Below are 61,968 nucleotides of genomic sequence, written 5' to 3' on the forward strand. Positions count from 1 at the left end.
TTGAGAACTTCTCACCTATGTTCATCAGAATTTTAATCTATAGCTTTCCTTTCTATATCTGCTCTCAGCTTCTGGACCACATCTTCTTAGTTTCAGATGGCTTCCCTGACAGTAGACATCATCTTGACTGAGCCTGATGGAGTCCTGTTGTTCTGGGGTGTGGACAAAGAACAGAAGATAGGCTCATCCCCTTCATTCAAGTATTTAACAAAGATCCATGAATACTTCCTGTGTGCCAAGCTCTGGTCAGGGAATACAGTGGAAAGAAGATACGGCCCAGCTCATCAGAAGGGACAGCTTGGCCGAATCATTCCTTATTTTGCTTAAGCACGTGTTCATTCACTCACATACATATGTATGAGTTCCCTGGGCTACAGGAACTTAGCATGTTTTCTTAATGTCAGGTGCACTGGAGGGGCTGGCATGGAGGCTACTGTTTAATGAGAGAGGCTAGAAAGGACTCAGGTGATGTTACCAACTGTCACACAGTAGCCTTGGAGGTGAGCAGGCAGTAGTCCACATGCTGCTGAGGATGACTGTCTCCTGCCTAGGCACCCTGGTGGGGTTTGTGACAATGTAGGTACGTGCCCCACCTTCCCCAGATGCCAGGGAGGCTGCCTGTTTGCTCTCTGGAGAGCAGAGGGCATGTTGCCCAGCCTTGTGTCTGCATGAGGCAGGTCCTGATGCTTCATGGGAAAAGGCCACTTGCAGTCCAGAGTAATGAGCAGAAGGCTAATTTTAACCAAGAGCAGCATCGTGACCTTGGCACAGAAGGGGACGGCTCTAGCAGAGATGCCCCTAGATGGTACCCTGGCCCTTCCAGAAACATCAGGTAGAGATTAGCGAGCTCTCCTTGCCCTGGGCCTCCCCCACTGCTGCTGTCAGCTCCCAGGCAGCCATCCCTCTTCACCTCATCAGTCCTCAGTAATCTGCCTTCAGACCCTCTGGGACTGGCTCCCATCAGGCCCTGTCAGTCTCCGCTGCCCACAGGGACCCACGGCCCAGGGGCCACGCTGCTGGCTGGAACCAGAGGAGCGTGGGTTGTGGGTGGGAGCGGCAGGGGCTCAGGCAGCTTGAGATCTCAGATGATGCCACGGAAGTGACTGGCCTGGGCATTGGTGTTCCAGTGTGCTTGGAGGGAGTGCGCACTGATTGATACATACAATAACACACAGCTCAGCTCATCCCTAACTTCCCTTGAGGCAGGTGTGTGTGTATGTGTACGCGTGTCTATTCCATTTTATTTGTTTTATCGATTTGATTGTTATTGGAAAGGCAGATTTGCAGAGAAAAAGATCTTCCATCTGCTGATTTACTCCCCAAGTGGACGCAACAGCTAGAGCTGAGCCAATCCATAGCCAAGAGCCAGCAACTTCCTCTAGGCCTCCGACATGGGTTCAGGGTCCCAAGGCTTTGGGCTGTCCTCTACTGCTCTCCCAAGCCACACGCAGGGAGCTGAGTGGGAAGTGGAGCAGCCAGGACATGAACTGGTGCCCGTATGGGATCCTGGTATTTTTGCAAAGGAAGGATTAGGCAATTGAGCCACTGTGCGGGGCTCATGTGTGTCCATTTTATAAACGGTGACACTGAGGCTCAGGAAGTTAATAGCTGGCCCCTTTCCTGGCCATGGCAACTCTGATTGCAGGGGAGTGCGGTCTCTGCAGAGATGTGGGTGGGACTCTTGTCCCAACTGTGGGGGCTTAGTGGGCACTCTCACTGCTCATCAGAGCCTTGGTTTCCTCATGTACAAAATCAGCCCAATAACAGAATCTACATGTAAGATGTGGTGGTCAAGCCCATGCCCAGTGCCTGGCACACTGGAAGCAAGATGGCGTCACACCTCTGGGATGGCGTGCAGGCACCTTCGGCTTACATGCAGGCTACAAGCTTGCATTTGGGAGCTGGGACAGCCTCACAGGAACGAGCCCCCGTTTTATCCCAGAGTCCTGAGCCCGGGTGCCTGTTTGTAGGGACGTCATGGGGGAGCCACAGACTCCATGTCCTTGCCTTCCTGCCATCCCAGATGAACAGAGATGAAGTGGGCCATACACGTGGGAGGCCTCTGGGCAGAGCACCAAGGTGAGGGCTGGGGATGCCTGGCAACTGTGGAGTGCGGTGCCCACTGGAGCCCCAGGCCGTTAAGTAAAGAGATGCCCTGCCATACTCAGGCCATGACCTGACCCAAGCAGTTCTCAGTGGTTTCTATTTTCAGAAAAATGTGACGTGGACTAGCGTCTGGCTGCCAGCAACCCAGGGAGGCCTGGAGATATTGGATAGAGGAGGAGGGCCTTGGTGGCTGCTCCCACAGTGTGACTGGGGACCTCAGCCTATCCCTTGGCTGGGTTTCAGTTTCTCATTTGTGACAAGGGAGCTACACTGTTGGACTAGATGATTGGCTTTCAATAAAGTGTGCAAGTCAGACTCTGTTTAACAAGAAGCAACTACAGAGCAGAATGGACACAAGAGGCATGGCTATGTCTGGGCAGGGAGAATGCCCACAGGTGGCTCAGCTTGGTGGCAGAGGTGGCATCCCCAAGATCAGGCACCCAGGGGTCTCTCCTGGCCCCTGCACCTCCATCATGTGTCTAGAGCCTAGCCCCTTCTCTCCCCCACCACGAAGGCTCATCTGGGGACACCTGGTTAGGAGAATACAGCTAAGTGAAATCTTGCCATCCCAATCAGAAAGGTACATGCCCATCTTCCCTTCCTTTCTCTCTTCCCCCTACACACACACACACACACACACACATAAACACACATAAATACTCTCTCTCTCTCTCTCTCATTTTACTTTCTGGCAAGGAGTTGGAAGTCTCCTTGTTCTGTACAAGCTGACTTAGGGGCCTGGCACAGTGGCTCAATTAACTAACACTTCTCCTTCAGGCACTAGCATCCTATATGGGTTCTGATTCATGTTCTGGCTGTTCCACTTCCTATGCAGCTGTGTATTTATGGCCTGGGAAAGCAGTAGAGGATGGCCCAAAGCCTTGGGACCCTGCACCCATGTGGGAGACCTGGAAGAAGCTCCTGGCTCTTGGGTTTGGATCGGCTTAGCTTCAGCCGTTGCAGCCATTTGGGGAGTGAACCAGTCGACGGAAGATCTCTGTCTCTCCTCTTGGGTAGATCTGCCTTTGCAATATAAAGAAATAAATTAAAAAAAAAAAAAAAGGTTTGGTGCCTAGAAAAACCACCAGAAAACTTAGTTTCAGCTCTGACCACCACCATAGCAATGCTGCCTCCTAGTGGAGGAAATGTGTTTGTCCTCCAAGGAAAACCTGGAAGGAGGAGCAGAAATCGTGTGTGTGTTTTAAGTATTTGTTTGAAAGGCAGAGAGAAAGAGAGATGAGAGGTTGATCTTTTATCTGCTGTTTCATTTCCCAAATGCCCACAGCCACTGGGACTGGGTCAGGCTGAAGCCAGGAGCCTGGAACTCCTCCACCCAGGTTTCCCACAAGGGTGGCAAGGACCCAAGCACTTGAACCATCCTCTGCTGTCTCCCGCATTAGCAGGGCATGGGAATGGAAGCTCAGCAGTGCTCTGATGGGGGATGTGAGGGACCCACTGCCACAATGTCCATTCCTTTTCTGGGTTTCTCAGGTTGTCATAGGCATATCAAGACTTGGAAAAGCCTGGCGTACCAGTCACTCTTGCAGTGCCAGGACCCGACCTCCAACTCACACATACACGCCAGCCCTCGGGAAACGGGCATCAGTCCCGGGTGGACTTTCACCCACTGTTGCCCATCTCCCACATCCTCCGCACTCACATCATCGGTTCTACCCGGGCAGTCAGGGCTGGGCGCTTGGGGCAGCACTGAGGCTGACCACCTGAGAGCAGGAGGCCAGACCCGGGGAGGGGCAGAAGGCACCTATAGGACCCTAGAGGATGACTATGACCCTTGAGGGGACCTCTTCCCCAGGGGAGACCGCATGAAGCTGCAGGCCAGGTCCCTGTGGATAGGTGGGTTAAACCACACCCCATCCCCATACAGCGACTTACCACCGAGATGACAGTGAGGTTTCTGCCTCAGCTTACCTTTCTGTAAATGGGGCATGGGCTTATGGGGACATCACTCCGCTTATTTTTCTGTCAACCTGACTACACAAATCAGGTGTGTTATATACAACAGTTTAAACATGACAAGTGGGAGACCTTCTTGGTATGTGGGGTGAGTGGGGGGGTTCCCGAGGTCCCCTCTCCCCCAAAAACGATCCAAGGCCCCTCTGGGCAATCAATCCTACCCCCAGACCCTGCCCCGCCCGCCTCCCAAGCACACACAGGCGTTTTTTCAGTCCTCAGCCCTGTAGGACCCAGGACGTCTACCCAGGCAGGTGCCCACGGACCAGGGATTTGTGGGGTGAGCTCGCCCCCTGCCGGGCTAAAAAGCTACATGGGGCTCCCCACGCTCCCGGGGCAGCGGGCGCCGCCAAGTGAAGACGCTGTGGGGTCAGACTCTCGAGACTTTATCACAGAAAAATCCCAAAGTGCGGGGTGCGGTCTGGGTCAGGGTCCCGCAACGACAAGGCGCGACTCCGGGCCAGAGGAGACACCTGCGCCAGGCCAGGCCCTGCCCACCTCGCACGGCGTGCCGGGGTCGGCCTCAGCGCGAACGCGCGGCGGGGATGCGCCCTCGGGTCTGTCCGGTTTTACTAATGAGCCAGGGTGCACGGACACCAGGCCAGTGCGGCTGGGGACGGTGGGGCACGGGACCCGCCTCCACCTCGGCTTTGCTTATCTGACACAGGGCACGCAGGGCACTTCCCTGCCTCCCCCATCCCATTTGGTTCATCTGGGGCCTGAAGACGAGCCGGGAGGTGAGCGGGGGACCTCGTGGAGGCTTCACGTGGATCCGCAGGTGTGGCCCATCCCGCGGCCTCTGAGGTTGGCGCAGGTGAGCTGGAGGGTCTCAGGGCTGCAGTTCGTACTGGCGCTCGGTGGCGGTATAGAAATCCTCCAGCACCGACTGCAGGAACTCGAAGGTGGGCCGCTCCTCTGGCCGGCTCCGCCAGCACTCGGTGATGACATCACGGTACAGCTCTGGCGGACAGGAGTCCGGGCGCGGCATGCGGTAGCCGCGCTCCAGGCTGCGGATGACCTCGGGGTTGCTCATGCCTGCGAGGAGGAGACAGAGCAGGATGAGGCTGGGGAGAGGGGACAAGATCCGTGCCATACCCATGCGGACAGACCCTGGACTCCACCCGGCAGGCCCCCTCTGGCTAGTGTTTGCCACAGAGTTGCAAAGAGGCGGAGCGTTTCCTCTGGAAGTCCGGAAGTCCGAGCCCTCCGCTGCCTGGGTCTCGGTTGTCACTGACAGGTCCCACTGGGCCCCTGGCAAACACTGGCAGCCCAGGAGCCAAGCCTGGCATCTGAGAATGGGGTGAGAGAGGGGACAGCCCCCTACCTGGGTAGGGCACGCGTCCGTAGGTGACAATCTCCATCAAGAGGATTCCAAAGGACCACACGTCGGCTTTGATGGTGAACACCCCGAAGTGGATGGCTTCCGGCGCTGTCCACTTGATGGGGAACTTGGCTCCTACAGGGGAAAGGCAGCTGACTTCGAGAGGCCCATCCTGGATGCCCGCAGGCCCCACCCTCCCCCACCTGGGGGCCCCACGTCCTAAGATGCCAGAGACACGTGAGCACCAGCTGGATGCAGCACTGGGGCACCCTGTTAGGTTTTTGAAAACAGAGTAATGTGAGAGCCTGTGTTCATCTGGGAGAGCAGAATCACCCCTCCCCCAGTTCTTCCAAACCCCAGCTCCCTCCCACCTTCACACGGGCCTTGCCTAAGAACAGGACCCATGGTGTGGGCAGGCCCCTTGACTGGTCCATGCCCTGGGCAGGTGTTTCCTGCAGCCTGGGGATGGCGGCTTGGGACTGCCCCCCACGGTGGCTGCAGCACTGCACTGCCTTTGGCCTGGGAGGCATAGTTGTATTCTGGCAGCAAGCCTGACTGTCGTTACCCAGGTGACAAGTGCATCCCTTCTGCCTGCCTGGACCAGCTGTATAGCTCCGCTAAGCGCTTGCTTCATGGATAGAAGCGCTCCATTGATCCTCTTCTGAGTTCCCTTGATAGCTTGGGGCACAGCTTACCTGTGCAGCCTGGGTTGCAGGTCTTTTTCTAAAACTTTGTGAGCATTTATGGGAACTAAGTGGGGGGCAGTACTGGAGGCTCACAGTAGTTTGAGACCTGGGGAAAGGCTGCTGGGAAACTTCTTGGTGCCTTTACCACACTGCCTTGACTAGGAATCATCTCGAAGGTGTGGGAGTGGGGGAGACAGAGCAGACAGTACTCCCAAACCTGTCTGCCCCAGAATGCCTGCCCTGAGGAAGGCACCTGGAGACAGATATGCAGCCGTGGGCACCTCAGAAGTGAGGCCCCTTCACACATGGAGGCTGGGGAGTGGGGGGCTGTGCGGCTTACCCTCCTGGGCGGTATACTCGCTGTCGATGATGCGGGCTAGGCCGAAGTCAGCAATTTTGCAGCTCAGCGCCTCTGACACCAGGATGTTGGCTGCCCTCAGGTCGCGGTGGATAGAGTTCATGTGCTCTATGTATGCCATGCCTTCAGCAATCTGGGGGTGAGGTGAAGGGTCATGTGGGCTGGGCTGGCACACACTCTGTGCTTCCCCTAAGCAGGGAGGGAGGGTGGGCCCATGCTGACCCAGCAGCCTGGCTGCTCACTCATTCACAAGGTCCAGAGGGGAAGGCAGATGTGGTGAGCTTTGGTCTGCCAGCTTCTGGTGGCTTCGTGGCGCTGAGATAGGGGGTAGGGAGCAGAGCTGTGACTTGGGAGGCACACGGGAGGCAGTGCTCCCCCAGCACCGAGAAGCCCAGAATGACAGGGATGAGGTCATCAGAGGCAAAGGGGCCACCTGTCCTGTGTGTCAGGGTAAGGACAAGAAAGGCATCTGGAAAGAAAAAGGAAGCAGCAGGAAGGAAGGAGGGAGGCAAGGAAATGTGGGCGGCCACTGCTCTGGGAGCTGGGAGACTCCCCTAACCCTACCCCCCATCCTGTGGGAATCCCTGATCCTCAGCAATGCTTTACCTTCCTGAGGGGCCACGGCAGTGACCTGGAAGAGAGAAGTGTCTGCAGGGCATGGAATCGAGGACAGCCCTGGAGGCAGTGATCTGCAGTCAGGGGTGCCTGACCCTGCACCTGCCCCTCAGGTGGCTGCGGGAGCATGAGCAGCATCCAGGTGCAAGAGAGAGCAAAGGACAGGAACCCTGGGACTGGGGACAGTGGCTTGTACAGCGCCGCTGCCTCTTAGCTGAGAAAGCTAAGGCTTTATTCACCCAACTGGTGGATGAAAAACAGCCAGTGTACCCCTTGAACCCACAATTGCAAGGAGCCAGCACTGCCACAGATCCCACCTATCTTAGGTGTCTGCATGGATGCATTCTCTCATTCCCTCTGTGTGTTTTCTAGTGTGGGGATGTAAAACTGAGGCTAAGCACCTCCTATCTGAACAAGCCTCTCTCATAAGCTGACATTGATTGTGCTGTTCTGGAAATAGAGATGTAAAAAAGAAGGCAAGTAGGGTGCAGACCAGCTCCGAAGGAAAAGGAAGTGCTGGGTGAGTGCTGCAGAGCACACACTGGGCAGGGCCCACCAGCAGGACATGTCTGGCTGGGGTCCCTGGAGCTTCCTGCCAGATGTGAGGCCTGGGGGTTACGCTGGGTGGAGGGAGGTGTGAGAGGGCATTGACAGGGGCGAAGCTTCACTGTCATGGCTGCCCAGAACTGGGACCACCATCCCTGGGCTCTGGGTAGCTGGAATGAACATGACATATGGTAGCCAGGGCCCAGGAGGGAGGGCCAAAGGAAGATCCCTAGAGGCTTCTGTCTCCTGACTTCTTCCTGCCAGCTGAGAACAGCATTGGATGGCACAGCATGTACAGCTGTGGGGCAACTCGTCACGATCCCTGAGGGGAAGCAGAACCCCAAGCATGGCCTTCAAGCTGACTGACACAACCTCTAACTACTTGATTATGGCAGCCGGTGTTTCTACTCCACTTTCTGCCCAGCTTCCTGCTGATGTGCCTAGAAAGTAGTAGAGGGTTGCCCACGTGCTTGGGGCCTGCTATCCGTATAGAAGACTCAGATGTAGTTCCAAACTCATACCATGGCCTGATCCAGCCCTCACCAGTGTGGCCATTTGGGGGGGAGTTAACTAACAGAGGAAAGGTCTCTCTCCTCTCCCCCTACTCCCACTCTGTCACTCTGAATTTTAAATAATAAGGCCCAGAGCAGAGAGGAGAGGGATATGGGCAGGAATGAGGGCATCATCCCTCGAGGCTCCCCCCGTGCACCTGGTCGGTCACTCACCTGGGCCGACATGTCGATCAGCCGCGGGAGGGATAATTTGCTACCTTCATCTGTCTTCAAGAAATCCAGCAAGCAGCCTGAGAAAACAGCAGTTACAATCAGACCTCTACAAGGCCACCCAAGCCTGGCTGCACCAGCTTCATCCCTCCTGGTGGTGGGAAGTGGCTAAGGACCCAGTGTCAGTAAGGAAACACCTAGTGGATGCAGATGGGTCTGGGTCCAGTGCAGATCAAGGTGATTGCTGTATGGAATCCAACGGCTGGAGGGGAGACTAGGCTGGGCTTGCAGCTCAGAGGTGTGCTGTGTCTGAGCAGCCCCCTTTGTGGCAATGCTGGGGGACCTGGCTCAGCACAGCCACGGAAGGGTCCTACAGGAGCAGCATGTGGCCAGGGTCAGAGGAAAGGCAGGAAGGCAGTCAAGGGTGGAGGCTGGCCCTAGGTCCACTGCCCCTCTGGGAGCCTGCTGGGGCCCTTAGAGGCTGGCCAGGTTTGTGGAATGTTCTGATAGCAAAGTTCCATGGCTGGGAAGGGGGCAGAGCGGAGCCTGCAGCTAGCTCTTTGCTCCCTGCAATGTTGTAGGGAGCAAAGCCCTGAAAGATGCAAAGAGAGAGACTGCAGGCCTGTGGATCTGTAGGCCGTGCTCTGCTCTTTAAGCATCCTTCAGTCTTCTCTTTCTCAGCCTCTTTCCTGCCCTGCCCCTGTGCCTGTTCTCCAAGGCAGTGCAATGTCCTCCACCTGGAGCTCACAGACCCATGACCTGGCAAGCCTGGGACTCCCCCGCCCCGCCTCAGCATGACAACAAAGCGCCCTGCAGAAGGCACTACCTCGGGCCATGTACTCGGTGACGATGTAGATGGGCTCCTTGGTGACCACGGCATAGAGCCGGACCAGCCTCTCATGCTGTAGGGTCTTCATGAGGTTGGCCTCACCCAGGAAGGCTTCTGGAGACATAGTTCCTTCCTTCAAGGTCTTGATGGCCACCTTCACGCTGTTCTTGTAGTAACCTGAGGCCCGAAGCGGGAGGGGGAGGGAGGATGAAGCCACCATTCAGAAGGGTTGCTTGGAGGCTGTGCCCACAGAAACACCCAGCACCACCCTGTTCTTCAGGAGGGGACCTGAGCTGGAAAAGCAGCTCCTGCAGGTGATGAGCACAAGGGTGCATCTCTTGGGAGGAGGACCAGAACCCATCTCCACCCCTCTGTCTGCACTAAGGTCTCAGGCAACCGCGGAACTCGCCCTGACTAGGAACGGGGTGATGGGGCTCCCCTTTCAGCTCCACATATGGGCCTGCGTACCATCCCTTGGACTGCCTGTGCCCTGCCTCCCACCCCTCCACACGGTGGGGTGGTTGGGCACACAGCCCTCATCTTCCCTCCTTAATTGCTCAGAGCTCCTGCAGCCCCAGGCTCACCCCTGGGTGACAGACAGCAGCTCTGTCAGGCAGAGGCACAGGAGCACTGGGCAGCTTCCTGCCAAAGCCCCTCAGGGTTCAGCCCTGGCTTATACAGATGTAGAGAGGCTTCCAGTATGAGTGCCCTGGGGATGTGAACCAGGGCAGGATCCCATCAGCTAAGAGTGAAGGTGGGGAAACAGGACCTGGGGGTTAAGGGACTAGGTTGAAGTCACATGGCAGAAGCTCCTGGTTCACTGCTCACTGTGGCTCAATGCCAGCTTTCATCTGGGAGAGTCAAACTAAGGGGTCAACCATATGGCCAAACTCACACAGTGGATAAGCAGGGCTGCCATTAGGCAGGGAAGAATAGAGCAGGGAGCCGCCTTGGGGGCTAGGGAGCTGGATTCTTTTCTCCCAGCATGGCATCGTTACAGCCATGGACAGGTCACCTCTTCCAGAAAATGGGCATCACCACTTGTCTCTCTCCCCACACGGGGCTGCAGGGGGAAGCGTAGGCTGAGCCTTCTGCCTCCCACGGCCACTCCCATGCCTTAGGATCCAGGGCACGGAGGGGCTTGAGTGCAGCACAACTCACCCATCCAGACTTCGCCGAATTGCCCAGCCCCAAGCTTCCGGACCAGCTTGAGAGACTGCCGGGGGATCTCCCACTCGTCCTGCGCCCAGGGACTCTGAGGAGCCACACGCACACAGGGCAGGGTCAGCCTCTGGCATAGCCCATCGCCCTTCTCTGTGTTGGGGAAGAGAGGATGGAGCTTGAGGTTACCAGAACAGGCCGGCACCCCCACTGGGTCCCCTATCTTTCCAACAAGCCCTGCCTCCGAGTGTGTGTGCACTCGCCCACACACAGCTCTTCCCATTCATTCTGCACACAGCAGTTGCACTCATCAACCTGCTTTTGCTAAGACTGCAAATCCCTTTGCTGCTACAGGAGGGGTCCCATGCTGAGCCTGGAAAGGAGATTAGAGCCCCCAAGTTGGAATCACCACGGGGAGAGTGGCTGACCTTAGGTCCAGTTTGGGGACCATCTCCCCACTTCACGGTGATACACATGAGTCACATGACTCAGGATTTCAGGGATAGACACAAGGGCTCCTGAGGCCCAAGCCCCTCTGCTCCCCAGCAGGCATGCCCTCTTACCAGAATAGTGCTCCACCAGGGCCTGCAGGGAGGGGAAGGTGGCACGGGGCGAGATGTAGTATCCCCCTTCGTCAAGGGAGCGGATCTTATAGTGCTTGATCACTTCCCCCTGGGGGCCAGCATCCTTCACCGACAGAGAGAAGGCACCTACGGAGAAGAGGGAAACGGCCTGGGGATGTGTGTGTAATCCCTAATTAGTTCCTCCTGATAGCAGGATAGTCGGCACCTGGGCACTAGGGGACCCTTTGCTAGGGAACCTTGGGAAATGTTAAGGTGGCGGCTGCTGCTGTAGTGGGTGGTGAGGGGACAGATGGCAGTTTCATTTCTTTTTCCAGCAGATGAGGATGATTCAAATGAAGCAAACACCAGATCAGAACCTCAGGTACTGTGCCCTGGGTGGAGCGCATCATAAACTGCTTCCCAGCCCTTCTTACACACTGGTGACAATGTCACTGGGTGCTGTGCCTCTGCACACAACTTAGGAGGTAGCAGTTTCTGCTTTCCATGAACCTGAGGCTTCCCTAAGACTCTTCTGTCCAGCTGTCTGAGTTCCATGGGTACTTCCTGACTAGTACCCCAACTCCCTGAGCTCCGGAAAACCTGCTCCCCAGCGGCAGAGGCTTGGGGCACACCCTGCAGTACTGCACTCTGCCGCCAGGGGCCAGGCGCGGGCCTCTTTTCTCCAGCATGGAGGCTGCCTTCTCTGCTGAAGTTGGAGCTCAACATTGGAACTCTTGCCTTTCCGGTTGAAACTCGACCCTGTCTCAACTCTCCTGGGCTGCCTTCTCACCACCTGTCGCTAGCATGACACCTTAAGGTGCTGACCTCAGTGGCAGCCCTGGTACTGCCAATCACCTCAGCCCCTATGGACCTGGTGCTCTGAGTTTCCAGGTATGCTGAGTTTGGCTCAGGGACACTCAGGGACCCTTACGCCACTTGGGCAGGGATTTTTTTTGCCTCTTCTCATGGGTGCCCCTGTGGTGGGGGCCTCTTCTCCCCAGGGCCAGGCTGTTAGACATGTGGGTACCCATCACCTCCCCAAGGACCTGGCCTAAACATCTTTGGATGATCTTGTATCCTTCTGAAGAGTTTGTCCAGATCCAGACATGCTGGGTAGATTTTCTGAGATTTAGAGTTTCTGGTGTAGGAAAGTCCTTCTGCCTTTGACCTGGGCACTGTGGGCTCCCGGACACCTCCAGGCTGGGGCTGGAGAGGTGGGGAAAGGACCTGTGACTCACACCGGCTGGCACTCACTCCTTTGTGCCAGGGGCAGCTCCCCTCCTAGTCTCCATCACTGGCAATGGCTCAGAGATGCAGACTGCACAGGTCTTGCTGTGTGTGCACACTAAATGCACTTTGCAGCAATACACGGGTACTAGCTCCAAACTGCAAACAACCAATGCCCACCACTTTCCCGCAGGTAGGTGGGCTTGGAAGAGTCACACTCAGCAACGTGTCTGTATGTGGGCGCTGGGTCTTTGCAGAGGTGATGAATTAACGTGAGGTCCTAATAGATGTTCTCATGAGAAGAGATTAGGACACACACACATGGAAGGAAGACTGTATGACTCTGGGAGAAGGTGCCTGCAAGCCAAGGAGAGACTGCAGCTTGCCCACACCGTGGGGCCTCCAGAACAGGAAGCCAGCAGGCCTGGCGCTCTCTGACGGCTGTCCTAGCCAGCGAACTCAGAGTCTCCCAAAGTATCGTAAAGAGCCTGATCCCTCTGTATGGAGCTGAACACCAAACACCAACAGGACCTGAGCATGGCTTTCCTTACAAGCCAGGAGGCAGTCAGCTCTCAGGGGATGGGGCTGGAATCAGGAGGAGGGGGAGGGAGGCATCTAGATGTCTAGAATGTTCTCTCTGCTGTGGTTACACAGGGCGTTACTTATCATTACCCTAGGCAATTCATACGTATCTACTCATTTGTAATTTAGGTGTTGTTACATGTAATTTTGAAAAACATATTTCTAAATTTATTTGAAAGGCAGAATTACACAGAAAGGAGGAGAGAGTTCTTCCATTTGCTGGTGTACTCCCCCAAAGATTGCAATGGCTGGAGCTGCACCAGGCAGAAGCCAGGAGACTCAAGTTTCTTCTGGGTTTCCCACTTGAGTGCTAGGACCCAGGCAGTTGGGCCATCTTATGTTGTTTTCCCGGTGCATTAGCAGGGAGCAGGATTGGAAGTGGAAGAGCTGGGACTTGAACCAGCACCCAAGTGGAGGCTGAGTGTGCTATTCCACAATGCTGGCCCCATTACCTGTATTTTGTACTACAAATATCAAGAAGGAAAGAGTCAGTGCTGAGCAAAGTAGGTGAGCCACTGGCTGGGAGGCCCACATTCTATTTCAGAGTGCTTGGGTTCAAATCCCAGCTCTGCCCCCACGTCCAGCTTCCTGCTCACACACTCGCTAGCTAGGAGGCAGTAGGTGATAGCTCAAGCACTTGGGTCTCCACCAACCACGTGGCAAATCTGACTTGAGTTTCCAACTTCTGGTACTGGCTGTTGCTGGCATTTGGGGAATGAGCCAGTGGATGGAAGCTCTACCTCTCCACCTAGCTTTCAAATAAATAATTTATTTATTAGCCCCAAAGATGGCAGCAACAGTGTTTTGTTCCGTTATCCAGTCTTACTTCCCCAGTCTTGGGGACCTTGTGTCCACAGTCACGGTCCTTGGCTTTTATGTGGGCCTAGGCACAGGGCACCTCCTAAACCAGGTCACCCACCAGCATCCCCCCTGCTGCCCCTGGCTGAGAGGATCTCTCAGGATGCACAGAGCTTGCCAATCTGAATGCCACATCACAGCTGGAGTACATGCTGCCCTCCTTGGTCCCCACCAGTCTTGTTTTCCTGCTGACCAGGTGGCATGGTCAGGGTGGCAGGGTTGGGGGGCTCCCACTGGCCTCTGCTGCCTGTTGTCTACGTGGTGTCCAGTCTGGGTGATGGCCGAGGGGTGAGGGTGGGGTGGAGATGGTTCTGTGGACAGCCTCAAGGTCCTGTGCTGGGAAGCCCCCAGTTCTCCAAGCTGGGATCCCTTTTCCCCCTCCCTCTAGTGGGCTTCCCAAGGAGTCCAGAGCAGGGCAGACACAGGCCACCCCGCCTACCTTTACTGGTCTCGCTCTCTCTGATGAGGAAGGCGCCCACCTTGTTGACTGGAGCAAGCAGCTGCCTCTCTGCCTCTTTCCGGCTGATTGACTTAAAAAACCACCTGAAAAAAACGCAGGGCAGGTGACCCTCAGGCACCTGCCTCAGGGAATATTCTTTTATTCTTTCTTTTTAGTGATTTTGTTTTCAAAGAACTACACAGAGAGGAGAGGAGAGAGAGAAAGGGGTTTGCCATTTGTTGGTTCAGTCCCTGGATGGCAACGAAGGCCAGGACAGGGTCAGGTCAGAACCAGGAGCCCAGAGCTTCCTCCATGTCTCCCATGTGGGCAGCAGCTCTGCCCACCCTCCAGCCTTCCCCGGGCCTTCAGAAGGGAGCTGGATGGGGAGTGGACACGCACATGCACCACACCAAACATGGGTGTTGCAGGTGGCTCCTCCCACAGGGCCCCTCCTTTGGATATGTTTATGCAGCTTCTCTCGTGAGACCCTTTGGAAATCAGTGGTCTCTAAGCCGGTTCCCACATCCCGTCCTGCTTTCCCGAAATGACACGGGGCCCCTTTATTTAGGTGACCATGGTGAATTCTGCTCTGGAAGAATGCCTCTCGTCCATTCCTGTCCTCTAAAGCACACGTCCACCCCCTGGGATCAGTCTCTAGGAGAGACAAACAAATGGGAGGGGGTGGGGAGGAGGGGAGTTGGGCGATTCTGCAGCCTCCATGCCTGCTGGGTCTCCTTTGGCACAGCATTGCCGTAATCCAGGGCCCTGCTCGTTGTTTGGGGGAAGGTGGGGGTGCAGGTCAGAATGCCCAAACAGGCAGGCCAGGAGCAGCTGAATACTATTCACCGCGGACTGGTCCTTGGGCAGCGTGCGCGCATGCTCCCATGCACCGTGCGCGCCATTTCCCGGCGCGCCTTGCTGACCCAGGACGTGTTTCAGTTCCCGTGGGTTACTCGCTGCCTGGACCCGGAAGGTGACCACTCTCCCACCCTCTCTGCTGTGTTCTGCAATCACTTGTGTGTTGGCTTTTTAGTCCTGCCGTGCTTGAGCACAGCAGAAGCAGGCTTGAGGGAACTTAAGCTTGACCACCTACTTTTCCACCTCCAAGGTCTCTACTCCGGCCACGAAGTTGCTGGGCACATAGCCTTCTCTTCCTGTGACGAGCGACTTGGCCAACCACCAGTCTCCAGTTCTGAGGGAGGGAAGAAGCAGCAATATCATGATGGCCCTGGCCGCGGCATCTCCCTGGAGCCACCCGCCACGTCGCCGCCCGCATCCCTGGCAGGTGGGTAGGGAACTGGTGATGATGCACAGTGTGGCAAATGAGCTGGAGTTGGTGTATGTTGCCCAGCCAAGCGGGGCTAAGTGGATTTTCTCCGCTTTGCAGGGAATGACACAGGCAAGATGATGGATACAGCTTCTGGGGTGGGGTGGAGGCGCAGCCTGGCCAGCCCAGGAAGGCTGTGCCTTCCATTGAGCACTGGTCACTCTTAATGAAAAGGACACCTTTGAATGAGTATGGGATTCTCCTGGACAGACAGAATCAAGAGGGCTGGTGACAGAAGGAAGGAAGGTGGCATGTGGCTGGTTCAAAACCTCAGGAACCAACACAGGCTGTCAGGGTTCCCTGGAACAGGGGTGTTGGGGGGAGTCTCTGGGAAGGAACCAAGAATGTGGGTTGAAGCTGAAGCCACATGTGTGAAATCTTGTCCAGCAAGGGACAGGCACGTGCACAACCGAGTCCTGTACAAAGCTCTCATGAAATAGACACGCAGGTGCTGCAGGGCCCAGTTTGGGAGTGCCTCTCCACCCCACCCGCTCCAGGAGCCAGGAGGGCTGCCCAGAGGCGGCAGTTCAGGGATGGGTTTTGAAGGCTGTGGAGGAGCCTGACAGTGGAGCTAGAGGCTGTGGCTGTAAGCCCACGTTCTAGAAATACCTTGGTGAGAAAGACAGCAGGTCAAGTTTAAGAAGTGCTAAGGGACAGGAATGGGATGGGGGAGGGGAGTGGGTGCTCTGGAGTCAGCCCTGCAGGGCTGGCTGGTGTGTGGGGTGAGGAAGTAGGCAAAGAAAGAGTGCATAAAGAAGCTGGTCAAGAGCCGGCATCGCCCAGACTCACTCCTTCAAGACCTGCAGCTTTTCCCCCTTCACCATCTGCAGATCCTGGTCATTGGCAGCGGCGTAGTCATACAGGGCCACCACAAAATGTGCCTCTGGAAGGAACAGGAAAGAGATGGCCACCACGCAGGCCCACAGGAGGGGTGCCAGGGGCTGGGCCTGGTGTGTGGGCCAAGTTACCTTCAAGCTAGAAGGTTAGGGACAGGCAGGGATGGGGCAGCCAAGGGGGAGGGTCTCCTTGCACAGCCACCCCCACCCTGGAGAGGACAGGCCTCTGACCTTGTGTCTACTCCAGCTGGGCTGCCCCTAGAAGCTCACCCTCCAGGATGGCACTGAGAGGCTCTAAGGCCTGGACACAGATGTGGATGGCAGTTTGCATGGAGGCAGCCATTGCCAGGTGCCTGATACCTGGAGATCCTTGCATGGGAAGCCAAGGGAGCTGGCCCCTCGCTCTACCTTCCCCTTCCCCCCGCTGAGGCATATGAGTTCCTCCTCCCCCCATCAAGACTATCTTAAAGAGGCAATGTTTTTTTGAACAAAGCAGCTGTAGCCTTGACCTCTCCCAGGCCATCCCAGTTGGCTTCTGACTGCTGGGCAGTGCCCCTGGGCCTGCCTTGTCTCTGACTTTCTGGTGGCCCCAGGACAGAGGAAGGAAGAGGGCTTGGTGGCTTGGCCATTGCTGGGGATGAGGGCTTTCCCTGCAGACTCCATGGTCTCCCCAGGAGGCGATGACTTGGCTTGGTCACCAAGGAGCATTGTGACTTCCTGGGTCTGGCCTCCTTCCCTGGACAGGAAAGAGGGGCTGCAGCGAATGACAAGAGGACTTCGCAGTGGTAAGGTTCAAGTTCTTGCACCAGGGGGCGCTAGTCAATTCTTCTTCAGGACTCCCTTGCCAGGAAGTGAAGGATGGACGGCCCTATGAGGTGTGCATGCTGTCCCCAGCAGGACAAGGGATCCCAAATAAGAGCACTTTGCTATGACAGGGACAAACTGAGCCTGTCCTGGAAGCCAGGCATTATCCATGGTTACCGCCTCACAAGCCCTGGGACAGAGCAGAGCCTGTGCTGCATGCTCTAGGCCCCAGGGGCTGTGTGGATGAATGAGAATCTGCTGGCCCAGGCAGACCTCCCTGTGCTGTGCAAAAGTGGATGATGGAGATGTTGGGAGAAGCTGGTACTGGACATGGTCACTCCCCAGCCTGGGGAGCCCTCTGAGGTCTCTCAGCCTGTGATCCAGAGTGTGTACTTGAGAGAGGGGGCTTTGGAACTTGGCTGAGAAGGTGGGAGACAGAGTGGTGCTACCATGGGAAATGCAACCAGAGCATTTGGCTTCAGGCCTTTGAGGTGGAGAATCTTTGTGAGCTTGAATTCGAGGAGACTGTTAGAATTCCCTACAAAGATTGTAATTTTAAAAAATCCCACCAGGCTTAGGAAGCTGAGCGTGGTCCTGGCGAGATGATCAAGGTACACGTGGACCAAGACCTCTGTCAGCCTCTCCGGATGCCGTCTTCTCTTCTCCATCCCTGGCAGGTAGGTAGGGAAAGTCTGTGGCGCCTCGGTGCCCTGGCCTAACCTCCTTACCTTGGTCCGGGAGTTCACTGGGAGGTGGGGGGTCCAGGTGGTTCGGGGCGACCTTGAGCAGAAACACACACAAGCCCTGAGTTAGTGCAGCCCCTGCAAAGTAAGCAGAGCCTGGCAGGATGAAAATGTGAAACGGGCCCATGATACGTGTACGCACCTGCTGGGTTGGAAGCAAGGTGGCAAGTAATGTTCCTGATGCTACAGCTACCCGGGGTACCATGACACCCTCACACACACACGAGACTTTGCCGTCGCCTCCTGGCCTGTGCGGAGATGCCCCCACCAGGATGAGGGGACCCACAGCCACCTGGGTTAAGCCCTTAGTCCTCACAGGGGAAGATGAAGCTGCAAAAGGGTATTTGTTTATAGAAAAAAAATTTCCAAAGTACACGTCCCTAAAGCTCAATGAATATAGTCAGATCTGTTTTAGACATATACTCTGGGGAGAAGCTGCTGCATATAAGTACCAGGAAACATACAAGAATGCTCCTTGAGTAATCGTTAGGCATAAACATTTACAAAATGATCCTTATTGCCAATGGCAGGCATATAGACAAATTGCAGCAACCAAAGGGTCTTCAAAAAGCTTGGGCAAAATGCATATTATGAAAAACTATGGCACAAATGCCAACATTTTTTTCTATAAACACAATTTTTAAGAGGAACTTCTAATTTGTTTTTCTCTGCCACAACCACTGGTTCATGCCACTCCTCCCAAGTGCCACATGGTCAGTGTTGGACCAAGCCAAAGCCAGGAGCTTGATGTGCTATGCTACTGTCCCTGCCCCCAGGCTTATGTTTTAATTCTGTTGTTTTCTGTGGACTTCTGGAAGTTCCCTTGTAACTGTGTAGTGAAGTGAATCAACTGCAGTTATATGCATCAATGTTGATAATCTGACAGGTGTAACGTTGAACCTAAACTCCAGTCTCAGAGGGTACCCACTGCTTAAATCAGTTGATTTCAAGTTGACAATGTGGAAAATGAACCCTCAGTGCTGTGGAGGAACACCCACATGTGTGGTAATATGGAAAGGCAAGTTGAGGCTGGGTGTGTACTCTTGGGAGGTGGGAGTCTAGGTTAAGGGAGATGAACTGGCAAAGGCACAGGAGGAGGCCAAGGAGGCTTGAGGCTGGGTGGAGGCCAAATATTGCACCCTTTCAACCCCGGCGTGCATGTTGTAATGTTTGCTTTCTGTAGCCTGTATTTCCTGAACACCATCTTAACATAGCATTTGGCAAGGTGCCAAGTGTGGATTCGTCCCATTAAAAACACAGACATAAAAGGAATGTGCAGAAATGGGGTCTGGTGGCAGGAGCTCCCAGAGTTGGCTGCAGGTGTCTGAGATAGCGAGGAACTGGCATTTCTTTTTCTGTGGTTAATCTAGGTCATGTGGCTTTTCTTAAAGTAAAACATGTCAGGCTCTGCCACTTACTAAAGGTAACTTGGGGAAAAGACTCCATCTGTCTCCAGTCCAAGTGTGCAGGTTTGTTCATTCATTCACTCAACAAACATCTCACTTTTGAAAGGCCAGGTCAGAGCTAGGCAGAGAGGCCCGGCTCAGCCATGGAATGAGTTTAGCAATCTCTACCCCATATTAAGACCCTGTGAGGGGCTGCTGTGGCATAGCGGGTAAAACCACCATGTGCAGTGCTAGCATCCCTCCAACTCCCTGCTGTTATGCCTAGGGAAACAATGGGGGATGGATCAAGTGCTTGGGCCCCTGCACCCACATGGAAGACCTGGAAGAAGCTCCTGGCTTCTGGCTTTGATCTGGTACAGCCCCCAGCGATTGTGTGGCCATTTGGGGGATGTTTCTCCATCTCTGTGATGCTGCCTTTCAAATAAGTAAAATCAATCAAAAGCCAAAAAAAAATCCTGTGAGGAGAAAAAGGGCTGACCACGTGGACATACCCTTGGTGACAGAGGAGTTGGGGGTCCAGGTGTGACTCCCAAGTGCCCCAAACCAAAAGGAGGTACATGGTTCATCAGTGAGGGCGCAAAGTGGCACCTAAGAACATGTCCTTGGAAATGCAGTGGTTGTTATCGGATGCTGACTACTTTGCAAACAAACCAGAACTGTGTTTAAGGGAAAGTAGATTTGGGGCTGGCATTATTGTGCAGTGGGTTAAAATGCTGTTTGCCACAAGCCAACATCCCATGTCAGAGTGCTACATTGGGTCTCTGCTACTGCATTTCCCATTCACTTTCAGCAAAGGCAGTGCCTCCCACATGACAGACTCGAATGAATCCCTGCTCTGGCTTCAGCATGGCCCAGACCTGCCTGTCACAGTCATTGGAGTAGTAAACCAGTGGATGGATGATATTTCTCTCTCACCTCCTCCTCTCTCCTCTCTTTCTGCCTTTCAAATGGATCTATTCTAAAAGTAAAGGAAAATGGGTTCGCCAGCAGTAAAACGTTTTCGCTTGACTTTTCCCTCTTTTCGTTTTTTGGGAAGTCATCTGTCTGTGTAATGGCTGGGGGTCGCAGACTGCGTGCCAGAGGGGAGCATAAGGACCCTCTGGTCTCAGGGTTCTCCCCTTTTAACACTGGTCCCAGTACTTCACGGGGGACAATAGCATCCAGTTGCTTCTGGGGAGACAGCAGGGCCCCCGTGGCTACAAGCCTGGCCCCTTCCTGATACTCCCTGCCACACCCATCTTTCTGGTTTCTGCTGTGAGATGAGAGCACTGGCTGAGCCTTCTGGGGGCTGACCCTGCCTGGCCCTGTGCTGCCATCTGGCTGCCTGGCACACCGCTTAGATACTGTGAGATGTTCCATTGCCAGCAGGAAGGCACTTTTACTCTCTCTGTTAGATGTGGAAACTGAGGCACGAGAGGTGCTCAGAATACACAGGTAAGAGCTCTATACTCAGGCAGTTGGGTTGCTAAGCATTCTACTCCATTGCCACATTGGTGTGTGCTGTGGTGAGCTTGTGAGAAGCTGGCAGTGGGAGCCTCAGGGAGCCAAGAACCCATCACTCACCAGGGGTGGCAGCGGCGGGGGTGCCTTGCTCTGAGTGCTGACCGTCACGGAGCTCCAGTGGCTCTTGCCCTTCTCCTTTGCCTGCTTCTTGCTGCTCACCAGCCCCATCCTGTGGAAAGTACACAGCAGATTGGTGGGTGAGAGCAGAGACAATGGAAGAGCTCCCTCAGTCTCTTTGCGGTTAGGAGGGTCAAGGGAGAAGGGTGCTTAGAAGGCAGTGGGCAAGCTAAGCTTGTGTCCATCATGCGTCAATGGCCCACAGAGGAGAAATGCCTATATTCAGAGCATATGAGATGAGATCATCAGGTTGGAGGCAATAGCAACACTGCCGGGTTGGATCCTGGTCCTCTGGGCAAGTGTCTGGTGGGGTCTGGTATGGTTCCTCAGTTGGCTAATTTCCCCCTTGCAAGCATCAGCACCCCATGCAGGCACTAGTTCATATCCTGACTGTTCCGCTTCCCATCCAGCTCCCTGCTTATGGCCTGGGAAAGCAGTGAAGGATGGCCCAAAGCCTTGGGATCCTATGCCCATGTAGGAGGCCCAGAGGAGGCTCCTGGCTTCTGACTTAGGATAAGCTTAGCTCTGTCATTTTGGCCATTTGGGGAGTGAACCAGCAGACGGAGATCTTTCTCTGAGCTTCTCTTTCTGTCTGTAAATCTGCCTTTCCAATAAAAATAAATAAATAACAATCCTGGTTAATGCATTAGATGGTATAGGCTTAAGTCTTTAGCCACCAGCTGCATCAGTAGGGACTGCCCTGTTTCGTCTTTGGGCCCATGGACTCCCTTGTAAATGGCATAGTTGTGATTTTCAGATGAGATGCTAGAACAGAGGGGAGGCTGGTGGTGCCAGCATCTTGGGCTAATGGCAGCTCTTCAGGAAGGTCTGGCTTCTTCTTTAGAGAAGGAAAAGCTATGGACAAGGGTGTTCTCAGGTAAAAATTCTAGGATGACAGACGGTGCTTTTGTGCCAGGAGGTCATATTCTTTATAGAGGCCGATGCTCCAGCCTGTTAAACAGCTTGTTCCCTGTGAAGTGATAGGCCAGTGCAGAGCTGGTCCTAGGTCCTGTCCAATGCTGGGCTGCAACACCCTGTACTCAGCTGGCGCAGGCCTGAGATACAGACATTCATGACAAAAAGGTTCCTCTAGTCACTTCCTATCTTCAGTATGAATTGAGTGGGGACTGTTTTTGGGGGGGGAATGTGGACACCATTTTTCATCTATTCTAAGATGTTCCTTTCATGACATATCAGCATCTCTGAAACCAGGATGTGCCCAGCAATCAATGCTGATGTGTAGTGCAGTTTGTAACATTGTCTTTTATTATTTTTTTTCTGCTAGTGATAATAAAATGAATACTAGTTTCCACTCATAGGTACCTTAACACTTAATCATGCATTTCTATGAGAGAGTCAAAAGCATGTTCCTCATTACCTCTTTCCTAAAACTTACCTTGGAACAAAAGGGATAAGGGGCCAGTAATGTGGCGTAGTAGGTAATACCTCCACCTGCAACTCTAGCATTCCACATGGGTGCTCGTTCATACCCTGGCTGCTCACTTCCAATCCAAGTCCCTGCTGCTGCACCTGAGGATGGTACACATACTTGGGAGACCTGGACGAAACTCTTGGTTTTGAGCTTCAGTCTGGCCAAGCCCTGGCCATCGCAGCCACTTGCCAACTTAGAGTGAACCAGTGAAAGAAAGATGCTCTCTCTCTGTGTCTCTAAAGCTCTGACTTTGAAATGAATGAATAAAATATTTTTTAAAACTCACCTTCAAAAAGGAAAAGAGTGAGTAGTTTTGGACATAGGAAAGAGAGCCACAGAACAAATAATCTGCAGATATACTTCTTAGAGTATACCTTATACATAGAATACATCCTAATTTACATTTTTATTAAATAACAAATGTTCTTTATATTTAAGTAGTTGATATGGATTCAGATCAATTTTATCACCAGTTAAATTGTATTGCCAAAGTCACTTTAGTTTTCAGACCTTGGGGTTTTTGGAAGATCAGTTAAGGGATTGTGAATTTGCCTAAGGAATGGCTTCTGAATTTTATCAGGTGCTTATTCAGTATTTTTCCATAAAACAACATTTCTGTTTTAATTCATTGAGGTAATGAATTCTGTTAGTGCATTTGCTGTTGTTGAAATGTTCTTGCATTCCTGGAATAAGAGCTATTCTCTTTGATGCAAAGATGGATCCTACTTGCTAAAGTTTTATTTAGGATGACAGTCCACATTCCCAAGGGAAATTCTTCCTTGAGGGTTAGCATTAAGATGATGTTGGCTTCATGACACACACAGACAGCTCCTTGTCTTTTTGCTGTGGTGGCCAATGGTTTTTATTAACACTGGCATGCTTTGTTCTTAAAAGACTAGAGAGAACTCAGCCTTCAATGACTGTTCCTGGGTCCCATTACAAGGAGCCCTTTAAATGTATGTCCAACTTCTAAGGAAATTGTTCTTCTGTAGTTTTTCCTTCCTCTTATGCCATTGAGACTTGTAAAAGATCTTGGGAAACCTGATCTCTGAAATCCTCTGCATTTTGCCATTTGTTTCTGAGTCCCAATTCTGTTGCTGACTCTAGCATTGCAGAGAGAGAGAAAACCCCATCCATTAGCTCACTCCCCCAAATGCCTGTAATGGCTAAGGCCAGAGGCAGGAAGCAGGAGGCAGGAGCATGGAGCACTGTCTAGGTGGCCAGAATCTAAGCCAAAATAACATGAAATTTGTGAAAGAACAGACAGTGGAGCAGAATAGTGAGCACATAAGAAGATTCTGGTAAATATGGGACAGCACATAGGAAAAATGGCAGCATTTTAATTTAGTAGAGAATTATTTTATGTTAGTATTTATTTTTTGAAAAGTAGAACAACAGAGAGAGAGAGACAGGAAGACAGATTTTCTTCTGGTGACTCACCTGCAAATGGCTCCAGCAATGGGGGCTGGGCCAGGCTGAAGGCAGGAGTTAGGGCCTTCACCAGGAAGGGTGTGTGGGTGACAGAGGCTCAAGCATTTGGACCATCTTTCCCTGCCTTCCCAGGTGTGTCTACAGGAATCTGGATCGGAAGTGGAACAGTCAGGGTTCGAACTAACACTCATATATGGTTTAGCCACTGCAGAATAATGTTGATCTCAAAGATATAAAAATGTTTATTGTGGGGCCAATACTATGGCTTATCAGGCTAAGCCTCTGCCTGTGGAGCTTGCATTCCATATGATCACTGGTTTGAGTCCCAGCTGCTCTACTTCCCAACCAGCTCCCTGCTTATGGCCTGGAAAAGCAGTTTGGGATGATCCACGTGCTTGGGATCCTGTACCTGCATGGGAGACCAGGAAGAAGCTCCTGATTTCAGACTGACCCAGCTCTAGCTGTTGAGCCATCTGGGGATTGAACCCACAGATGGAAGATCTCTCTCTCTCCTTCTCTCTTTGTAACTCTGTCTTTCAAATGAATAAGTAAATATATATTTTTTAAATATATTTTTTGAATGTTTATTACTATACATAACAGAATAAAACCCACACAAAACACAACAGTGTAACTGCTCATTAGTTAGGGAACTGTTGAGAAAAAATCTAAACTCTATAAAAATCTCTGAATTATTACACAATTATTAAAAAAAAAAAGAGCTGGATCTTTGCCATAAGGGTAAGTATAATTTCTACAGTGTGTTGTCTCATGAGAAAAGCAATGTGCTCACAGGTGCACAGCTGAGAAGGGACCACTTTGGGACACACAGAGATGCTAAGCCACTGCCTGAAACACTGGTAAACCATGTGGATGCCAGTTCAAACCCTGGCTGCTCTGCTTCCAGTTTAGCTCTCTGCTAACGTACCTGGGAAAGCAGCAGGGGATGACCCAGTGCTTGGGTCCCTGCTAATATGGAGAAATCTGGATGGAATTCTAGCTTCCTTGCTTTTGGTCTGGTCCAACCCTGGCCAATATAACCATTTGGGGAGTAAACCAGAGGATAGGAGGGGTGTGTGTGTGTGTGTGTGTGTGTGTGTGTGTGTGTGTATCTTAGCAACTCTGCATGTGAAATAAATAATTAAATCTTGAAAAAATAAAGAGATACATGGTGCAGTCACATGTCTACAGACATTTGAGAATGAGAAAGAACCCCCTGCAGGCCCATGAATGTGTTTGTGTAGGAGATGAAGTAGATTTGAGAGAATGGACATCAAAGTCTTTGTTGGCAGAGTCGGAGGGTGGTGGGGGAGGTTGAGGCAGGAAACAGAGGTGGAAGGGGCCCCTCAAAAAGCAAATTTCAACAATTGTGTGTTTGTGGGTGTGCATGCAAAGCAGTGTGCCCAAAAGATTACTTCCTAAAATGTTAATATTGTTTATCTTGGGTGGTAAGACTTTTTGTGACTTTAACTTTTTTTTTTTTTGATAGCATTTTGTATACTCATTGAGTTCTTTAAAGGTTTAGTAGTGAATATGTATTGTCAGTACAAGTAGGCAAGCTAAAAGGAAAGGTGAGTGATTTGCTCAACAAGGGAGAGGCCCACAGCCAGGAGTCAGCTGGCCAGGGATGCCTGACCCTCAGGCCTGACCTCTCTGCCTTCCTGGCTCAGCCAAGCAATAGATTGCCTCAACAATCTTGTGTGCATTTTATGCTTTCCTGGGCAAACATTTACATGCATGTCAGCCACAGAAGTGGGCATTTTAAAGAACCCAACAGAAAGGACAATTCCTGAAATGCAACAATGCCTGACTTACACTTCTTTGTTCTTCGACTCTAGCAGCTTATGGACAGTTTTCCATTAACACCATGAATGCTCGGGCTCACCATGCCCGCCTCGGCCACAACCGCTCTAACTGTAAACCAGAGTCGCCTAGAGAGGCCAAGTGACAACCAGGACTGTGACTGGGGCTTGGGCTGCCCCAATGCAGTTTTAAGTTGGGAGGAACCAGGAAGTGCAGAGAACCACACAGAAGCCGGAGGAGCCATGTTGGCCTTTGCCAGCCAGGGGCTCTAGGAGCCTGTGCTGTGTGGAGGGCACCTGGCCTTCTTTCCCATGGGGGTGATTGGGGGAAGGGGATGGGTGTGTGTGTTAGAGAAAAAGAGAAGGAGCAAGCCTGCGCATGCACCTGTGCGTGTGTGTGTTTGCATAGGGTTTATGCGCTTGTGCTTCTTTGCAGAGACAGTATGTATGTACATGCTCGTGTGTGTGTGTGTGTGTGCACGTGCGCATTGTAGAAGGGTCAGCCAAAGGATAGGAAGGGGGAGAGCAGGAATTACCTCCATGAAACAGGTTAGACCTTCTGTGCAGGTGTTCATGGCATGGGAGAGACTGGGAGGTCAGTGTTTGCCCCCAGGGAAATGCTCAGAATTTGAAACACAGTTTCATCCCACCAGGGGATATGGTGAAGGCAGCAGCTAAAGATAGAGAATTTAGAAACCCCTTATTGCTTACCCAGCAGGTCATGGCTGATGTACATGATGGTTTTGATAGCATCGACAGATTGGCTGCAATTATGTCTATGGCCATACCACTCTGAACGCGCCTGATCTCATGTGATCTCGGAAACTAAGCAGGGTTGTGCCTGGTTAGTACTTGGATGGGAGATTGGCTGCAATTATCCTCATTTCACAACTGAAGAAAGCAAAGCAAGGTGGCTTGCTAAGGTCACACTGAAGGCAACAGAAGCTGGAGCCGGAAGGTATCACCCGCCACCAGTGCTGTCCAAGCTCCCTGTCCAAAGCAGGCAGGGGTGCATGTGGCCCTGCCTGGAGCTCCATTCCCTCCTGTCAGGGTCCCTACCCTGCAGGCTGCTGCGTTTCTCAGGCTAGGTAGAGCGGCTCTGGGATTTAAGGTGGAAACTTGGGCACCTTTCTCCCTCCTCCCTCCTCCAGCAGGGGTACTGGCTGGCTCCAGGAGCCCAGGTACTGGGCATGTGACATGGGCAGGTTACTTAGACTGCTTCACGATCCTCCCCTTCCTCACTAGCAGAAGATAAGGAATAGTTCCTGTTTTTATACCAACACTTGGCTGAAAAAGTCTCCTCAAAGCCAAAGCTAAAAAATCCAAGTAGTCCTGTTGGGGAGAGACAGTTGTGTCTCCGCAGAAGGAAGCCAAGTCATACAATTCTTTATTTTATCTCGCATCTTTGACAGATCTCCCCAATCTATTTTCAGCCTCTCACAGATGTCTTCAAATTATGCACACTCCCCATCGGGCTGAATTCCAGTAACTGTTGGGCTATTTATGTGAAATGAAGGGGGAAATATACCAACATCTCAAACATTTCTGCAAGCATTGTTCCCCCAATGGAAACAGTTGTTCCACCACAACTGAGCTGTTGGCAGGTAGGTGGCAGCCCCACACTCATCCTATACCCTTGGCCCTGTAGTGGCTGTGAGTGCTCATTCACTAGATGCTGTGCTCAAGTTTAAACTCAGCACATGGGAAAAGCTTGGGGAAGTTGACACATAATGAACAAATACATAGGTTTTTATAGGGCCAAGGGCAATAGCCTGTATATAATTCACATGGTTGTCGGGCAAACCAAACAAGATGAGGATGATGAAAGAACAAATAAGATGCTAAGCAAATATTTTATGTTGTTCTTGCCTGAATTTTATTTTTGATTGACTCCCAATTATGACATATATTTCTAAATAAATATGAGCTAGTGGGAGGCCCACCAATCTTGAGTAGTATTTATGCTCCTCAGTGCTTTATGCAAAGGCAGACCTAGGAGCCGGGGGGCTTTCTTTCCCTTCTTCTGGGGTTGGGGCCTGCTCTGAGGAGCAAGGGGCATTGGTGGTGGTAGGTTGTGGGCAGGGGGACAAAGCAGAGTGTCCGTTGTGCTGCTGGGTGAGAGGGGATGTGTGGAGCACACCATGTGCTACTGCAAGGTTGACTGACTCAGAAACGAAGCAGGTTATTTTACAACCTGGGGGATTCTTGGTGGAAAAAACATGTCACCCATGATGTCAAGCCTGGGATGGCAGGTGGTTTCATGACATAATGTTCCATTTGACTCTGGGTTTTTTTTTTTTTTTTTTTGAGTTGTGGATGCTGTCATGTGTTATGTGTTTTCTGCGTGCTTTAAGCTGGGTCACACACCTGCCACTGCAGGAACCTTATAGCATGGCAGACAAGGATTTTGAGATTTCATTGTTAGGTTTGCTATTTTGTGCTGTTTGTCTATTGGTAAGCTGTTGAATGCTTCAGGCTGTTAATCCTGAGATAATCATTTCTACCTCTAGAATGTTGTAGGGATTAAATTAGTTTTTATATTCTATTAGCACATCTAATAGAATATAGAACAGCAAGTAAGAACAGTGACTTGCTCATAGTGTCTAACAAAAAATTCACTGTTATTCCATATGCATAAAGACCCAATAATAATAATTCCCATGGGAACTGGGTGAGGTAAGCATTACCACTCGTTCCTACAGCTAAAACAGACTCGGAGACATTAGCAGCCAAGGTCATGCAGGTGGGAACTGTGGGGCCAGCCATAACTCATGCTGGAAACCTTGCCATATTATTAACTGGAAGTTTTGTCATTCTGACTGTACCTGCTTGGCACAGGGGTATCCAAATAGGATATATGAACCAATTGGCAGAGAAACTCATCCTAGAAATTGGTGGCCATTATGGGTCATTGGAGTTCCCATTGTGAGACCTCTCAGCAAGCCTTTGGCTGATGTTCAAGCATTCCAAGTTCTTTCACAGCATCAACCCACTAGTGCTGTCCCCATTTTATAGAAGCACCAAGAACAGTGATTGGCCTACGACCCTGAATGTAAAAGAAGCAAAGAGCTTGGATTAACATCCCCTTCTCATGTCTCAGTTCAAGGTCGGTCTATCTCAACCTGAATGGGGCCCCCTCACCTTCACCCCAATAGTGATCCAGCCACATCTGAACGTGAAACAGCCCCAGGGAGGGCTGTTGGAGCTCTGTACTCTTTTCTTCCTTGGGTCTCATTCGATCTTTGTCTGCCATAGGTATAGCAGAAAATACAGATTGCAAACAAGCAAAAAAAAAATCTGCCCTTATGGTAAGAGATGAACACCAAAATCATAGTTTGAGGTAGGCAGATCACATACAGAAGTGAGGCCTGGTAAGGGGTTTCCCAAGATTGGTTAGAAATCTCCATCTGGGAGAAATGGCAGCCAGGCTGGAGAAAGATGGCTTCGATTTGATTTTCTAGATTAAAACTGTTTTATATGGAATAGTTCAAGATATACTAATGAACATAAACGACTTATATATTCATTACCCAGATGATGTTTGGTAATTATCTTAAGTTGTTTTCTTTATTGAAGTTTTATAAGATAAATCATTTTGTTGGATAAATGTATGCGGCTTTGAAATGACACAATTGACTTGAAGTATATCTTTTCCCCTCTCCATACTTTGCCTGTGTTTCTATAACATGGAAATATTTTCTCATATAACCACTATGCCATTTTGTCTCATCTAAAAACCCAGCAGTGATTCTACAATATCATTGAACCATCCAGCCATCTAATTCAGTCCATAATTAAACTCCAGCAACTGTCTCACAAGTGGCTTCCTGAGGATTCACAAGCGTAGCTTGTAGTTACTCTGCTCTTCAGGCACCTTTAAATGAGTTGCTGCCGCCATGCCACTGGTTTATAAAAGCCAATCCTGTGGAATGGCTTGCGTTTCATACTTGCTTCTTTGTGATGATTCATAACTTTTATATCTCTAATTCTGAAATAAGGGGGTCTGGAAAAAACTATTGAGGGTGGACTTAAATTTATTTTCATGTAAGAAAGCCTTGAAATCCATGCACATGAGCGGTCTTCAGAAAGTTCTTATGAGTTATGTTTTATGAAAAGCTAAGCTTGGACTTCAGATTTTTTTTCTTGAACCCAAGTAAGTTTGCTCTACAGGCTCAATTAGATCCAGGTTCATCTTTTTCTGGCCAGAATGATATGTGCTCCATAGTTTATGTTTTTGAACAGCTTACCATGTCTAGCTGTATCACCTTAATGATGCTAAAACAGACCAGGCCCTAGCCCTCTCTCAGCTAATGGTTTCAATAGAGATTGTCAAAGGCCAGTATCTGGTTCCATGATTGCTTCAATTTTTCTTAGTTAAAAATTGAGAGTGAAAGGATAAGAAAGTGGGAAAACAATACCAATAAAACAATACCAAGCTTAATGTCCCCCAGTGTCTTTTCCTCAAAGACAGAAAGTATGTTTGTAAAACAAAGTGTTTCTATTGGCTGTACTGTAGAGTGTATGATAAAATTATTCAAGAAATCAAGTCAGTGCCTTGTGCAATATTAAGACCCAGGAGACTGTTTCCTCAGTGTTAGTGCAGGGACTGATAGGCACTGCTCCTAGGCTCCTGACTGAGTGTGTGGGGGCCATTGGGTATGTATGGCCACTTGGGAAAGGGTGAGCTAGCAGAAAACAGCTTGTGTGTGCCGTGGACCAAAGTGGCTGCCAACTTGACCACAGTGAGGAGGGGATACCTGTGTTTCATTTTTATACGATGAACATGTGTGGAAATTTGTCCTCATCATGGTAGAGTGGATCGAAAAGCTTTCCAGCCCAGGCAAGTTTGAGGGTACTAAGTGAAACCTCGGGATGATGGCCATGTCCAGTCAAGGAGAGCCGTGTTCATGGGGTCACCTGCTTTTGATTGTACTGACACGAAGAAGCCAGAATTTGTGAAGCAGTTCGGCAGACAAATACACCTCTTTTCCATGCATGAAATATCTTTTTTGGTGAGATACCACAGAAGCTTATGTTTAAAAGAACCAGTAGAAACAATTGCAAACAGTAATGATAACATGGTCAAAAGACTGTTAGCTCTTCTATCAATAGGACTGTGGACCAGAACATACTCTTTGGTGTCTAGTTTTCTTGGCATTATGTTCCTTATTAAAAATTAAGCAAAAATTAAATCATAGTTTCATTATTTCCTGATGGGATCAGTGATGATCAAGTGAAGCCTCAGCTTGCATTACAACCAGCCAGGGAGTCTGAGGCCCCAAGCCCAGCCCCAGCTGTTGTGAACAGAAATCCAGGGACTTCAGGATCTGTTCTTGTTAAGATGTGTCCAAGAAGTTGTTGATGTGGGCAGTGTGCAAACCTCACTTTGTAAAACACTTTCTTTCATCCTGACCATGCTTTTGATACTGACTTAGAGTTAACAGACAGCCCCCAGAGGTTAATGTTCATCATTTCATGCCAGGGATGCTGTTGTCTCTAAGGGAAATACCATTTTCCCCCCGTATGCCATACAGGCATTTCATACATAGAGTGATAGTTCTGCAGTATCTTTTTCCATGGGAGAAATAGCTTCCTTTCCGGCAGTAACTGGATATTTGAGCTCCTCCACTTCCGATTCATCTCTTTACTTGTGGCCTGGGAAGGTAGAGAAGGATGGCTTGGAGCCTTGGAACCCTGTTCCCATGTGGGAGACCTGAAGGAGAGTTCTGGCTCCTGGCTTTGGATCAGCTCAGATCTGCCACTGTGACCATTTGGAGAGTGATATAGCAGATGAAGGATCTCTCTCTCTCTTTGTAACTCTAACTTTCAAGTAAATAAAAATAGATCTTTAAAAATGTACAGGTGAAACTGCTAAGCTCAGTTGTAAAACTTTATTAAGTTTTATGATACATTTTGTCAATTTGTCCTTTAGATATTTCTCTTAAGATTTATTTTATTTTTATTGGTGTGACAGGGTGCATATAAGATATAAGCTCATAACAGTGGACAGATGTGTCTACATTTTGGTTCCTTGACTAAGTTTCAAGCATAGCTAACTGCAGCTTTCTGCTTCTGTAAGCATGCTTGCTAGCTGATTGGCTTAAAGTGTGGTCTGAACTTAAGTTGGTTGGGTTGTATGCCACCTAAATTGATTGGGTGATTTGTAATGCACAGTGTATTGGTTGATTGGGAAACCCTGACCGCTGTGCAGCAAAGGGAGCTTAAAACCCCTGACTTTGTCCATGGCATAGTGGTTCCTGGAGTATTGCGGAACTGCTGTGGTCAGGCTTAGCTAATAAACACTCCTGCCTACATCCTGCACTTGTGTCCACCATGATATCTTCCATTCTGCATACATTGGAAAGGCAGATTTATACAGAGAAGGAGAGACAGAAAGGTCTTCCATTTACTGGTTCACTCCCTAAATAGCTGCAGTGGCCAGAGCTGCCAGGAGCCAGGAGTCCCCAGCCCCCTCCTAGTCTCCTACATAGATGCAGGATCCTAATGCTTTGGGCCATCCTCTATTACTTTCCTTAGCCACAAGCAAGAAGCTGGCTGGAAAGTAGAGCAGCTGGGACATGAACTGGTACCCACATGGGATGCCAGAGTTTGCAAGCATAGTATTAGTCAATTGAGCCATCATCCGGGGCCCTGTTTTTTTGATATTATACACAAGAATGTATGTGCCTATGTTACCCTACTTTCTCTAGTAACAGTTATTATTTATTTAATTAATTCTAAGATAATTTAGTGAAAAGTTATTTTACTTGTCATTCTCAATTTTTATTAAGCAATAAATATGCAGAAAATTAGAAAATTCTAGTTTATGCAAAGAACAAAATAAAAATCACCCATAACCTCATCACTTTTGGAAAACCACTGTGAACATTTAATGTATGTAGTACTAGAGATTTTGCTTGTATATAACACTGAAAAAGTGAGCCCAGCTGTCTAGTGAGATAACTTGGCTATTTCCATAAACACTACAGTGCAAATTTTGTATAAGTAAATGTAATTTTTAGAACATATTACTAACTGTAGGTCATTGTATAGATTAATCATTAATTTATTCAGCTATGCTTGATCAAATAGGCTATTTTCAACCTTTGGCTATTGTAAGTAAACCCACACAGTCAGCAATCTTTAAAACATCAATTTAGCTGTTTGGGCAGTATTTTCAAAGCTATTTTTTTTATAGGTGACCTTAGGACATAAAAAAATGTTTATGTTTTTTAAGGTTCCTGAGCCATAGGTGCACTGACTGTGGAATGGGAGCTAGCTAAGAACAGGATAAGCTGAGTTCAGCGAATCCCAGTGCCCTGATGGGGATGGGCTCACTGCCTTACACACAGCCGCAGCCTGGGCTTCCCGCCTGATGCAGAAAGTCTGAGATGGGTCCAGTACTCGGCAGCTTTAACCACTCTCTCCAAGAATGTGATGAGCAGCCAGGGCTGGAATGGACATCTCCTACTCCTGGCCACTGCATAGGTGTATTAGCCAAGGAGCCTGCCAGTGGCTGTATGGCCAGTTCAGGAAGGAGGCTTAGGATGAGACCATGGCCCAGAGGTAGGGAGAAGAGAATGCAGAGCTCAGAGGGTCAGAAAGGAAACCCAGGGGCCACGTGGCCAGGAGCAGCAACTCTACTCTGGGCCACTTGCACTCTCCAGTGTCTCCTCTTCTGTCCCCAGGCTCCCCTGGCTTCTATTGCACCTCCGAGCTCAGACCCAGGAAGGACCCTCTCTTCTACACTCAGGGGCTGGGGAGATGTCAAGTGGCTTGCTGGGCCTCAGCCTGCCCTGTGGGAGCCCACTGTGGAGCCCCTGCCTGCAGCACCCAGACCTTTTTGCGCGGTCTTCTTGGGGCTGTATCTTCTAGTGAACTGAGATGCCATTGCCCCATGACTGAGGGACATCTTGGTTTCTGCACAGTGATCTGAGCAGGGTGTGCTCACCCCAGGGACCAAGCATGGCTCAGTTTTCTCAGTCATGTTTTCCAGCTGAGCTGGGATAACCCCTTGGCTCAGCCTGGTCAAGGGCAGCAAACACAGGGAGCTTGCCCAGATCCTATACATCCAGGAAATAAGGATTGCCCTTGTTTCCGGAGACACTGAAACAACATAATCCACCATTGTATGCCCTTTGTTGCTCTCGGATTGATTAGTTTCAACATCAGAAAACATTATACCCTTCATGACCTAGGGACCTCCCCGCCACCAATATTGCCCTCACAAAAGTCAGGCTGAAGTGTTCTAAAGGCACAGACAGCTCAGAGTTCTGGCAGATTCAGAAATCCAGCTAAGCCAGCATCAGGGATACTCTGGTTACCCAAGTCTCATTCACAGCATCTACCTAGTACAAGTCTAGCAGCTGACCATATTCATAAAACATAAAGGTCAATGAATGTCTCCAGTGTCCTAGACACATACTACATAGCTCTGACTGTCCATTCAGAAGGCCCCATGGCGTTGTAATGCTTCAAAGGTCTCACTGGCTCGTCTGGTGTGATTTCTATAGTCCACAGTGCAGCCTTAGGCATGTCAATCATCTGTTTGATGAGGGCTTTAGATGGAGGCTGTGTGAGTTGCCCTAAAGCCAGGGGCTCCTAATTCTTCTGCAGATTTTCAGAAGTGCTGAAGGGTAGGAGGGTAATCTAGGCTCTCCCCAGTGATGTTGAGAAAGAGGGTAGGACATGAAGCTGATCCAGCTCCTGCACTCTTGGTACACACAGGAACTCAAGACAGCTCCCAAGAAGAATGACTGGCTATCTTCCCACTGCCACTCCAGCTCCTCTGCCTCCAACATGACGCATGAGTCACTGGTCTTTGCTTCTGCTGGATTCACCCTCATTTTTCTACCTTTGCCTACCCTCTTCCGCCTGCCCTACTACCTATTGACATCTCCTTTAAGGATCATATCCTGATTCAACCACATAAGGTGTCTCAGTTAGGGCCAGTGTGTACATGGAGGAGGATGAGGCCTGGAACCGGATGCGTCTGCTGTGACCCAGCCCCAGAGGCTCATCTGGGCAGTGAAGTGTGGTGATAAAACAAGATGTACATTTCATCAATGGCACAAAAGAACTTTGAGAGAACCCTCTTTCATCGCTTGTTTAACAAATAATTGAGTTTTGAGAAAGGCGATCATGTGATATTGTCCAAAGGATCTTAGAAGTTATCTTTTGAGTAATCATGATTGCTTTCCTTAAATTTTATTTACAAAATAGGAGTAGAAATGTGTCCTGGTTGTCTTAGAAGATCCATTATATTTATATTAAATAATAGTTAAGTGATTATGAAATATAAAAAAAAACATGAAAAGTCACTCTGTTGAGACCAAATTATAAAATCAAGAAGTTTAGTATCACTCGTCTTCTATACTATCCACATCCGTACCAGGTAACCGACATGATGTTAGAGTAATGTTGGTGCAGTGTTTAAGGATTTGAACACGTTAATGAGGATACTGACAAAACCATGTTAAGAAATTATCACAAGCTCCGGAAAAGATCCAGGCAAACACTAGCTACTGTTTTCCTTGGTCTCTTCAGTTGGTCTGCCTAGAGAACTGGTGCTGTTCAAGATTCCGGACACTGTGGCCATAAGCCATCCCTTCCAGTGAGCTCACAGTGCTGCTTGCAGACCTGGAACACAGCCAGCATCTGAACCACATGCTCATTATTTTCATCCTTGGATCTTCAGGCCCAGTCCTCACACTTGGAACAGAGTCTGCTCAAAGTCTTTTTTTCTGGTTGGAGTGAATGAATGACTAAATCCTTCAATCAAGAAAAACTCAAGCACAAGAAAACGTACCTATTCACTGTCCCCAGTATCCCACTGCCATAAAAAGCAGATAGCTTAATTGACCAGGACTATGGCTGGAAGATGTCATTCACTCCAACATCTAGTAATATCCTATACACAAATTCTTTTTTTTTTTTAAGAGTATGTATTTGAAAGAATTATAGAGCAAGTGATAAATTTTGCATCTGCTAGTTTAAGGTCACCACATCTGGGGTCGTGGCAGACCAAGCTTTACCCACTATACCACAGCACAAGTCCACTGTGTAACTGATTCTGAGTCAGTGGCCAATACTTCGGCACCATCTAAGACTTAATGTTGCACCATATTGAAAATGTGCAAGATAGAAGTATAACTTGCTCTTTTATTGCACAACTGTTTGCTACAGTTCAAGAAGCCTTTCCTCTTTATTCACTGCTAATTTTCAATAATAAGAAGTTGGTGACTTAGCAGAGTTTCTGGGAAAGCCTAGAGGTGTGGGATTGAATGCCGCCACCCCTCACCCGCTTCTTTGCCTCCACATGTGCAGATACAGTTAAGTATAGGGAAATAACAGTATGAGAAAGGAGATCAGCTGGTTAGGAAGTCAGAGTTGTTCACTGTGCCAGATGCTTTGTTGTGAATAAAAACAGCTGATAAAAAGGAGCAGACCCACAGGTAGTGAGGAAGTCACTGCACTGGCCTCCCCTACCTACCCTGCTGGGTCAACTGAGTGGCTCAGGTTGTTGAATTTCAGTTGTTGAAGGCCCTTTCTGGGCCTTCAGTAAGAACATTTAAGTCTGATAAATACAGCTTCCCTCCTCTGGTTACTGCTTACAGCAGGCCAGAACAATTCACCAACCACAGCCATTTCTGTTTGTCCGACTCCCTGCTGAGAAATGCAAAGCTTGTGGGATCAATCTATTTTTTTAAAAACATTTCATTAAGTTAAAAACTGCTGACGGCCATGATCTGGGCAGAAGCTCTTTAACACATTAGCAAGAAACTTTGGTGAAAGAAACCGAACCAGTAGTGACGCCTTGAGGATGGAACACCTTAGTCTAGTGGGTACCTGAGCATACACCTGGCAGGGAGATTTGGGTTCAAACCTAAGGTTCCTCACAGGCTAATAGTATGTCCCTTGGCAAGTGCTGCTATGCCTCAGTTTCCACATCCTTAAAATGGGAGTAATTAGTTCTTATTGCATTTGCTAGAATAGGATATAAACACAGATCTTTAGATTTCTTTTTTTTTTTTTCTTCAGTTTCAGAGTTCTCCAAACTGAATGAGAGAGAGAGCTGTTTTCAAAATATATTTTTGGAGGGGAGGATAGTTCCTCGGAAAGCTAATGAAACTACAGACATTATCCCCTGAAAATACACTTGTACATCCATGCCAAATTGGTGGTCTATTTCCAGATCCCTCCCCGACCACCCCACAAAACCCTGGAGCGATTCACAGACCTCTGATTAAGAACAAATGAGGCCAAGCTCTTGGGGGTTGCGTGCCTTTGGAGTCATTGCATTTCACTGAGAGGAAAGTCTGTTCTCCGGCCAAAGACCACATCAGTAACCCCAGCCAGCAAATATGGTTGTCAGGGAGCTAAATGACAGAGGCTGAACAATTCAGGCCACTGTCACCATGAACTAAAATACAGTTCCAAGCCCACCCCATACCTCCCCCAAAATGAACGTTAGCTCTTCCCATGTAATTGTCATTCTTTGGTGGTATTGGCAAAGAAAGTCTGCAGCTTTGCAAGCTGCATGATATTTTGGTGGTGATCATAGCCCCCTATTATGGCACAAGAGTCCAACTGTGAGAGAGTTTATACAATGAAAGGCCAAGCAGCTTTGAAATGTCCATTGTCAGGCTGCATCCCATGTCAGAACACCGGTTCAAGTCTCAGCTGCTGCTCCACCTCCTAATGTGCCTGGGAAAGCACAGGAGGAGAGCATCCATGGGAGAAACCCAGATGAAGGTTCAGTTCCGAGCTTCAGGTGCAGTCCCAGCTGTCTCAGGCATTGGGCACATGGCCAGTAAATGGAAGAACTCTGTCTCTCTCTGTCATTTGACATTTCAAATGAATAAATCTTAAAAAAAAAAAAAAGAGAGAGAGAGAGAGAGTTCATTGTGAAGACACAGGAAAGAAGCTCATCTTGAAAAGAGGAAGTAAAAAAGGCAGCATGAAAGTGTGACGCCCATCCCGACTCCAGTGATGGAAACTATGCATCACATGAAACTCCCGCGGGTGGTGCTGAGGTCAGGAACCTGGGGCAGTAGAATGCCCTCTGGCATCTCTCTGGTGTCAGGGACCTCTGAGGTTATATAACATTGCTAGTTTTCAAGTCGGGAGACAAATGATGCATCTGTGCAAAATCAGTCTGCTTCCCACATGGCTGGTGCCCATTTGCTCCCCTGACATAGCTAGCTCCTTCTGAAGCTTCCCTCCTCCTGAGGCTGGGCTGGGGCAGACCCTGCAGCATCCCCTGGGACCCAGACGCAGACGACCACAAAACCCAGCCTCGTGATTAAAAAGAGCCACCAGGGCACATTCAACTTTTCCAGTGCCTGCCTGGTTCCTATCAGAGCTGGCTTGGTTTATGTCTGTGGCTTGGCAGTGACTGGCTCATGGGAGCAGAATGTACAAAGTCCATGTCTGATCCACGGGGGTCTCTAAATTCTGAACTCACGTCATGTTGAAATAGGCAGATGGAAATGACTTCTCTTGGGGTGACAGAGCATGGGTGGTAGGGAACAGTGGAACCCTTCAGCCGGTAGGCACAGTTGGTGGCCAGACTTCCTGCTGGAATCTGCTGATGGACCTCATGGGCGCCAGGACATTAGGCACTCCCACAACAGTCACAACAGAATCTGAAGGAGGGCAGTAGCTCCAATGACCAGGGGGATGCCTTTGTTGTCAGGTTAGGGGTCAAGGTCAGCACCCAGTCACTAACTTGACATCTCAAATAAAAACAGTAGAAGTTACCTGCAACCCTCACCTCCAGGTCTACTCTGCCTGAGGATGGGGCACCCAACAGCTTCCCTGCATTTCCTAGTTAGCCCACAGCTGTGGGGGGAAGTGAGTAAAAATGACCACTGTCAGTCCCCAGCAGCATTTCCTGCCCACAGGCCAGGGTTTCCCCTGAGGCCTGTGAAAACCCCTGCACAACCCCGACACACCCTGCAGGGCCTCTGTGATGGTGCCTGCTGCAGTCAAACTCAAAGCAGAAAGACCAGGGAGCACACCTGGCTCAGCCTCCGTGCCCTGGGCACCCTGGGCTGCAGTGTCTGACTTCCTGAATGTCCCAATAAGTAGTGATTGACAAGTGACTGTCCTGATGCTGCGAGATGAAGAAGCTGAAACAAAGGTGAATGATGGGCAGGTGTGGGGAATATGGAGTCACGGAAGGTCACAGCTAGGGCCTGAGCGACTGGATTGACAGGCATGTCACCAGGAAGGGACAAGGGAAGACTCCTAACACTGGCTGATGGAGCAGGACATGAGAGGTGCTCTTGTTCCCAGATGAGCTCACCCCAGGCGCTTCCCATTCCCAGTACTGAAGAATTTTCTTCAGTCAGAGCCTTCCTGATTCCTATGGTTACCACCACACAGTTCTGTGTGAACACAGCTCTTGATGATCACTCAATTACCACACGTGACTCTGAACTCTGGATGATGTCACAGGTGTGCCCAGCCCTCACCCAGATGCCAATCTTCTCTTTCCCACTACAGTGCCAAGGCAGTGGCTAATACAGGTGGTGGAGAGTTTAGGGCACGGATTTTGAAAGTACACAGACCTGAGTTTGCATCTTGGCTCTGGTCCTTTCTGGACCTGAGCCCTCAGGCAGCATCCCGATGACACTGACGTCCCAAGCTGTTAAGTGAGTTCAAGGGTACAAAGCACCCATTATAGTTCTCAGCCTTCAAGTACCAGCAGCTCTTCCGAATTTGACTAGCATGTCCTCTGAGGTCATTTGGTCCACCCCACCTCAATGAGCAGCATACAGACCTGAACCCCAGAGAGAGGAAACTGCCCAGACAAGATAGCAAGGCCAGTGTAGTTGTAGAAGTACAATAATACTAGCTGGGCATGGACTAACATTCTTCAGCAAACCCTTCCTGGCACTCCCAGCTCCAGTCCCATTCTGAACCCAGTGTCCTGTTCACTCAAGTTACTTGTTCCCCTGGATCCTGTCGGTGTTGGTGGCCCACTCTGTTTCCCCAAGGATTTCTATGTCTTCCCTCATTTTCAGGTTGACCTGTTGGACTCTGGTTGGCCTGAAGTCAAGCACTTGGCCATTTCTGGCCTAGGCCTTTCCTGTCCACATGTGACTAGGCCATGGGTCCCTTTGATATTGCTCCCAGGTACTGATTTCCTATCCTCTAAAAGTTCGCAACAGCTCTGCAAAGTGGGAGGGTAGCTTCATCACAGTCTGAGTGACCACCCCGGCCCTCCTTAGGGGCAGGGCCTATGAGCAATGTCCTCCTTGCAGCTCAGGCCAAGATCTTTCCCAGGGGCAGGGTTTGGCACAGGTGAGAAGCTAAAACAACGCTGTTCTGTTTTACAATCCCCTCCCTGCCATCTTAACTAGTTTGCAGGCCATTTTTCTTCCCAATCCTGCCTTCCCTACCTTCTCTCACCTCCCTTCTCTCTGCCCACTTCCCCTCAACTTTGAAAATGCAGCCTGCAAACACCATTGTCATTTGTGCTCTGTGTCGGGCAAAATATCAAAGCTATAAGCTCAGAGCTAGAACAGGCTCCCTGCTGCTTTAAGATACAAGTGGATTGTTCTTTCTTCTATTAGCTTATTATTCTGCTCCCCACCACACTTGGGTCCACCCATGGCTTTTTTATCACCTGGTGCCACCAGGAAACAGGAAGTAGAAGCACAAGGGCTTTGTGGGCTTAGGCCAGTAAACATGGGCATGGTCAATGGAAGGAGGCTCCTGGGCCAGTCTGGGCAGATGGGAGCTCAGATGGCCTCGTGGGAGTCCCACCTGGAGCGGATGGGAGTGACACAAGGAGAGAAGAGAACATTCCAGGTGATCCTTGGGCCTATGCTAAGATGGCTGTTTTGGCTAGTATTTAGGTCTCTACCTGCATGAGGGAATAGAGTTTTTGCCGGAAATGCTGGGGTAACTCCTCACTTTTAGCCAACATTGCACACCAGCCTGAGCAGTGTATTAAGCCAAGGAATGTCTGTGAGAACCAGAATGGAGCAAGATCTGGCTCTTCCTTTACACCCAAGCTATGCTGCTTTGTGGCCTCTCCTGACTCTGTCCCCCTGTCCCTCATGGAGCTGCTGGGCTACAGGGAGGAGCCATCAGAGCTGTCTCCCTTCTGCACACCCGCTCAGTCTAGAGGACAGAGGTTTCTTGTCACTTGATAACTGAAAACCTTGTACAACACGAAGAGTGGAAAGAACTTTGGGATGGATGGTTCCCAGCAACACCGTTTCTACAACGTGAATGAGGTCAGGGAGCTCTTGACAGAGTGGAATTTATTTACTCACTTGTGCTGCAGTGATACTTGTTATGGTGGGTGGTTTTGTTGTTTTTGGCAAGGGTGTGTGTGCACTTGCATATTTGTGCATATTTGTGCCTGTGTGTGTGTGTGTGTGTATCGCTTTGGTGCAGATATAGCTCTGCATGTATCTAAACATATATGTGCCTACATGTCTTAGCCTCTCACATAGCTGCAGAGATGTCCTTAGCCTGAGCCCATATTCCACCTGCCAGAGAGCTCTGGGGTACTCATCACTAAACTTGCCAGCCCCCACTTCCAAGGTCTGTGCTCGGGGGGAGAGGGCACCTTTCTTGGTCACTTGGATTGTCCTTTCCTGCAGATCACCCTCCTGGGGACATCGTTTGAGCTCATGGACAGCAGTCACTCCCACTTGTGATTAAGCTAGAAGCTTTTGGCCATGTGAAAGTGATCTTAAAGACACGATTTCTGTGCTAACCAACATATAGCTAAAGTCAGTTCCTAAAGGCCTGCCTTCTCCCCTGTGGGTGACCCAGGAAAGGCCTTTCCTTCATGTGTCAGCCGCTCTTCCAGCCAATAGGAGAAGAAATACCAAATAGCATGCTGTCTATTTTCATATGTGTGGCTGTGTTGACAGGCCAAAAATACACAGGAGGGCTGGGGAGAGTGTGTGGAGTCATACCGAAAGAGGTGATGGTGTTAGACACAGCCAGTGACCAGGGGAGCTAACCTGGCTCTGGGCATGGCTGGATCCTGCTGTGTGAATGCCGCGGGGGGTGGGGGGCAGGATGTGCTGCCTGCTGCTGCTCATGCTGCCCTCTCCAAGGGGGCTCAGAGAAAAAGGTCCGAAACCCTTTTCCTTCCCCTCAAAGAAACATGACCTTTCTGCCAAGCAGAGCAAGGAAATCCCTGCCTAGCAGCAAGCACACAGTGGAGCCACCCAGGTCCCCACCAACAGGCTCAGGGCTCAAGGAAGTCTAGGAGGCAACAGCTGACCCTCCACTTGTCCCTGTGTTAGGGAGCCAGACTCTAGCTGGCCCCTGACCTGCAGACTGCCTCTCAGCAGGGACACATGTGGCAGCTACTTTATGTTGCTTCGCTAAAGCCAACTGGCAACTTGTTGGGAATTTTGTGAGCAGGTAGATATGCCCATCATTACTCAAAACTTAATTATAAGGCACCATATGAAATTTTTATAAAGTTATTGAAATTATACTGAAACCAATTTTGGCCAATTTTAATATTGCCTGAGCCCACTGTCAAGGTTATGTAAGATGAAGTACTATGTCAGGGATTGCTACTAGGCCTCTCAACTCCGTTCAGCCAGATCATGTAGGGAACTTGAAATTGAACCTAGCAGCAGCATTTATACCGTAGGAATAGACAAATGCTACAAACTGCAGGTTGATTTGTTAATTTTCTACACTTGTAAATCTGTCCTACACACTGTAAATAGCACAAAAATGTGAGCAAACCGTTTTTGAGCATTTAAAGTGAATAACCAGTTTAGTGAATCAAGAATTAAGACTGTAGTTGTTGTTCCATTTTGATTTGTTTTGTTGTTCCATTTTGATTTACTCATTAGCATAAGTGCAAAGATGCAGGCAGGCATTGTGGTGGGGAAGTTAAGCCCCAACATGAAATACCTCCTTCCCATGGCGAAGTGCCCGGGATTTAGCAGTCCCACTATGGCTGCTAATCCAGCTTCTTGCCAATGCACATAGGAGGCAGTGGAAGATGATTCAAGCACTTGGGTTCCTGCCGCCCATCAGGGAGACCCAGATGGAGTTCCTGGCTGCTGTCTTTAGCCTGAAGCAGCCCTAGCTGTTACAGCCATTTGGAGAAGAGAGCAGTGAATAGGAGGTCAAACTCGCTTTTTCTCTATCATTCTACCTTTTAAATCAATCAATCAATCAAAATGAAAATACCAATCAGTATACATGCCAACACCACACTTGTTCATCAATGGCAGCAAAAGTCAGTGAGAGCATTCCACTGTTGGCTACATGGTATTTACTAATGAAAATATTATATGTGCTGTATAATATAAATTCCTTGGACTGTGATTGTGTAACTTATAATAGGGACATTATTACATATTGATCAAAAAACATATGAACCATTGTGAAATGTAGAAGAAAATCACATAAAAAGAATATTTCCTGTTTCGTTATTATTTGTAAATGATGTGTTATACATCCTTCATAGCAGTATGTTTTATACCAAATGGGCATATGTGGCCAGCACATCTGTTTCTAAGGAAGCTAGGAGCTGGTTGTGAAAAATTTACCAGCATACCAAGCTCTCAGTCTGCCAGCCACCTGTCCTGACCTGACACTTTCCACTATGCGCAGATACCTGGGAGTCCAGCTCATAGACAGGAAGCCGCTACAAAATTCAAGTGATTCATTTTTCCATGTTGTATAGACAAAGGAGAGTTCAGCTTTTTCCCTTATAGGCATCCAAATAAAAATCTCAAAAATGGAATATTTTGAATCTGTTTTCATAAGCGATGTCTTTTTATAATAAAGCATATAATTTCAAAACATCTAGAGGCAGGCATTGGCATAACAATAACAGTTCAGCTGCCTCTCAGGATGCCACAGCCCACACTGGAGAACTAGTCTGAATCCCAGATCTGCTCTGAGTCCAGCTTCCTGCTCACATGCATCCTCAGCAGAAGCAGGTGATGGTTCAAGGACACAGGTCCCTGCCACTCACAGGGGAGAGCTGAATGCAGTTACCGACTCCTGTCTTAAGCCTGGCCCAGCCCTGGCTGCTGCTTTTGGAGAATAAACTAATAGATGGGAGATCTCTGTCTTCCCTTCTGTGTCTCTGCATTTCAAATGATGTAAATAAATAAAAAAAAAAAACCCAGTTGTACCACAGAATAACAGGGATAAAAGAGGTTTCCAATGAAACGATTTTATTAAATGTTAACAATGCATAGGGGAGTGTATATAAAAGCAGACAATTGAAACTAGCTTTTATGCAACTGTAATAGACCCACAGCTACATATTTCACCATGGTCAGATAGTGAGAGTTCCCTTATTTTTTGTACATAAAAAGGAAACATTCTTGTTGAGCGTACACACCTCGCCCTGGGCTCTTTGAAAAGTTCTGTGTATATTTGTATGTTCATTCATGTCCTGGTGTCCCTAAAAAAAAAAGAGTTGAGGCCACTTCAAACATAATGTAATGAGAGAAAAACAGAGAAAGAAATCAGATGAAGGTGTTAAGACAGAAGAAGAAGCATGGCTAGAGAGCTGGTGCCGGCCGTCATTGTGAAGTGGTGAGGCTCAAGCAACACCTACTTCTCCTGAGAGTCCAAGAGGAATTCTCCCAAGTCCCTCTACAGAGCTCCTGGATGGAGTGGTGGCATCTCAGGCTCCAAGGCCACCATGAGACAAATCCTGCACAAGCCGTGTGTGAGGTGACCAGCAGCCAAGGGTGCTCAAGCCCGATTCAGAGCAGGGTTCTCTCCCAGCAACCCACGCACTGAGGTCCAAACACATGGCTCTTGACCTAACTGACTTGCTAAAAAGAATGCACCTGACCCGTCAAGCTCCCTGCATCTCATTCGCATCAAGTTGTTTTCCTCTTTCGAGAAGTATAATAAAACCAAGCTATCCTTTTTAAAGATTTCCAACAAGTATCATGCATAAAAATAAGCCAAAGGAGTGTTAAATGTCTTTTCCACCCATAGGGGTTGCCCCAGTGATTCCAACTCAGAGAGTTGGGCCAGGTGTAGGCTAAGGGCAGTGCTGCCCGTGCACCAGAGTCAACTCATTCAGGAGTTAAGGCTTTGGGTTAATCACATTCTGTGTTGCACTGTTCTCAACAAATAAGGAGGACTGAGAGCAAAGCTACTGTTCCGGAGCTAGGTAGAAGTGACTGTAGAAACTGGAGTCAAACTGTCATCTTAGGAAGAGACTCAGCAACTTGCTCAGTGTCCCACGGCCAGGAAGTGGCTAGGCTAAACCTTGGACTCAGTCCCTTGTGTGCCCTCTCACTCCCATCCCCAAGTCCTTCTCGCTTCGGGATAGCCACACCAAGAGATAAAATGAAATTACCTCACTAAACCTTTGACTTGGAGATTCCAAATACTTCTGAGCTGGCAAACGTAAAAGCTACAGTGCTCTCCGCAGATGGGCATCCACCAACGTGAATGCTGGCACATAAGGTCAAGGAGTTTATTATTACCAGCAAATTGCCCAAGAGGCCCTGGTCTCGAAGCTCAAAGCCAATAAAATTAAGCCCAGAGTGTCCAGTGCCCTCGCAGACACGACTTGTGGTAGTGCTTTTCACACTTACATAAATAGTTCGTGCATGTGGATGGCCCCAGCAGGGAGGGAGGGCCAGCCTCTTTGAGTTCTATACCTCAAGGTATGCCTGCCTCCAGTCCTGGCTCAACGTCCCCAGTGTCTGGGTATTCAAAGAGGCCAGCAGAGAGGGGCAGTGACACCGTCCCCAGGCAAGGAGGGCTGTCCTTTTGGCCCCCAAGTCCCAGCCCCTTAGCAAGGGAATGCTGTGAAGACAGGGTGCCCTGGAAGGACCCTGCTCTGGGCCTTGAGCTTCAGCCAGACTCCCATCAGGTGAATCTTTTTAGCTTTGGCACCTATGCTTGATGAGGCTGTAGCTGCTGCTGCTTCACAGGAAGAGCCTGAAGTACAGACAGGACATTGGCTCACAGTCCCCCAAGGGACAGAGACAGATCTCAGTGCCCTCCCAGCTGGCACCAGGGGCCAGTGCTTTCCTTTGCACCCCACGACTGAGCAGGAAGCAGAGCTGCCAAGGCCCGTGTCCAGAACCCAACAGGGGAAGTGCAACAGCACCAGAGGAGGTCTTTAAATAAATATCTCTCTTCTGCAGCTGTGAAGACTTCTCCCGAGAAGCATGTCTGAGCCTATACTTGCTCTCAGGGTTGTACCCTTGTTTCCGTCACCCAGGCATCATTTTAGGGGTACTGCCCGCCACCACCCTTAGGCCAGATGCTGTGCTGGATACTGAATCTAGAGGAGCCTGGAGACCTTGCCTGTGACCTTGAGAAAACTGAGTCTACCTGCCAGCCAGATCCCTAAGCAGGTGCTGGGGACGCAGGGATGAGCCAAGGTACAAGGATGAAGAGGAGCTGTTCATGGCAGGCCTGAGCCTTAAAAGGGGAGGATGGGAAGTTGGAGAGGGGATTCCATGACAGTGGACAAGCAAGGGCAAGCAAAGTGCATTCCAGAAACTGCAGGGGCCAGTGTAATTTGCAAAGGGACTGGCAGTGGATGATTCAGATGTGGCTGGAGGGGAACCTGTTGGGTCCCACCATAGTCACTGCTATTGAGTTCTGATTTTACGTGATCTCAAGGTTTTCACTGAGGTGTTGTGACATTTCACCTGAGTGCTGGCATCCTACAACTTCACAGCTCTGTCTCCTTCCTCACCTGCCCCTGAAACCTTTCACCTGGTGGGGCCATCACCTTTGAGCAGGTGCACCTGCTCTGTGGAGGCAGCAGAGGGGAGTTGGGGAGGAGTCCTTTGCCTCATGTTGCTATTCCCTCTTTACCTGCCTGCACCTGAGGAGTGGGATACTGGCCACGGAGAAGCTATTGCTGAGGCTGTAGACTCCAGGGTGGCAGGGTGAGTTCCGGAAGTAGGATTCTCCCTCACACAAGTGCTGGCACCTTCAGTCCCCCATGCTACACTCCACTGGCCACAGTGGGCTTTTGGGCAAAGATCTGACCAGCAGGGCTCACAGCCCCTTGGCTGACCATTAGGTCCCAGGGATAGACAGCAGCAACCTGAGATTGACAGAGTCCATCCAGATAGGAGGCTGTGTGCCATTGGGGTCTGGGCTCTGCATTACTTCCGTACTCGGCCTTCTGATTCTTCCCAGAAAGGAGTCAGGTGTGGGTCTCAGAGAGCCCAGAAAGGAGTCAGGTGTGTGTGCTCAGAGAGCCTGCACCAGCCCAGTGAGCCCCACAGCAGGTCAGGAAGGCTTGCAGTCTTCCACCCCCTGACACAGAACTGGGCTCAGAGAGCTGGGCTGAGAGTTGTGAGGAGTGTGGGTGGAGAAGGACACAGAGCTCTCCTGGACTAAGCTGGAGGTTGAGAGAACAGAGGAAAACATGAATGGCGAATGGCCTGCTGTGTTCCAGAATGGAACCACAGATGCCAATTTTCCAACAGTGCACTCCATCTGTTTCTGCTCCATAACAGGAGGAGTGCATTTTTTAAAAAAACTTTTCGTTTGGGATAGTTTTAGGTGTACAGAAAAGACATCACCATGGCAGTGCAGATAGCTCTCATGGAGACACCAGCCACCCTCTCCTAATGGTCCCATGTGTCCGCAGGACCAGAACCAAACCATTCACACTGGTGCCTTCATAGCAGCATCATTCTAGACTGTAACTGTGTTTTACCTGGTTCTCCGCTAATGCCTGCATGGCTCTTGATCAGGACTGTGAATTCTGGCTTGTGGGTGGCTCTTGGTCGGGACTGTGAATTCTCGCTTTTGTTGCCCCACCTCCCTAGACTGGCCTGATTCTGGCAGTTGCTGTGTCTTTCCTTGTTTGTCATGATCTTGACAGTGCTAGAGGTGATGTCTGGCACTGCATCATCCCTTAGTTTGGGTTTGTCTTGTTTTAAGACAGGACTGTATAATGTTGGGGGAGGTGGGAGGAGGATTTCCTGATGGCGGAAGCTCACAAAGATAGTGTACCTTGGTGGCTGCTAACCTTGATGGGCACATTTCTCCACTGTAGGGTTGCCATTTTCCACTTTCCTCCTAAGCCCAGGCCTCAATCAGAATGAGCGCCACCTCCTGGAGGGAGGATCTACATACATCCAGAGAACGCTTAGTCACTGTAGATGCACAAATGGTAGAGGTTCTTTCAGTTCTTGGTAATGAAACCAATTGCCCATTTCAAAATGGCTGGAAAAGTTGCCAAAGTCCTAGGAATTCTTACAAAATTTTCTCAAACTATGTTATCAATTATCATTCCAGCAGTTGGCCTTCTCTTAGCCAGAAAAAGCATCCTTAAGCCCTTTCTGCAAATGTGTGACACTTGGAACAGCCCTGCACTCAAACAAAATTAAAGCAAGAGTGGAACCAGACATCACCACACATCCTCTCATCTGAGCCCCTTCTCCATGGAGGCCGGTGCCCTTGTTCTGAGCCCTGCAGCTCTCAGTGTGTGCCTGTCCATTCCCCTCCTACGACCCATGAATTTCCCATCTGCTGTGCTATCTTTTCCAGCCTTAGAGAACCCAAAACTCAGCAACTACCCAGATGGACAAACTTTCATAGGTGAAAAACAACAAAACCTCTAAAATAGAAACACGGAACAGGTTGGTCCATACTTGGCTGTCGTACAGGTTGCATTTATTCCTTCTCCATCAACAACACTGTAGCATCTCCCTGCCCCAGCCGTAGACCTTGGAGCACTGCGCTATTTAGAGTAACAAGAGATAGCCGGGAACCCGGAAGGGCCAGAGACTCACCTTGCCGGCACTTCAGTGGCGTCTCACCATTGCTGTCTAAATCACAGCGCCTTTGTGGGGGTGCAGCCTCCTGTCTCCAGCCAGAATCTCACAGGGCAGTCCTCAAGGAAAGGCCCACACCCGGACGAATTCCTCCCATCCCTGCTGGTTGGTGGACCTCATGGCTTCCACAGCTTGCCCAGGCTGTGATGGGAGCCACTGCCCCCAAGAGGCGACCTCAGCAAGAGCCCCGCCCCTCCCAGCCAGGCACTCTCGAGGCTTCTGTGAGCTCACTAGGTCCCATACGTCCCAGAGAACCCCTTGTCCCAGACAGGCTCCGGAGAAAGGACCAGGCATGGCTGTGTTTTCCCACCGTGGGCCACGCTGGCTGTGAGAACCCTCTGCCACCAGAAAATTTGCTACTGGGGCTTTGGTTTGGCAACATGGCAGGTGATTTTTTTCCCCCAGACATACCCTATAAGGGATTCTGCTCTGCCTTGTAGCCAAAGCCTGGCCCCATGACATGCCAGCTGCACAAGCCACAGCACCTGTTCTCTCAGCCTCATCAGTTTGGTTTTGTCTTTTAAATGATGCTAAGAATAGCTGGCTCACAGGATGCTATGAACATTAAACGGTCGATTAGAGAGTGGCAGGCCCAGCACTGGTGCTCAACAAGTGTTAATTCCCACCATGGGTTTTATTTGGTTTTGCAGGATGGGGTCTGGGGGGTGATGCAGGTAGCCAGTAGTTCACAGTGATCTCAGAGCTTCAATCATACCACTTCTTTGGCTACGAAAACTCAGAGGAACACAGACTGTGGAAGGGATGGTCCCACATGACCCCAGTTCGGGAACAGTGGGCCCGCAGCTGTGGAGAGCCACCAGCCAGCTGCCTGTGCCTTTAGGAGGACCGGGGGGTGGGGCGTAGTCAGGCAGGCCAGCTTCCATACAGCAGTATATGGTGTCTGTGCCCACCGCAATTTCTTTTCTTGCATGGTAGGGCCATTCACTGGCCATTACCGATAGGGAAGTATTTCTCCAATGGTGTGGGTAGCAGTAGCAGCCACAACAACAACCCAGCATTATGGGTTTTGAGGCACTATGGAAAGAATCTGCTTCATTTCCCCAAAGGGCTTTGGTGAAAATGAGAGAATTTCCTATTACAGTATGACCAAGCCCAACATCTTCTTTTTCTTAAGATTAATTTATTTTTATTGGAAGGGCTGATTAGCTCTATAGAGAGAAGGAGACAGAAAGATCTTCCATCTTCTGTTTCACTCCCCAAATCGCTACAACGGCTGGTGCTGAGCTGATCCAAAGCCAGGAGCTTCTTCTGGATCTCCTACATGGGTACAAGGGTCCCAAGGCTTTGGGCCATCCTTGACTACTTTCCCAGGCCACAAGCAGGAAACTGAAAGGGAAGTAGTGCAGCCAGGGACACAAACACCCAAGCCTATATGGGATAATGGCGGTTACAAGATAAGGATTTAGTCATTGTGCCAGACCCCAAGCTCCACATCTGAATTATAAGATGGTTTCATCTTCTCTACTTGGTAATCTTCTCTATTTGGTAACTCGGTGTGGTCTATACAAGGTAGCTATTATTATTATTAATTATTATTACATTGGCTTTTTCACAACTAAGAGTTAGACCCAACCTAAACACAAGTTAGAAGAGTTCCAGACTCCTTTCAACTTAAGCAAAGTGAATGGCTTGAGATGCCCTAACTCTGTCTAATTTCCATTCAGTGAACACAACATGCTTTTCTGCGCACCTGCTCTGTGGTCAGCACAGACCAGAGGCTGTGGGGCCAGATGTCAATGGGCTCAACCCTTCATTGGGTACCCAGACTTAGGAGGTTGGGGGAGGAGGTACAGAAAACAGACAGCCACTGTGGGCAGAAAGGGGTGGCCCCACAAGGCACAGTGTGGGGATGGGGTGGGAGCAATGACCCCATCCATGATGGCTGGTAGGGGCTCCCAAGGAGGTGGCTCTGAGCAGCTCTTGTGACCATGAACCCAACAAACAATCAAGGAGCCTCCTAAAGATAGGAGTTTTGGACAGCCTGTGTCTACATGGGCTGGAGTACATAGAGAGTATTGCAGGGAGCAGGAAATACAGCTACTACAGAGAAAATTCATTTTCCTGGGTCTGTTGCTATCTGTTGAAGGGTAAAGTGGGTACGGGTGGACAGGGTGCTGAGCTCAGGGATGCTGGCCTTTGTGTGTCTGGAGAAAAGTTTTTCTTTTCATAAAAAAGACTAACTTATTTTTACTTGACAGAGTTCCAGAGAAGGAGAGACAGAGAGAGACACACTCCATCTACTGGTTCACTCCCAGATGTCCACAAAAGCCAGAGCCGAACCACTCTGAAGCTGGGAGTCAGGTGCTTCTTTTGGCTCTCCAGCATGGATGCAGGGGCCCAAACACTTGAGCCATCTTCCACTGCTTTGCCAGGCCATTAGCAGGGAGCTGGATCAGAAGTGGAGCAGCTAGGACTCAAACTGGTATCCATATGGGATGCCAGCGCTACAGGCAGAGGATTAGCATGCTGTATCACTGTGCTAGCCCCAGAAGTTTCTCTTTTGTTTCACCCCAGTGGATGGATGTTTGAAGCACACGCACATTTGCACATACACAGACACCCAGAGATTCTAGCAGCCACTCCAAAAGGCCAAGGAGGAAATGACATCATCTGTCTCTGGTTTCAGACACCTGAACAGAAGTGGAAATCAATTTTGGTCATTTCCACCCTCAAAGAGCGAGAAGGGCCATGAGAGAGCAGAGAGGAGGAAGGCCCCAGGGAGAGATGGGCAGCAGTGAGGCATGTTGCTGAGGCTGGGGATGGGTGTGTCAGGCACCTTGGTTAGGAAGCCCCCATAAGGGCTTCTCAGGGCTGGGCTGCGATGGGAACTTGGCTCTATAAGTGGCAGGTCAGTATTGGCTCTTGCTGGCTCTCCCAGCTGTGTTTGCACCTTTGGGGTGATTTATGCAAAATTCAGAGGTTTCCCGCCATACATCTGTACAGCTTCCTGTTACCAGCTCACCTCAGATTAAAATCACTACCTGTGGGCCGTGGCGTAGTGGACAGAAGAAAGCACTAAGAGAATCCAGTCTGGGGTTCACCCCAGGAACACTGCTGGAAAAAGTCCATTTCCTCTGGAAGAAAGCATATATAAGGCTAGATAAAATTGCCAGGAACAACCATCTCAGGGAGGGTCTGGTGCAGTAGTCTTTCCTTGCCTTGCACTCACTAGGATTCCATATGGGTGCTGATTCTAATCCAGGCAGCCCCGCTTCCCTTCCAGCTCCCTGCTTGTGGCCTGGGAAAAAAGTCCAGGACATTCCAAAGCCTTGAGACTCTTGTACCCATGTGGGAGACCTAGAGGAAGTTCCTGGCTCTTGACTTTGGATCAGCTCAGCTCCAGCCAGCGCGGCCGCTTGGGGAGTGAATCACCTGACGGAAGATCTTCCTCTCTGTCTCTCGTCCTCTCTGTATATCTGACTTTCCAATAAAAATAAAATAAATCTTAAAAAAAAAAGTGCAACCATCTTGGGGAACTGGAAAATGGTCAAACAGAAAACAAACAAGTCTCAGAAAGCTGCTGCAGCCGCGGAAGGGCCATTGATCTGTGATCTTGGCTGCGGCTGCCTCATGTCCCTGGACTGGAGAGCTGCAGGGAGAAAGCCCCAGTGGGAGTGGCAGGTCCGGTTTGTGAATCAGAGCAGGAAACAGCAGCTTTGTCGAGTGGATGCAGAGGACGAGGTCAGGTGGGACAAAGCTGAGTTATATAGGTTAAAGGTCATGGGATCAGTTGTAGACAGGAGGTAAATAACTACAGCTTTATCGGTTTGAGGCTAAACCTTGACTTCACGTACACAGAAAGCCAGCCAGAATTGTAAAGGAGAGATTTTTGTAAAGCTGCTGGCTGTGATGCCAGCATCCTATCTTGGCACCAGTTTGAGACCTGGCTGTTCCACTTCCAGTCTAGCTCCCTACCAATACCCTGGGCAAGCAGTGGAAGGTTGTCTGGGTGGTTGGTCCTGTGCACCACGTGGGAGACCTGGAAGAAGCTGCTGGCTCCTAGCTTTGGATAGGCTCAGCTCTGGCTATTGCCGTCATTCAGCGGGTGAGCCAGCAGATGGAGGATCTTTGTCCATTCCCCACATCCTGCCTCCTGCCACCCTGTAACACTGCCATTCAAATAAGCATAAATCTTTATTTTCAAAAGGGAAACACACAGAATATAATAAGCTCCGCTTACTCTCCTGACTAACTGGTGGCTAAGGTATGCATCAGTGTGGCGGAGCTGGCTGTGGAGGCACCACTGATGGTCCAGCTAAGGGAGAGCTGAGGACTTTGGGTAGATTCGAATGTATTTCTCCAATCATACACAGCCTGAGCAGCTGCTAGATAGCCACTTGCTTATCTCTGCCCAATTACCCAAACGTTATATAACACAAGAAGAGAAGACATGCATTGAGAACCAGACAAAAACCACTAACCAATAAAACCAGTACCATAAGGGGCAGTGGTAAGGCCAGGTTAATCTCATAGCACAGTGCCAGTTTCAGTCCTGGCTGCTCTGCTTCTCATCCAGTCTCCTGGCAATATGCCCTGAAAAGCAGCAGGTGATGGGCTAAGCACTTGGGTTTCTGCCAGCCAGGTGGGAGTTCTTTCAGATGGAAGAAAATGATAACATATGATAACCTAGTCCTCTGAAGAGGGGGAAAAAAAGCACTGAGAATGGCAAGCATGCAGAGAAACTAAAAATATGCAATCATCAAAACAAAATATTAATTTATGAAGGGATTTTCAAAAAGGTCACAGAATGAATTTCAGAAATTTTTTGAATCAAAATAGACATCTTTCAATTCTGTTTTCCAATGAACTTAAAAATATTTTTATTTATTTTTATTGGAAAGGCAGATTTACAGAGAGAAGAAGAAACAGAGAGAAAGATCTTCCATCTGCTATTTTGCTTCACAAATGGCTTCAATGGCTGGAGCTGGGCTGACCTAAAGCCAGGAGCCAGGAGCTTCTGTACAATCTCCCATGTGGGAGCAGGGTCCCAAGGTTTTGAGCCATCCTCTACTGCTTTTCTAGACCACAAGCAGGAAAATGAATGAGAAGCAAAACAGCTGGAACATGAAATGTTTGTTTATATGGGATCCTGGTGCTTGCAAGATGAGGATTTAGCCACTGAGCCATCATACCGGGCCCCCCATAAGCTTTTTGAACTACTTTTAAGTAAGTATAGCCACAGTTGCATTCTTTTAGTTACCATTAGCATGGGAAATCTTTTCTGATTTCTTTACTTTTAGCCTGTGAGTGTCCTCAAATATAAAATAAGTTTATTTTTAAAATTAATTTATTTACTGGAAAGATGAGTTACAGAGAAAGGGTTGGTGGGAGAGACAGTGAGTTTTCCATCTGCTGGCTCATTTCCCAGATGGCTGTTATTGCCAGGGTTTGGCCAAGCCACAGCGAGCAGCCTGGAACTCCATCTGTGTGTTTCATGTGAGTGGCAATGACCCAAGTACTCAGGCCGTCTCCTACCGCTTTCCCAGGTGCATCATCAGGGCGCTGGATAGGAAGCAGGGCAGCCGGGTCTCAAGCTGGTGCTCATCTGGATGTTGCCTTTGCAGTCATTGACTTAAGTGGCACCACGCATGGATTCCAAGTTATCTATAGGAAGTTGTTTTTGTTTACTGTCTCTCATATGTTTTGTTTTTCTTGCCGTCTTTCTTTGTTATATGATCATTGTTAGCTACTACATCTTATGCTGAGATTAAAAGTAATGTACACATCACCATCGCCTTGTTACATTATTCTGGTTATTTTCCTCTACTAATAAGGCAAGTCTTTTATATACTGTTTCATTGCTATCTAGTGTGTTTTTCTTTCCATTCAAAGAGCTTGTTTAAGTATTTCTTGTAGAGCAAGTAAGGCTCATGAAGATGAACTCTCCGTTTTGGTTTGTTTAGAAAGGACATTATCTCTTGGCAGCCAATATTTTTGCCTGATCTTGTTGTTGGTTGGCAGTCTCTTTGGTACTCTGGAGAAGTGTGTAGAATTCCACTCTCCTGACTTGCAAGGGTTTTGCTGAGAAATACACCTACTAGGTGACAGAGGTTCCTTTACCTGTGGCCAAATTGCTTTTCTCTTGCTACTTTCACAATTCCCTTTTTGCCCTAGACTTGTAACAGTTTGATGTGTAGTATTTCCATATGGTCTTCCAGGGGGTTGTAATTTAGCAGTTAGGATGCTGGCTCTCTTCCCAATTTCAGCTTCCTGCTAATGTGCACCCTGGGAGGCAACAGATGATGGTTGAAGTACTAAAGTCTCTGCCACTCATGTGGGAGACCTGAATTGAGTTCCAGGCTCTTGCCCAGCTGTTGTAGGCATTTGTGGAGTGAACCAATGAACGGAAAATCTCTCCTTGTCTGTCTCTTTGCCTTTCAATTAATAGATTTAAAAATATCTTTTGAAAAGTAATAATGGCGGAAAGAAACAGACAGTTAAATTTGCTAATATCAAAGGGGCTCCAGGGGATCTAGTGGTGGTTCCAGCTCTTGGTGAAAGATGGGTGGTGTTGGTACACAGAGGTATGCATTCTGGGCAACACCATTAACTGGAGTCAGAGTTAGTGAAGATTGCATAGTCCTCAATGGCTAAGGCTGTGGATGCCCGTGGCTGAGTCCAGAGCTGCTAGTGTCCTCAGCGGCTAGGGCTACCAGATTCTCCTGGCTCTTCTTCTTATCTGTGTAAGAAAGTCATGGCCAAGGTGATAGCTCCTAGCACTGGGCTGTGTTGGCCTGAGGTTGTGGTGAGGCATAGGAACTACTCCCTGTACTTTCTATGTCTCTGTCCTCAGTCCTGAGCTCCGTTGGGGAACTGCTGCTTCCCCATTGTGCTCTGAAGCTGTTGGCATCTGTGAGTCTTTGTTTAATCACTGTTTTTATGGTAACTGAGGGGTGGGATTATCCAATCTGCCTTATAAGTTGATGTCAATTCATCACTGGTTTTTTTTTCATATTTAAAAGTATTTTAGTTTGGTTTATGATATAGTTCCATAGGCTCTGGGGTTACCTATGGCCTTCCCCAAGGTACCCCCTCCCCATTGATTTCCCCTCTAGTTTTACAGTGGGTGTCCTTCATATTGCCATTGAAGTGTTTCCCAACAATGTAGGCTTTGGACAATGTCAGAGAGTCCATCATCTTACTGTTAGGATATTTTTAATTCTTTCATTGGAAGTCTGTCTTTGGTCTGTATGCATAGAGACATGCAGTACTTTGTCTCCATATCTGAACATATTAGTCCCCACTACACTGCCATTATATATCCCCTAAAATACAGAGCCAGTGAGCACAGTCCAAAAGAGGGTGAGAATAATAAGTTTTCATCAACATGAAGTTCGCTGTTTCATTTTTTAAGTGTTGATTTTGACCAAATAAAATTGATTCTCGCTATCACTAAGACACCAAACCCTACAAAGAAAAACAGATGGTAGGAAAAGGACTAGAGGGCCTATTTAGGCCTGGTTCACACCTAGGTGTTAACAGCCTTTGCGCCATGCTCTTAGAGTTGAGATCCCAGAGAGTTCTTCTGAACCATCTCCCTGGTATTTACCTGTGTATTTGGAAGAGTCAAAGAAAGAGAGAGAATCTTTCCTGTGTAAATTCACTCTCCAGATAGCTTCAACAGATGGAGCTGGGCCAGCCCAAAGCCAGTAGCCAGCAGATCCTCTGGATCTCCCACATGGGTGGCAAGAGCCCAAGCACTTTTTCAGGCATGTTAGCAGGAAGCTGGATTGGAAGTGGAGCAACTGGAACTTGAACTGGCACCCATGGCACTGCAGGTGATGGCTTAATGCAATCTTAAACTGGGAGCTTTATCTTTGAATGCAGATTCTTGTCTATTTGGAAAAGCCCTTGCAGTTGGTCTCAAGCAGGGCAGCAGAGCCTAGGTCACCCCTTATCTGGAGCCCTTGCCACCATCTCTCATAGAGTTTAGGTTTCCATTTCCCCCATGTGGTATTGTTTTGTTTGCTGTAATTGGGCTAATGGTTCAGGACCATCATTGTTGTGTTGCCAGTCCCTGAAGCATAGGGGTCATGTTCTTCACTCCTTTCCTCCAGGCAGCAAACCCCACGAGCTCTGCTCCCAACATGAATGATCTGGAGCCACTCCCCCGACCCATCCCCATGTCTGTCACTCAGGACGAGGTGACAGTGGCCCTGGCAGTTGCCACCTTTGATCACTTTTAAATGTCAGCTTCCCTTTCATGGCATTACATATTGCTTTCTTGATGATTCTTATCAATACCTAGTGGTAATTTGTCCATTGCTTTGCTCAGTTGTTGGCACCTGCCTTGGCTTACTGGGCTACAGGCGAGACCCACAGAAGGAGCCACACCATTCCTGTCCATCAGTGCTCCCTCCCTAGTACATAGAAGGTGTTCAGCAGTGGCGATTGAGGAATCCTCTTAGCTAGGCCTTACCATCTTTGTTTGTCAGGGTTAAGAAGGGAAAGAGATTCGTTCATAGCTGCAAGCCAGCAAGCAGTGACGCTGTGCCAGACCCCAGGTCTCCTAACCCCTAAGCCCAGTGCTCTTTTCTTCCCAACCAGATTTCTATTCTGCAATCCCACTAATGATAGGTTTGAGTTGAAAGCAGATGTTCTGGGAACTAGGAATCCTGAAGGTCAAGTTGCCACAAATGTAACTGTCTCTGTAATTTAAAGCAAATCAGGGACATCTATAGCTCAATTACTCCAGGTCTGCCACTCCCACCCCCGATAGATCTAGAGGGGTCACTACCCTGGACCCCTTCCTTGTGGGGGGCCACATTTGGCAGTGAAAGCTATCTCCAGCATGATTGTCTGGGAGGTTTCTGACCCTACCAGGTAGCAAATGGAACAAGAATAAGGCAGGGTCACCTGATGGAACCAAGCCCTGGAGGCATGAAGGGACAGCTGCACTGGGGGGAAGCAGGGCAAGCAGAGGGGGAGGATGGGAGGCAGTGGCCACAGGAGTCGGCATCTGGCCTATTCTTTCCTGGTGGGAGAGGCAGGGAGGTTCAGGCTAGAGCAGGGAACCTGGGGGATCTCCTGACTCAGGATCAGTCTCCAAAATAGTTCCCACACGGAACTGCACATTTCACTCTGACCTGTCAGTCACAGGTTTTCTGTTTGATCCAGAAAGAATTACATATCTACAGCATGTCAAAAGTAAGCTTCTGTGTTTCAAAAATTTATTTATTTATTTATTTATTTGAAAGGCAGATTTGCAGAGAGAGAAGGAGAGACAGAGAGCTTCCATACCACTGGCTCACTTCTGAGTTGGCCACAATGGCCAGGGTGGGGTCAGGCTGAAGCCAAGAGCTAAGAGCCTTTTCCTGGTGTCCCACGTGGGTGCAGGGGTCCTAGCACTTGGGCCAGCTTCTGTTTTCCCAGGTACATTAGCAGGGAGCTGGATTGAAAGTGGAAAAGTGGAATTGGAACTGGCACCCATATCAGATGGCAACATTGAGGCAGGGGGTTAACTGCTCATCATAGTATCAACCCCCAAATGAAACATTTATTTTTTTAAAGATTTATTTATTTTTATTGCAAAGTCAGATATACAGAAAGAACGAGAGACAGAGAGGAAGATCTTCCATCCGATGATTCACTCCCCAAGTGAGCTCAATGGCCAGTGCTGCATGGATCCAAAGCCAGGAGCCTGGAACCTCTTCCGGGTCTCCCACACGGGTGCAGGGTCCCAAGGCTTTGGGCCATCCTCGACCGCTTTCCAGGCCACAAGCAGGGAGCTGGAAGTGAAGCAGGGCTGCCTGAATTAGAACCGGCACCCATATGGGATCCCAGCAAATTCAAAGCAAGGACTTTAGCCACTAGGCCATAGCATTGGGCCCAAAACATTTTTTTTAATAATGAAAGAAGCTGATAAGTGGATGGGAATGAATTAGTGGAGGAAATAGGAGTAGAAAAGAGTGAAGAGTAAGAACACAGACCCCACAGCTCACACACCAGAGGATCCAAGAGACAGGGAACACCTGGTACTCAAAGAAGTCCATGTCTCCTGGGGCTGAAATCACAGAGGTGTGCCTGCTGCTTCAGCATGCCCAGTGGCCGTCGCTAGAGGGCGCTCTGGACAGCACGGGACACAGCCTGGCCAGTGCTGCTGCCGGAGGCTCAGGGGGGGCTACCTCCACAGTGTGAGCGCTGCTTGCCACTGAGTAGTCAGGAAAGTCAGCAGACCCAGAGCAAGCCCCTTTGGACATGGGTGCTTGGCAAGACAGGCTGTGGACAGATCATGCTAACACTCTGGGCTTCAGTTTCCTCATCCATTAAAGGAAGGTAATACCTTCTCATTCAGTGAATCGGTGTAAGGATTAGTCAGCTGTATGTGTGCCACTGTGTCATGGAGCTATGATTATTAAAACAGTGTGATATCGATTGGATCGGGGTAGATAACTAAATCGGTAGCACTAAATAAAATGACCCGTGCACATATGGAAATAAAGAGCATTAAAACGTGGGGCATCGTTTTTTAAACCAATGGAGTAAGCATAAATAATTCAGTAAATGGTATTGGAGCACTTGGCATGCATACAAAAGAAATAAATTCTGTGCCCAACCTCAGTGGTGAGCAGAGAAGTGAGATGATGTACTGTGAGGAACTGGCTTGCTTGGTGCGGAAATAGGCAGTGCTGGTTGGAATGGCAGTGGCCACTTACATCACTCTGTGGAGGAATATGGGTCACAGTGTCGAGCGAAATGGAAAGTGTGTGGGCCCAGTCACCCACAGCAGCCCCTCTGGGCAGCCACTGGAGATGCAGGGGTGGACACGATGTGACTGCGGGCAACTGAAATGCCCAGCAGGAAGAGAGTGGGTTCTTGGGCTAGCTTTGACTTACACGTGTCAACATCAGATCCCTACTGCGGAGCTGAACACGTCACATTCAACCATCAGGAAAAAGTAAACTAAGACAAGAGGAATGGTGCAGGCACTTGACAGATGTGGTCATAGAGAGTGAAACAACAATCAGAAAAGCAGGCAACTTGCTGGGTGGGAGAGGAGGGGAGTAGGACTGTGGCAGGTTGGAGAAGCTGGTCACACAGGACTGACCCAGAACAGCCTCGTGTTTGTAAAGAAGCTCTGTGCGGACTGCAGCTCTGCTCATGTACGCCCCGGACAACAGCAGGAGATGGCTCAAGCACATGGGTCTCTCCCCACACTGGGAGACCTGGGGTTGAGTTCACGGTTCCCGATTTCAGCCTGGACCAACCCTGGCAGTTTGGGGAGTGAGTCAAAGGATGAAAGATACCTCTCACCTCTTTCAACCTCCACTTAAAATGTATTTTTTTAAAAAAGATTTATGGCTCGGCACCATAGCCTAGCAACTAAAGTCCTCGCTTTGAAAGCACTGGGATCCCATATGGGCACCCCACTTCCCATCCAGCTCCCTGTCTGTGGCCCGGGAAAGCAATCGAGGACGGCCCAAAGCCTTGGGACCCTGCACCCTTGTGGGAGACCTAGAAGAGGCTCCAGGCTTTGGATTTACTCAGCTTTGCATCTCCTCATTGAGTTTTTTCCCTTTGTGGTAGCCAGGACTGGGGTAAGGAAAGGTTTCATGACACCCAAGTATGAAGAGTCGGATTGGATGGGAAAAGAAAAGGACAGCTCTGGAACTGGCAGCAGCCTGCTGGAGGAGGGGAGTCAGGAAAACCAACACTAATGGGCTGAGAAGGGCCCAGGGATGGGGGACTGGGGCTCCAAAGGGTAGCCCAGGGTGTGGGGACGCCAGGCATGATCAGGGGCTGCAGCCAGCCCAGGTCCTTCATGTCTCTTCCCTGTGATCTGACCTTTCAGCCTTACCAATGCCTGGAGGGTGGAGGCAGCCCAGCTTCTCTCAGTCTCCCCCACCCCCATCAACTTTTGCTTGCCGTTCATGGGGAGCAGACTCTAGGGAATGCACAGACGGGGAGAGGGAGGTTGGCCTTTGGGATCTTGGTTGCCCTGGTCCATTAGGCCCTCAGTGCCCCTCCTCCCAGAAGGCAGGGAGCCTCTGGTTGGCCCTCGTGGGCCCCTCCCTCCCCACGGCCTGTCTCTTCCCTCACAGGCTCTGACCTCGCCTCAGCCTTAACCTCCGAATCCCAGCTGAAGTGAAACTTCCCGAGACCTTGTTGATCCACACAGGGTCTCTTGACAAAGGGCATTCACTCCCTGGCTTAAGTGAGGGCTCTGATCCACCTGGGGGTGATGTCAGTGCAGGGGCCTGCACCCCCACCCTCTGTCCCCACTCTGGGGATATTCAGCTCAGCTGCCTGGGCCTCTGGGCAGGAGGGCAAGCCGTGGAGTTGTTTCCGGTTGTCGTAACTGCTGAGCAGGGACATTCTACTGGGTTTGGCTTCTGAACTCAATGCCCGAGGCTGGGGCAGGGGACCAGGGAGAGGATAAGAACCTGGGTGGGCCCCTGTGCAGGCCATCTGCATTCAGAACTACGGGCGGCGAGCCTGAGCCCACAGCAGCTTCCTAAATTGGGCTGGGGAAACACCTTGTAGGGTGACCTCCCCAAAGCCTTGGTCTTTTCTGCAAAAAGGAAATCCCAGAGTTAGTCACTGACTGGTTGCCTGGAAAGCAAGTTGAAACAGTTCAGGACTACTTTTAACTCCCAAGAAGGGCGTCCCTGCCTTCCTGTAATGAGTTTGGGGAGGGCAGGGGTAGCCAAACCACATCTCAGATTAATTAAGAGACCCCTATAAGCTCCTTTCCTACATTTCCAGAACTTTCTCTCCACCTGCTTCATTCTTCAGGTGGGAAGGGACAAAAGGCCCAGCCCACACTGTCCACCTGATTGTCAGCTGCCCATCTGAAACATTCCTGGCTTCCCCAGGTTAGCCTGTCTCCTATTCCTTCCTGCTTTAACAAAGGGAATTCAGCAGAAAGTGTGAGAAGAATGCACGTTCATTCACACTCATTCATTTATACACTTACATATGCATGACTGACTGGCAGCCACTGTGTCCCAGCCCTTTGCAGGGGACTAGGAATGTATCCCGGTGTGGGAATGAGTAAGATGCCGTCCCTACCCTCAGCAGAACTTAGAATCCTCTCGGAGGACGGAGGGAGGTGACCAAACAGAGGTGGGGCTTAGAGTGGTGTTGGCTCAGGTGAAACAGGTGGGGGGCAACAATTCCATTGAGGGCAGGAGAGAGGAGAGAAAGATGCAAGTAACACATTTAGGGCAAAATCACAGATACTGTGTATTCTAAGACTTGCACAGCAGTGCATCTGGCAAGGTTGATTCAATCAGATCACACAGCCTAGGGCTGGACCGATTACCTTTTTTATTTATTTTTTTAATGATGCTTACATAGTTGATCGGGATGGGAGAGTTCTAGAATTAGGGAAAAGTGGGTGTGATCATTGTTTCCAAGTTTTCCATTTCTTTTTCCTGTATCTGGTGGAGGGGAAGGGAGAGACCAGGGGAGAAGTCACACCCAGCTTCCCACCTGACCCTCCGCTGGGGATGTGGAACAGCCACCCCAAATTGATCTGGGTCCTAACGTGGTGAACGCTGTCATCATTGGGCTGGGGTAGATGTCCAATTTGTTCTGTTCTCCTTCCTCTGCTGTCGTAACAGAGATCTTATGCAGGCCCCATGGGCTACAATAAACTCTGTATGAATCTGAGCCAGGCAATCTTTATCTAAAATGTGAATTAGAAGAAGGCACACAAAAAGATTTTTCCATCCACTACGTCAGTCCCCAAATGGCTGCAACACCTAGGACTGGGTCAGGCCAGATCCAAGGGCCTAGAACTCCATCTGGGTCTCCCATGTGGA

At 49.6% G+C, this 61,968-nt stretch overlaps 1 protein-coding gene across 3 annotated transcripts; it reads right to left on the minus strand.

Moving 5' to 3' along the window:
- Window positions 1-3,887: 3,887 nt before the first annotated feature.
- On the minus strand, window positions 3,888-48,658 carry BLK (BLK proto-oncogene, Src family tyrosine kinase). Of its 3 annotated transcripts, XM_040966065.1 has the most exons (14): window positions 48,593-48,658; window positions 48,140-48,240; window positions 20,664-20,772; window positions 17,680-17,731; window positions 16,101-16,194; window positions 15,078-15,176; window positions 13,985-14,088; window positions 10,879-11,025; window positions 10,316-10,468; window positions 9,152-9,331; window positions 8,329-8,405; window positions 6,425-6,575; window positions 5,402-5,533; window positions 3,888-5,112 (listed from the first exon to the last, which is right to left on the minus strand). In XM_040966065.1, the coding sequence occupies exons 3-14, from the start codon at window positions 20,769-20,771 to the stop codon at window positions 4,907-4,909; spliced, it is 1,503 nt and encodes a 500-aa protein (XP_040821999.1). In that variant the 5' UTR covers window position 20,772; window positions 48,140-48,240; window positions 48,593-48,658; the 3' UTR covers window positions 3,888-4,906. The 3 variants fall into 3 exon arrangements, with proteins under 3 accessions (XP_040821999.1, XP_040821998.1, XP_040822000.1); XM_040966064.1 differs by lacking the exon at window positions 48,593-48,658 and having other exon boundaries at window positions 48,140-48,426; XM_040966066.1 differs by lacking the exons at window positions 20,664-20,772; window positions 48,593-48,658 and having other exon boundaries at window positions 48,140-48,426.
- Window positions 48,659-61,968: the final 13,310 nt, after the last annotated feature.

The sequence above is a fragment of the Ochotona curzoniae genome, unplaced genomic scaffold, assembly GCF_017591425.1.
Source record: "Ochotona curzoniae isolate NIBS_2020 unplaced genomic scaffold, NIBS_Ocur_1.0 scaffold_4505, whole genome shotgun sequence".
NCBI classification, from domain to species: Eukaryota; Metazoa; Chordata; class Mammalia; order Lagomorpha; family Ochotonidae; genus Ochotona; species Ochotona curzoniae.

What these genes read in the sequence shown, in the direction of transcription:
- BLK (XM_040966065.1), bottom strand. Translation starts at nt 20,771, where the DNA reads ATGGGGCTGGTGAGCAGCAAGAAGCAGGCAAAGGAGAAGGGCAAGAGC. An exon ending in TGATCGACATGTCGGCCCAG is followed by an intron (nt 6,576 to 8,328) that starts GTGAGTGACCGA and finishes CCTCACCCCCAG; the next exon opens with ATTGCTGAAGGCATGGCATA. An exon ending in CGGACGCGTGCCCTACCCAG is followed by an intron (nt 5,113 to 5,401) that starts GTAGGGGGCTGT and finishes TCCTCCTCGCAG; the next exon opens with GCATGAGCAACCCCGAGGTC.